This window comes from Solanum stenotomum, chromosome 11 (genome assembly GCF_019186545.1).
Source record: "Solanum stenotomum isolate F172 chromosome 11, ASM1918654v1, whole genome shotgun sequence".
Lineage (NCBI taxonomy): Eukaryota > Viridiplantae > Streptophyta > Magnoliopsida > Solanales > Solanaceae > Solanum > Solanum stenotomum.
The window spans coordinates 6931852-7000534 of record NC_064292.1 but is presented as its reverse complement, the minus strand read 5'-3'; the positions used below and the strand labels follow the sequence as shown (position 1 = coordinate 7000534).

General features: G+C 31.0%; 6 protein-coding genes across 8 annotated transcripts; 5 read left to right on the top strand and 1 right to left on the bottom strand.

The window, feature by feature from the left end:
- Window positions 1–8402: 8402 nt before the first annotated feature.
- On the top strand, window positions 8403–14441 carry LOC125844453 (uncharacterized). Its single transcript, XM_049523768.1, has 9 exons — window positions 8403–8864; window positions 9404–9590; window positions 10615–10748; window positions 10831–10943; window positions 11447–11687; window positions 12720–12875; window positions 13440–13519; window positions 13613–13662; window positions 14153–14441. Exons 1-9 carry the CDS (start codon window positions 8454–8456, stop codon window positions 14299–14301), a joined length of 1521 nt encoding a protein of 506 aa, XP_049379725.1. The 5' UTR covers window positions 8403–8453; the 3' UTR covers window positions 14302–14441.
- Window positions 14442–16211: 1770 nt separating this feature from the next.
- LOC125844454 (uncharacterized) lies at window positions 16212–23467 on the top strand. The gene is made up of 9 exons (XM_049523769.1): window positions 16212–16648; window positions 17187–17373; window positions 17999–18132; window positions 18235–18347; window positions 18888–19128; window positions 21726–21881; window positions 22508–22587; window positions 22686–22735; window positions 23233–23467. Exons 1-9 carry the CDS (start codon window positions 16238–16240, stop codon window positions 23379–23381), a joined length of 1521 nt encoding a protein of 506 aa, XP_049379726.1. The 5' UTR covers window positions 16212–16237; the 3' UTR covers window positions 23382–23467.
- An 8989-nt stretch (window positions 23468–32456) lies between these two features.
- LOC125845423 (uncharacterized) lies at window positions 32457–38042 on the top strand. Of its 2 annotated transcripts, none has more exons than XM_049524926.1 (7): window positions 32457–32656; window positions 33502–33542; window positions 33641–33704; window positions 33793–33981; window positions 36121–36192; window positions 37349–37527; window positions 37618–38042. In XM_049524926.1, exons 1-7 carry the CDS (start codon window positions 32507–32509, stop codon window positions 37739–37741), a joined length of 819 nt encoding a protein of 272 aa, XP_049380883.1. In that variant the 5' UTR covers window positions 32457–32506; the 3' UTR covers window positions 37742–38042. The 2 variants fall into 2 exon arrangements, with proteins under 2 accessions (XP_049380883.1, XP_049380884.1); XM_049524927.1 differs by having other exon boundaries at window positions 32491–32656; window positions 33636–33704.
- An 8724-nt stretch (window positions 38043–46766) lies between these two features.
- On the top strand, window positions 46767–52046 carry LOC125844244 (aspartic proteinase 36). Of its 2 annotated transcripts, none has more exons than XM_049523522.1 (10): window positions 46767–47243; window positions 48428–48557; window positions 48660–48907; window positions 49005–49232; window positions 50116–50278; window positions 50448–50521; window positions 50628–50724; window positions 51010–51076; window positions 51491–51562; window positions 51730–52046. In XM_049523522.1, exons 1-10 carry the CDS (start codon window positions 47002–47004, stop codon window positions 51900–51902), a joined length of 1494 nt encoding a protein of 497 aa, XP_049379479.1. In that variant the 5' UTR covers window positions 46767–47001; the 3' UTR covers window positions 51903–52046. The 2 variants fall into 2 exon arrangements, with proteins under 2 accessions (XP_049379479.1, XP_049379478.1); XM_049523521.1 differs by having other exon boundaries at window positions 46824–47243; window positions 48657–48907.
- A 396-nt stretch (window positions 52047–52442) lies between these two features.
- LOC125845338 (uncharacterized RNA-binding protein C1827.05c-like) lies at window positions 52443–59132 on the bottom strand. The gene is made up of 9 exons (XM_049524826.1): window positions 59035–59132; window positions 57914–58033; window positions 55981–56095; window positions 55800–55855; window positions 54894–54941; window positions 54691–54788; window positions 53876–53945; window positions 53584–53694; window positions 52443–52851 (listed from the first exon to the last, which is right to left on the bottom strand). The coding sequence occupies exons 2-9, from the start codon at window positions 58016–58018 to the stop codon at window positions 52804–52806; spliced, it is 651 nt and encodes a 216-aa protein (XP_049380783.1). The 5' UTR covers window positions 58019–58033; window positions 59035–59132; the 3' UTR covers window positions 52443–52803.
- A 6724-nt stretch (window positions 59133–65856) lies between these two features.
- Window positions 65857–67321, top strand: LOC125844918 (agmatine coumaroyltransferase-2-like). The gene has a single exon (XM_049524283.1). The coding sequence runs from the start codon at window positions 65874–65876 to the stop codon at window positions 67197–67199; it is 1326 nt and encodes a 441-aa protein (XP_049380240.1). The 5' UTR covers window positions 65857–65873; the 3' UTR covers window positions 67200–67321.
- Window positions 67322–68683: the final 1362 nt, after the last annotated feature.

Here is a 68683-nt window from a genome sequence, read left to right as displayed (position 1 = left end):
GGGAGGGGGGTGGGTGATCGATGATCGGAATGAAAAAATAAAAATTTGAAGTTGAAGATATTTTTTAAAAACAAACTTAAATTATTATTTTTTTGAAGGGAGTTGGGGGGCTGATAGGGGGGCAGATGGGGGGCGAGAGTATTGGGTGGGGGTAAAAAAATAAAAAATTGAAATTAGAAATATCTTTTAAAAACAATTTTTAATATTTTTTTGGGAGGGGGTGGGGGTAGGGGTGAAGGTGGGGTAAAATAATTGAATTTACAAGTAAGCTTTAAAATTATTATTTTTTGGGGGGAGGTGGTTGGGGGTCTGGTTTGACGGTAGGGACAAAATAAATTGATTTTTTCAACAAAAATGTAAATGTAATTTGAAGTTGGAAGAGAGGTTTGGAAAATGTTTTCCTTAAGTTTTGAAGGGAAGTCATTTTCCTTAAATTTGAGGAAAATGAGTTGATTTGGAAAACATTTTCCAAAACATTTAACCCAACCAAACATGAGAAAATTGGAAAACATCACATTTTCCGGAAAATGTTTTCCTTCATACCAAACACACCCTAGTAAAAATTATATTGACCTTTTCAAGTAAATAAACTAATCTGGGTAGAGTTTAATTTTTCTATCCTAAAATTATTTTACATATATGTAATTTCCTAAAAATATGATAATTGCTTATTTTTCATTAATCACTTAACACTTTAACACTTCAAAGCATAAAGAAAGAAGATATAGTATTTGCGAATTCGTTACTTCTTGAGGTGGATATTCGCATCAAGTTTTTTAAGAAGACTATTCAAACGTTTTAAATTTTATTTTATTTTTTAGTGTATAAATAATAGGTGAAAGAAAAAGAAGTGTTGAAGAAAAATTTAATTAAGAAAAAACACAATAATATACTTTCTTTAAACTTGTTCAAGTTACATTCTAAAAAAATATTTTATTGAGTGCTATTTGAAGTCATCTTTAACAACATTATTAATAAGGGAATCTACTTTATCAAGACACATTATTTAAGGGACAAGCTATTCTCTGTTGTGAGGAACCCACACATATTACCATAAAAATACATCATAAGCAATTTTAAAATCTTATATAAGCATTTCTTTGAGAGTTGAATAATATATGATTTATTTTCATTTCCAAACAAGGGAATGAAGACACTATAAGAAAAAATTTTAAAATAAATGTAGTGCAACAATATATCCACAAGTACAAGATTGTAGTACGATACATTGATATTTCATTAAAGCTTGTATAAACCATTGAACCTTTTACACAAATAATTTTAGTCAGAGTATTAATTTTAGACCAATTAAACATTTATCACACTTAAAGGTTCAGAGATTCACAATAACAAAATCATCTACAACAATAAGTGTTAGTCTGGTCTTCTCGTCCATTTTTCAATATAAATCACTTTAGATGTAATGTTAAAACTCAAAAGTAAGTTATATGTATGTAATTACTTACTACATTATTTAATATAGTATTTGTCTTTTGAGCTGAGGATCTATCCGAAATATATATTTTGTACTTTACAAAGATAAATACAAAATATGCATACAATTTACCCTTTTTAGTCTTCGTTATGAAATTACATTGATTGTGTTTAATTGTTGTTATTGTTCAATGCATCGCTTGATTAACTACATCAAATAATATCCACATTAAATTATGTCTAAATCAATATTATGAATTAAAAAATTGTATAACAAACGTAAGATCTTTGTACAATTTATTCTCCATGGTCTTCACTTATGTAATTATATTGATTACATTGTTATATTTGGTGTTGTTATTCAATGCATCATTTGATTGACGACATCAAATAATATCCATATTAAGTTACGACAAAATAAATATTTTTTTGTTACATACAATATGAATTGAAAAAAACTGTATAATGATAATATATTATTAAGACTGTGTACGTTGGAGTCAAAGACTTGGATAAAAATAGTAGGAGGAGACTCAATGCACTTTTCATATTGATAGGTTGCTCCAAGAATCAAACCTTAGCCAATTATTTGCCTTGGCAATTAGTATATTGACGCGATAAATTAAAACTGAGATGTCATGGTGTATGTTATTTGTGGATGTCGTAGTTTTGATTGGCGAGACTCATAACAGAGTTAACATAAGTTTGAGGTGTGGAGATAGACTTTGAGTCTAAAGGGTTCTTATATATTGAGCAGAACTAAGACTAAGTACTTGGGGATCGTTTGGTAGGAAGTATTAGGAGAAATAATACATGTATTATGTATGGTATTAATTAGTACTATGTTTGGTAGAATTTTTGGGCCTAAGTATAACTAATCCATGGATTAGCTATACACCCAACATGGTATTACAGGATGTATTATTAATACCTTTCATTTGGTGGTATTAGTAATACATTGGATTTAATACCATGAGATTATCTATGTAAAGACAAAAATATCCCTAAAATCATTTTATTGATTTTCTTGATTTTATATTTTATATTTGTACTAGTAAATTTATTTAAATAAATTAGCTTGCAATTTATTATTTAGAGGGAGTTGTTTGTTGATAAATAAATGCAATACATATCAATATAATATTTAAAATGTGAGATGTTTAACATTTACTAATTTAAAAGACGAATATATCACCACATGACATTTCTGATCTTAATTGAATATATTATTTGTTGATTTATATGTGGTTTCTAATTATTTGTATTTTGAACAATTAGTTTAATTTTACGTGTATTCCTCACAAACAATGTTAGTTTTTTGGTGTTATATCACTAAGATAGCAATATATGGAAAAAATGGATAAGAGTCACGATTCTAAAATTATACCTAGCTCTAAATTAATTTGCCAGAATCAGACAAAGTGTACTTCATCCTTAAACCATAACTTTATTTCCAATTCTCATTAAATTTCTTATGTCATAGTCCATGATACCTAAAAGAAAAATTATTCTTCACATCCAAAGCCTATAAGAAAAAACCTACAAATGTATGATATTTGTTGCTTTACAACACTTCTATCATATTATACTTCACTAAGGTCAATTAATACTTTCATGTCCCAATAAAAAATTAAGTATTTATTTTAAGGATAGTTTTAAGACGTCGTAAAGTTTGTTCATATTTTTTAATTTTTGTGTCCTATTAAACTACATCACATATATTAAGACATAGGGAGTATATACTTCAATTTCATCTTAATTTATCATATACTATATATATTTTTAAAAATAATTATTGGATCGGGTCTAATCATAAAGGATACGGTGTTAAATGACCTATAAAACCATTAAATATTCCTCAACGTTTAACTCTAGAACTAGTCCATATAAACACCATTATGGATGTTTAAAGAAATCTTTATTCATTACATCGAGACGATCAATGTTTAGACATAAGATCTATCTCCGCATCAGAAGGGATATCTAGGTTGTGGACAAATTAAAAGAGATCCATTCACTTAGTGAGAATTATTATTAACCGATAACATAAATCGTGATTGCTGCAGATTTGTTTTTGTTGAGGAAAAACCTGAAATTCTTTTAAACGCAGAGGCGTATCTAAGATTTCGAGATGATGGGTGAACTTTACAAAAAGGTTGATATAAGACATAAATTTAATCGGTTTGATATTTAGGTTCTTATTACTGAAAATTATTAACAATTTTAATATTATAGGTCCAAAATTAATTCTTATATATATGAATTAATTAAAATGCCAAAAGTGCTACCAATAACCACTTAGAGAGGTGTTATCTAATTTTAGAAAGAAAAATAAAACAAGATAAATATAAAATTCAAATTTCTAACCTCACGTAGAGAGGTGCACTCAGTCATCATCGCAATACTCCGAGTGTGGATTCACACATCTATATTTCAATATTTTTTTAAAAATATAACATTATTATATATGATCTCAGGAGGGGAGTATGAGTTCACGTAAACCCAGTGATCCCCTTTGGATACGCCCCTGCCTAAACTAATATATATTTATATGATCGATAACAACAATATAATTTAATGTAAATATTGAAAGCAAGTAAGTTTTTATGAAATGATTGCTTGAAACTTTGCTTCACTGCTAAGCTTAGGTGACAATTTTCCAGGCATGACTTAGACAATATTCTATCAAATGATTGAAAGTTTTAGCAATGTTCCTTTTTAAATTTTTTTTATTTAAATCTGCAAGTTTTTTCTTCTTCTGTGAATGTTCCAAATATATTTTTGGAAAATCACTCCCAATCAATTTTTTGAAAAACTCAACCAAACAAGCAACATTTTGCAAATTTATCATAAAATAAATGGGTTTATGAATCGATTCATAATGATCAAACGCTAATTACTTGTACCTCCGTGCGGATCTATAGTATTAATAATTATTCGATAAATATCTATAAATATTTCATTGTGGACCTGGTTAATATCATGTATATTAACTTGACTTCATTGTAAAAACGAAAAAACTTTAAAATTTGTATTTGCCTGCCTCTTATATCAGCAGGGTGAATGCATGTAATATAAAAATTATGAATTCAACAAAATGTACTACTAGTATTTATTTATTGTTTAAATTTTAAATTCTGAATCTGTCAATATTTACGGGTTGTGATTCTAAAGCAACAGTGACTTCCATTAATAAAATGTCTTTTTTGTTAGAATTAGAATTATGATTTGTGAGTAAGGGCCCTCTATGTTTGGTACTTATTAATGTGTATAGTGCGCACGTTAGACCATCAATTTCAACTTTTGTTATTTTCAAACGTGCTTTGTTTTGGTCCAAAGGTGCATGATATTATCTTACTTATCATCAAATGATGTGATGCATTAGATAATGATATTTTTTAAAATTAGAGGTGTATCGAGGTTAAATTTTAAATGTGATTTTTTTAGTAGTGAACATTTTCTCCAAACAAGGCGCTATACAATATGAATTTATATGAATCAAACTTTAATATAAATATCAAATACTAAATAAGAAATAAAAAAGAAGACTACTATCTCAATTTGAATTTTGAAAGAGTACCTTGATAAAGATTGAAATGTATCATTCATTAATTGAAACTTTTTTGTATTTTATCACCATAAAATGATCACCATCATTAGTCAACTTGACTTCATAAGGGTTTATGAGCTAGCAGTGGTAAATGCGGTTGATTTAATTAGAATTATTGACCTGAGTAGGGTCTTTGTGGTTCAAGATAATCAAACCATCAATAACAGTAATGTAAGCAATATGATACTTTTTTATAGTATCGGTGAATCAAATGGTTGCAACGATAAAATCTGAGACAGAGGACTTGTAATATCTTTCTAGATCTAGCAAAAGCGAAAGACCTCCAAACATAATTTAAATGGACGTTGACCGCTAAACCCACTCTAGCCTCATAGGACGGGCCCTTGTGATTGCAAGCTGGAGCTACTATAGCTTATGGCTATAGCAATGGGAGATTAGAATTTTTTTGGGATACAAACCAAATTTGTAACTGGTTAAATAGACTTTTATCTTTATTTATCACACATATCCAATATTATTAGTCAATTATCATCATCATTAATTATTATCGTCAGTCAAAATCCACGATTACTATTATTAGCCATTATCACTATTGTCGATCATTTATAAAAAAAATCTATCTACTTAATATTTCGCTATAGAGCATGCGGTTTATTAACTCAAATACTCAATGCAGCGTGAAGAGTTTTATCAATTTAAAGATGTTGTACTGAATTCTCTTGAATAAGAGGTGTGCCTTCAAGAATACATACAAAAATAATATAGTATTAGATTAATTAATATTTATTAAAATTTGTATTACTTATTTTCAATAAAGATAGATTTTATATATTTAAATTTTGAGAAAAAAAACGATCCTAGTTATTTTAGTAGGAAAAATCCTTTTGGCCAGAATGGTAAAATAACATATTTCACAGTTCACACTATGTTATTTTACCTTTTTGAATATTTTTACCACTTTTAAGTTTTAACTTTAATACCTTTTAATTAAAAAATGAAAAAAGATCAGTTTATTTTATAATAAAAAAGATATTATAGATTTTTTAAATTTTTGGCCAAATTCTGACCAAATTTTCTGATCATTTAGCATTACCCTATTTAGTAATGATATCTTAATATATATTCACACTGACAAATTAACTAGCATTAACCCACTCATTATATTAACCCCCAAAAAGCACTCATTATCAAGAGATAATATATAGTTGGCCTTTGCTCTTAGTCCTCCATAATATTTAATGGATACACAACCTTTAATTTGTAAAGTGGGAGACAAACATTCCCTAATCATGATAAAATTGCAAGTGGTTGAGTATATACTCACTCTGTTCTATATTAATTGATCAAGTATATATTCACGTGGAAGGTTGAAGAAAAAGTAAACTTATTTATTTTGGGTTTTAAAATATAATTTTAGTGGTCAGTTCGATTCTCTCGAAATTGTTTCTAGAAGAATATGTAATAAAGATAAAATACAAGTTTATTTTATAGCAAGAGTAATTAGTCGTTATTATTTCAAGATCGATATATTTTTACGTATGGATGAAGAATTTTCTATTTTTTTTTAAAAAAAAAGTTTGTTATTCTTTTCTCTAAAATCTTTTGTTTCTCCTCCAAATTGCAGTGGCATACTAATTGTGTCTAATAAAGCCAAATTATTATAACAACCAGTCAGTTATATATAGTAATGATAAAATTTCATAAAAAGTCTCTTAGCTTTACTCAATGAAACTGGAATAGTGGTCATAAAAGGGCACAATAAGTGATTCATGATATAAAGTCATCTTTCTTTTGCAAAAAAAAAAAAAGAATCTTTTTTATTTTTAGAAAAAATGCACTTAACCATAAGTATAGCATCTTTGACCAAGTTTTTCAGAGACCAAAAATATTTAATTTTTCCACATTAGAGTCCAATTCTATGATAATGGATACATATCTTTCTTTTGCAAAAAAAAAAAAATCTTTTTTATTTTTAGAAAAAATGCACTTAGCCATAGGTATAACATCTTTGACCAAGTTTTTCAGAGACCAAAAATATTTAATTTTTCCACATTAGAGTCCAATTCTATGATAATGGATACATATATTCAGTTTGATTCCATAAATACGATAGGATAAAATATTCGTAGAATTTATATTTATTTTTGAAATAAAGGAAAAAAAATCTCCGAAATAAAGGAGATGTTTCCAAAAGACTCTCTTTTCATTCTATGATATAGAATATTTTTTAATTATATGGGTTGATGAATGGTTATTTATGAGTTTACTCCATAATCATATGTCCTGAATTTAAACCTGTCTAGAGGCAAAATTCTGATAGATAAAGAGTTTTTTCGAATCTCTTAATGGACCTCAAATACCGTGAATCTAGATTAGTAGGTCTTAATGATGGAATCCTAATAGAAAAAGGCATTCTCTTTTAATGGATCTTAGCTACAGAAACAACGAATTCAGATGAATCAAGCTTTCGAACAAACACCGAATAATGAATAAATTATTAAATCATGCATCACATGGTATAAAGTGAAACACGTATAAATATATCAACAATAAGATATAATTTCCTCCGTTTTGTTTTTATTTGTCATCCCTTTTTATAAATAGTTGGACCATAATACTTGTTATTTCATAAAATTAATACATAAGTTACTATATTCTTTCTATTATACCCTTGATAGAGTGACCAATATAGAAAAACTAATAAATAATTACTCCCTCCGTCCGACAATAATTGTCCTCTATACTATTTTGAGATATCCAACAATACTTGTCCACTTTATGAAATAAATGGATAATTTTACATTTAGTTCCTAATTTACTCTTATCATGAATTATAGTCATTTCCTTATTACATTTTTCAAGACATTAAATTTATTATATTCAAAGGGTGATATAGTAAAATTACCCTTCGATTTATAGTTTCTGGGGTGTGTCAAGTCAATAATGGACAACTAAAAGCACAACATGACAAATAAAAGTGGACAAAAGAAGTATTAATAAGTCTAAAATAGTATAAGATAATAATTTGTAATAAATTCTTTTGACCATCTTTAAAACTCTCTCCGTTTCAAAAAGAATGGTCTAGTTTGATTTGACACGGAGTTTAAGAAAATAAAGAAGACTTTTGAATCTTGTGGTCCTAAATTAAAGTTATGTCAAATGTACAAAATTGCCCTTTAATCTTGTGGCCTTAAACATGCCACGTGGAAAACTGAAATTAAAATGTTACCAAAAAAAGAAAGAGGTCATTCTTTTTTAAACTAACTACAAAGTAAAGGAGGTCATTCTTTTTGAAACGGAGGGAGTAATAAATATAAATAATTTCAAATATTATTCTTATACTTTATATTTTACTATCAACAACACTTATAAATATATCCACAATAAGATACATAGAATCACCAAGAAACATTCTTTTTCTTTACCAAAGTCCTTTTTATTTTTTGCAATGAAGATGAATAAACTTTTCTTATTTCAATGGCTTCTTTTATTGATCTTCACAAAAACATCATTAATTTTTTCAAAACCTCATAAAATCCCAAGACTAACACCACTTATTCAAAATATACTTCAAGATCATTCTAATACCTTTTCTTCTTCAACAAATGATGATCTTCCAAAAGAATTTGAGACTTACTACTATAAACAAACACTTGATCATTTTAATTATGGACCAAAAAGTTATTCAACTTTTAAACAAAGGTATATAATTAATTCTAAGTATTGGGGTGGTTCCAATTCAAGTTCTCCAATTTTTGCCTATCTTGGTGCTGAATCTTCTATTGATGGAGACCCTCTTGGTGTTGGATTTCTCACTGATTTTGCACCTCAATTTAAGGCTCTTCTTGTTTACATGGAGGTAATTAAATTCATTAATTATATTCCATCTAGTATATGTATCAATTAAAACTATCAACTCTTTTATTTTACTTTGTTTTGTCATTTTTTTTTGTTTGACCATAAATTTTAAGAGTAGATTTTGAAAATTTATTTTTAAATATCTGTTTGATCGTGAAATTTGATCAATTTTTGAAAAGTTGAAAAAACTTCAATTTTTTAAAAAGTAAAATGCATGTCGAAATACAACTTCAAAAACTCCATTTATTAAATTTCATGTTTGAACTTCAAAATTTATAATCAAATGAGAGCGTCTAAGAATTCAAAACTAATTGTTTTAACCGCGTTCATCATTAGTGCAAGAGCACTCGATCAGTGAGCTATAATAGAATATGGTAAAAAATTCATAATTGACATCCAAATACTATGATGGTATTTTCTTGTCCTCAAGATCTTTTTATTTATTAAGAATATATCGTAGATTTTGAATCTTCTTTGACTTCTGTTATTATATATGCTAGCTATATGTTATGTTAAAATTTTTGGCAAACTATTTTCCAGCATAGGTATTATGGAGAATCATCACCATTTAAGACGATGGAAGAAGCTGTAAAAGATGAAGATACTAGAGGATATTTCAATTCAGCACAAGCTATAGCTGATTATGCAGAACTTTTGTTACATATTAAAGAAAAATATTCAGCAAAAAATTCTCCAATTATTGTCATTGGAGGTTCCTATGGAGGAAGTAAGGAAAAAGGATATCCCCTTCTTAATTTTCTTTTAAAAAAAAAGAAGGTAATTTAGGATGTGTTCGGTATGGAAAAAATATTTTTTAGAAAATACTTTTAAATTTTTTCTTGTTGTGTTGGTCAGAACTTTTGAAGTAGGATAAATAAATTTCACAAGTGATAGTCCATACTGATTCTGTCGTCATTCCTACCTCCAACACACCTCACTTTTCCACTCCACTATCGCCAGTGAAGAATCCAGGATTTGAAGGTTATGGGTGCTCACTTCCTTTAGCGTAGAAGAAAAAAAAAAGCAAACATATAGCAGTGAAAAGATTTATAGAAGATGTTAAAAAAAAAAACCAAAAATCCTTCATTGGGGCTCAAACCCTCACACTTAGGTCGTTAGCGCAAGCCTTACCTTGCATCTGAGAACCAAAGCACCCATCAAACCTTTTGGTTAATGGGTGCTCAAGAATTAATTATATCAACTTTTCAATATTTTTAATGAACATACACAAATTTCCGTTGAAGTCAATGGGTGCTCGAGCACCCGATACCCTCAATGTGGGTCCGCCCCTGACTACCGCACATGACCTTACCCTCACTCCACACCATATATAATACTTGTCTATATTAAATACAAATAATTTTAGGATATTCTCTTTGTTTCAATTTGTATGGTTTATTTTGATTTGATACGGAGTTTAAGAAAATAAAGAATTTTTTTGAATCTTGTGGTCTTAAATATGCCACGTGGAACGCTGAAATTAAAGAGTCATTAATAAAAGGTAAGGATTATAATTCTTTTTTAAATGTACTAAAAAGAATAATAGATCAAACAAATTAAACTGGAGGAATATTATATTTTACTTATGTACTGAAATACAAGAAAATAAATAAGAAAATCTACTTATTTTTTTTAAAAAAATATTTTTCAGAGAAAAAATAATATTTTTTCTTTCATACCAAACACACCTTTAAAGTTGAAATTTATCAAAACTTTTTCTCTAATTTATTTTATTTTATTTTATTTTGTAGTGCTTGCTTCTTGGTTTAGAATGAAGTATCCACATATAGCTCTTGGTGCTTTAGCTTCATCAGCTCCAATTCTTTATTTTGATAATATCACTCCACAAAATGGATATTATTCAGTTGTATCAAGGGATTTTAAAGTAAGAAATCTATTTAATAAGTCCTTTATTTATTTATTTTTATTTTTAACTAACAGGTTAATTAATTTTATAATTATTTCAGGAAGCTAGTAAGAGTTGTTACCATACTATAAGAAAATCATGGGCAATAATTGACAAGATTGCTTCTAGAAAAAGTGGACTCTCCTATCTCAGTCGAAAATTCAAGACGTGTTCGTAAGAGTTTAAGTTATATATATTATCAAAAAATTTATATTATTATGTTATTTTTATTTATTTACATATAAATATCTTTTGGCTAATTTAATGACGTACGTACTCGGTGTAAAGTAATCAGTATTAATATTTTGATAGTATATTTTTTTCTACACGAAAAAAATTATACTATCAAATTATCTTTATCTATTGTAGCATGCAATTTGTTTTATTTTCATGATTAGAAATTGTACAGTTTTAATCGATACCTATCCTTTAAGTGAACGAATAGTATAAGAACTTTCTTTGCAAAAAATTATATATATGCATGCATCGTCAATGTAAGTAATTTTTACATCAGGTCAATTGTATCTATGATAGCATATACATGTCTTATACTCAAAGTTAAAAATCTCACTTGAGTAATTCATCATCAAATCACTTTTATCTGTTTTAGTGTAATTTTTTTTCAAATCTTATTTTTATTTCTATATTTATCTAGTCTTGATTTCTTGTTTTTATAGGAAGTTGAATGATCCATCTGAGTTGAAGGATTATTTGGATTCAATGTATTCAGTGGCTGCTCAGTATAACAGCCCACCAAGTTACCCAGTAACAATAGTTTGTGGTGGAATTGATGGTGCACCAAAAGGAAGTCATATTCTTGATAGAATTTTTGCTGGAATTGTTGCATATATAGGAAATTCATCTTGTCATAACATGAACCCCAAGCCTAGTGAAACAGGTTTGGGATGGAGATGGCAAGTAAGTTTTATACTAATAAACACTAATTTAATCGAGAATTTAAGTTATATATATTGATTGTATTAAAATATAGTTTGCATACACTGCATCGGGATATAATAGGTAAAGTTACTATTTTTATTAGATTATTAATTAAATATATTTGTAATTACTTTATAAGTGATCTGACTGTGAACACATGAGAATTTGACATAGTGGTCAATTTAACATGAAATACTCATGACTTTGGAGATATAGGGTTCAAATCAGAGCTAAAACAAAAAAATATAGTAGGTGGTTTTTTCTCCATATGCTAAAGTCTTGATGGGGTCGGAATTGCTCGACACCGATGATAGGAGATAGTATGTACCTGGTTATGAGTACCTAAGGCCTTATAAGAGTGTGGCTTAGAGTGATCAATTAAGTTGATGGACAAACTTTGGATAACATGGTCCAAATTTTAGTAGAAATAAAAATATTTGACGATTTTTTTTATTTGTGTAAATTTTGATGAATAGTACTTTCTCTGTCCCTAATTACTTGTCCACTTTTGAATTGACACACTTATTAAGAAAATAATTAATGACATAGTGAGTTTACCATTTTACCCCTATTAATTATTAAGTCGATGAAAAGTTCTACATTTTTCAAAATAATTAGTCATTTAATTGAAGGTATAATAGGTAAAAAAAATTTGTCCTTTCTTGATTTGTCAAAATGAACAAGTAATTAGGGACAACTATAAAAGGAAAAACGGACAAGTAATTAGGGACTGACGGAGTATTATCTAATATTTGGTGGGAGCTAATAATAGGCAGTTGATAGTATGGACCTAAGGGTCTGTAGTCTGGAGATCAATGAAATGAATGTAAACTTTGAAGATCAGGAATTTATATCCCACCAGATACAACAAATGTCTTCTTCTATCTGCCTTAATAATAGTCAGAATTATTCGTTATCGTGCGTGTTAATATATAAGAGGTAATAAGTATATACTATATGTAATCAAATAATCAAGATACGAACAAACTTACTCATTTTATTATTTTGTAGACATGCAGTGAAATGGTGATGCCTATAGGGCGTGGGGAAAATGACACAATGTTCTTTTCAGCTCCTTTCAATTTGAATAATTTCATAAAAGATTGCAAGAAGAAGTATGGTGTCTCACCTCGTCCACATTGGATCACAACTTATTATGGAGGAAAAGTACATACTTCTTTCTCATACTTAATTTAATTTATTAATTATCATAGTGATAATCTCATTTTTTATTAATTTTTCATCCGATATATAATTAATTATATACGTGATGATGCACATGCAATCGTATAACATATGTAGTGCATGTGAGAGTGAGCGAGCGCATATACATATTGTGCATGCACGTGTGTCAGATATATATATATATATATATATATATATATATATACACACTTAAGGTGCGGTACTTGTTTTGGGGAATATTTGATTAATTTGAATTCATGTCAGAAAACTATACGATTACGTAATGACGATGAATGTGTAGTGCATTATTTAAGAATTTGAGATGTGAGTCGTCTAACAATATTTTTGAAAAGTTTAAATAACATAGTCGAACAATCGTACTTTAAGAATAAAATACTTTCTATCGAAGGTGACTTCTTTCTCATCGAGATACGAACCCGAAACCTGAACCTCTTACAACAATCTTTCATTATGCTTATTTTGTCATATTACTTTTTCTTATACTATATTAGTTTTGTGAACTTACTAAATGAGTGAATTTTGCAGGACATAAAATTAATTCTTCAAAGGTTTGCTAGCAATATTATTTTCTCTAATGGGCTAAGGGATCCTTATAGTAGTGCAGGGTATGTACATGACCCCCCCACACAATTTTCTTTTTCTTTTTTTCTATTTGGTTTTATTTATTTATTCTTACACTATTTTTTTTTCTATTTTAGGGTTTTGCGAGACATATCTCATAGTCTACAAGCTGTCCACACACGTAACGGTATGCCAATATTTACAATTATGTGAAAACGATATTTACTTCATCAGCAGATTACTTCTATATAAGATAATTAAAATATTTTTTTTAATATCTATTGTAAATAATCAAAGGTCATGACGAAATGGATAGAACCCTTCCGGCCCTTAATAAGAGATTTTAGAGGTTCATAAAAATAATCCTAAGAGCAAGAGCTTCGTAGAAACAATGCCTACTGGCTACTTTTTGGCCATGTCTTTGAAAATTAGCTAATGTCATAAAGTTTCAAAAATTTCACAGGTGAAATTCAATTACAATAACTGATGTTAAGTCACAAGAGCTGAAAAGTGGCTACTTTTGTAAGCTTTACCCAAGCACTTTCCCCTTTAATGTGCAAACGCGTGAATCCAGATTAATCGAAATGAGTATCGAATGCCGGGTGAATAACAAATAAAACATTTTTTTTTCTTGTAAATATACATGTCAACTCTAATTTTTTTATTTTTTTTTGTAGGTTCCCATTGTCTAGACATTCTTTCTAAACAGTCAACTGATCCAGAATGGCTAACCATGCAAAGGAACACAGAAGTTAAAATCATTGAAGGATGGATTACACAGTATTATGCTGATCTCAAGGCCCTCCAAAAAGGCAAAATACACTAATTAAACAATAATTAGTCCACGATTACTATTATTAGCTATTATCACTATTGTCGATCATTTATATTACTCCTTATTTTCAATAAAGATAAATTTTATATATTTAAATTTTGAGAAAATAAACGATCCTAATTATTTAGTAATGATATCTTAATCTATATTCACATTGCCAAATTAACTAGCATTAACCCAATCATTATATTACCCCCCCCCCCCCAACCCCCCCAAAAAAAGCACTCATTATCAAGAGATAATATATAGTTGACCTTTGCTCTTAGTCCTCCATAATATTTAATGGATACACAACCTTTAATTTTTAAAGTGGGAGACATACATTCCCTAATCATGATGAAATTGCAAGTGGTTGAGTATATACTCACTTCTGTTTTATATTAATTGATAAGTATTCACGTAGAAGGTTGAAGAAAAAGTAAACTTATTTATTTTGGGCTTTAAAATTAATAGTTTTAGTGGTCAGTTCGAGTCTTTCGAAATTGTTTCTAGAAGAATATGTAATAAATATATAAGATACAAGTTTATTTTATAGCAAGAGTAATTAGTCATTATTATTTCAAGATCAATTTATTTTTCGTATGGATGAAGAATTTTCTAATTTTTTTTAAAAAAATGTTTGTTATTCTTTTCTCTAAAATCTTTTGTTTCTCCTCCAAATTGCAGTGGCATACTATTATTGTGTCTAATAAAGCCAAATTATTGTAACAACCAGTCAGTTATATATAGTAATGATAAAGTTTCATAAAAGTCTCTTAGCTTTACTCAATGAAACTGGAATAGTGATCATAAAAGGACACAATGTGATTCATGATTTAAAGTCATCTTTTTTTGAAAAAAAATGGAATCTTTTTTATTTTTAGAATAAATGCAGTTAACCATAAGTATAACATCATTGACCAAGTTTTTCAGAGACCAAAATATTTAACTTTTCCCCATTAGAGTCCACTTCTATGATAATGAATACATATATATTCCGTGTGATTCCATAAATCAGATTTAAAGAGGATAAAATATATATAGAATTTACATTTATTTCTGAAATAAAGGAAAAAAATCTCTGAAATAGAGAGGCTGTTTTCGATAGACTCTCTTTTCATCGTATGACATTGAATATTTTTTAATTATAGGGGTTGAAAGATGGTTATTTATGAGTTTTACTCCATAATCATATGCCCTGTATTTAGACCTGCCTAGAAAATGGAAAAAATTGATAAACATGAAGTTTTTTCGAATCTTTTAATGGACCTTAGATATCGCGAATCTAGATTAGTAGGTCTTAATGACAGAATCATAATAGAGAAAGGTATTCTCTTTTAACGGATCTTAGCTATAGGAACAACGAATTCGGATGAATCGAGTTTCAGAACAAATGTCAGACAATGAATAAGAAAAAAAAAAAAAGAAATTTGTTAGATATATTATTGAATCATGCATGCATCACATGGTAAGTATAATACTACCTCCGTCCACTTTTAATTATCATAATTTCTTTTTTAGAGTCAAACTATAAAAACTTTGACTAACATTTTATGATGTATTTTCCCATCATATTGATATGCGAAAAATTGCAACTAATAGTATTTTTTGTACAATTTTTAAATATCTAATTTTTTTTGTTTAAAATATCAGATTAATATAATTTGATTTACCTTTGAAAATTAGTCAAATTGACTTTCAAAACATGACAAATAAAAGTGGACAGAGAAAATATTAATAAGGCTAAAATAGTATAATATAATAATATGTAATAAATTCTTTTGACCATCTTTAATAATAGATAAAAATAATTTCAAATATTATTCTTATACTTTTTAAGATAATAAATATATTTATCAACAATACTTATAAATACATCCACAATAAGATACATAGAATCACCAAGAAACATTGTTTTTCTTTACCAAAGTTCTTTTTATTTTTTGCAATGAAGATGAATAAACTTTTCTTATTTCAATGGCTTCTTTTATTGATCTTCACAAAAACATCATTAATTTTTTCAAAACCTCATAAAATCCCAAGACTAACACCACTTATTCAAAATATACTTCAAGATCATTCTAATACCTTTTCTTCTTCAACAAATGATGATCTTCCAAAAGAATTTGAGACTTACTACTATAAACAAACACTTGATCATTTTAATTATGGACCAAAAAGTTATTCAACTTTTAAACAAAGGTATATAATTAATTCTAAGTATTGGGGTGGTTCCAATTCAAGTTCTCCAATTTTTGCCTATCTTGGTGCTGAATCTTCTATTGATGGAGACCCTCTTGGTGTTGGATTTCTCACTGATTTTGCACCTCAATTTAAGGCTCTTCTTGTTTACATGGAGGTAATTAAATTCATTAATTATATTCCATCAAGTATATGTATCAATTAAAACTACCAACTCATTTTACTTTGTTTTGTCATGTTTTTCTGTTAACTAAAACTTAATTTGCATTTGACCATAAATTTATGAGCAGATTTTGAAATTTTATTTTTAAATATCTGCTTGATCATGTATTAATTTGATCAGTTTTTGAAAATCTGAAAAAACTTTTTAATTTTTTAAAAATGTAAAATGCATGTCAAAACACAACTTCAAAAACTCAAAATTTTAAATTTCATGTTTGAACTTCAAAATTTATAATAGTCAAATGAGAGTGTCTAAGAATTTTACACTAATTGTTTTAACCGCGTTCATCATTAGTGCTAGAGCACTTGATCAGTGAGCTATAATAGAATATAGTAAAAAAATCATAATTGAGTCCAAATACTATGATGGTATTTATTAAGAATATAACCTAGATTTTGAATCTTCTTTGACTTCTCTCATTATAAATGCTAGCTTTATGTTATATTAAAAATTTTGGCAAACTATTTTTCAGCATAGGTATTATGGAGAATCAACACCATTTAAGACGATGGAAGAAGCTGTAAAAGATGAAGATACTAGAGGATATTTCAATTCAGCACAAGCTATAGCTGATTATGCAGAACTTTTGTTACATATTAAAGAAAAATATTCAGCAAAAAATTCTCCAATTATTGTCATTGGAGGATCCTATGGAGGAAGTAAGGAAAAAAAATCCCCTTCTTAATTTTCTTTTAAAAATAAGTGTAATTTAGGATGTGTTCGGTATGAAGAAAATATTTTTATGTTTTTCATGTTGTGTTGGTCAGAACTTTTGAAGTAGGAGAAATACATTTCACAAGTGATATTTCATATTGATTATGTCGTTAACCCTACCGTCCAACACACCTCATTTTTCCACCCCACTACCTCACACGACCTTACCCTCACTCTACTCCATAATATTTATCTATATTATATACAATTGCTTTTAGGATATTTTCTTTGTTTCAATTTGTTTGGTTTATTTTGATTTGACACGGAGTTTAAGAAAATAAAGAAAAGATTTTAATCTTGTGATCTTAAACATGTCATGTGAAACGTTGAAATTAAAGAGTCGTTATAAAAGGTAAGATCATTCTTTTTGAAATATACTAAAAAGAAAAATAGATCAAACAAATTGAAATAGAGGAATAATATATTTTAGTTATGTACTGAAATACAAGAAAATAAGTAAGAAAAGCCACTTATTTTTTTCAAAAATATTTTTTCTTTCGTACCAAACGCACCCTTAAAGTTGAATTTTATCAAAACTTTTTCTCTAATTTATTTTATTTTATTTTGCAGTGCTTGCTTCTTGGTTTAGAATGAAGTATCCACATATAGCTCTTGGTGCTTTAGCTTCATCAGCTCCAATTCTTTATTTTGATAATATCACTCCACAAAATGGATATTATTCAGTTGTGTCAAGGGATTTTAAAGTAAGAAATCTATTTAATTTAATTTTTTTTAACTTTTAATAAGTCCTTTATTATTTTTTATATTTTTAACTAACAAGTTAATTAATTTTATAATTATTTCAGGAAGCTAGTAAGAGTTGTTACCATAATATAAGAAATTCATGGGAAATAATTGACAAGATTGCTTCTAGAAAAAATGGACTCTCCTATCTCAGTCGGAAATTCAAGACTTGTTCGTAAGAGTTTAAGTTATATATATTATCATAATTTTCATATTATTATGCTATTTTTATCTATTCTAGTAAAAAAAAATAAAAAATCTTATTTAGTATAAATATCTTTTGGTTGATTTGATGTTAATATTTTTTTACATTATTAAACAGTTGTATTTATTGTAGCAAGTAATCAATATTAATATTATGACAGTATATTTTTTCTAAACAGGAAAAAAATTTATACTATGAAGTTATCTTTATCTATTAGAGCATGCAATCTGTTTTATTTTCATGATTAGAAATTTTACATTTTTAATCGATACCTATCCTTTTGTATAAGAACTTTCTTTGCAAAAACTATATATATACATGCATCGTCAATGTAAGTAATTTTTACATCATCAGGTCAACTGTATCTATTACATGTCTTATATTCAAAGTTACAAATCTCACTTGAGTAATTCATCATCAAATCACTTTTATCTGTTTGTGTAATTTTTTTTTAAAAGAATCTTATTTTTATTTCTATATTTATTTAGTCTTGATTTCTTGTATTTTAAGGAAGTTGAATGATCCATTTGAGTTGAAGGATTATTTGGATTCAATGTATTCCGAGGCTGCTCAGTATAACAGTCCACCAAGTTACCCAGTGACAATAGTTTGTGGTGGAATTGATGGTGCACCAAAAGGAAGTCATATTCTTGATAGAATTTTTGCTGGAATTGTTGCATATAAAGGAAATTCATCTTGTCACAACATGAACCCCAAGCCTAGTGAAACAGATTTGGGATGGAGATGGCAAGTAAGTTTTATACTAATACACACTAATTTAATCGAGAATTTAAGTTATATTATTAATTGTATTAAAATATAGTTTACTTGCATTGTATCGGGATATAATAGGTTAGTTACTATTTTTATCAGGTTATTAATTAAATATATTTGAAATTACTTTATAAGTGATCTGACTGTGAACACCTAGGAATTTGACATAGTAATCTATTTAACATGAATAATACACATGACTTTGGAGATATAGGGTTCAAATCACAATTAAAACAAAAAAATATAGATGATTTTTTCTCCATATGCTGAAGTCTTGATGGGATCAGAATTGCTCGACACTAATGATGGGAGGTAGTAAGTGTAGAAATTTCACGTCTAGGATTAGAGAAATCAAGGATTGTATTGATGATTAAAATTGTTAAGTACATACTCCTTATATAGGGAGAGAATTGTAGAGTCCTAAGTTAACTATACTTAGAATCCTACTACAATACCTATTACTACTATAATAATAATAATGCAATTATAAATAATCTAATCCTAGTTGTACTATAATCCTAATAGCAATCTAATCCTAGTCGTAATATAATCTTAATCGATATAAGTAGTCTAATCCTAGTGTGACTCTAACTCTATAACAGTGTTGTAAACCTGTGTTGTAAACACGTCAGTTAGCTTCGTTGGACCTGTTCCTTCTACATGTTCCAATCATTAGCTTACTTCTTCTTCAACACGTCAGTCAGCTTCGTTGGACTTGTTCCAATCACCAGCTTCCTTCTTCTTCAACACTTCCCCTCAAGCTAGAGAGTAGAGGGAACGGTTACTCCTTGCTTGCTTCGAATACCCAGCAAAACTTGTTTTGTCAATGCTTCGGTATGAATGTGATGTCTAGTTGTTGCTTGTGATAGTTCATATGTAGATTGATACGAGTAGTCCCCCCCCCCCCCTCGTAAAAACACTTAAGAGCAGTATGATTGGTCCTACCACAGATTTGACATGACTCAATATTATTCCTTTCCTTATTTTCACTTTGAAAACTTTTATTGTTCAGAGAACCTAGTCCAAATTGACTGTTCTGAGAACTTGTTCCCTGTCCAGCAGGCTTGAAATCTGTTTCTCTGGAGTTGATGTTGTTGTTTTCTCTTCACCAGCCTTTTTGGGCAGAGAATACCATGTTGTATTTTGTTGTGACACCTCTTCTTCATCTTCCCTTATATCAAAACTCGTGAGAGCATAAACAAATTGATTAAGGGTGGAATATGGTGCATTGACTAATATGACAGTCCTAAAGTTCTTGTATTTGAGACCTCAACCTCTAGCAAAATTAATTACTTTTGTTGCTTGAATATAAGCTTTTTTCAAGCATTCCCACATCTCATTGGTAGTTGAGCAGCCCACAATTAGGTACATGCTTTCTTCGGTCAAGGTGTCTTTGATCCAACTCTTTAGCAACACATCTTTCTCCTTCCAGTCATAAATGGTGCCACTATCTTTTGCATCCTTCTCAACCGCTACAACTTCCCTAGAAGTTTGTCCAGTGGAACAACTACTTTTACTTGGTTCATAGATGAGATATGTTAGTTTTATCACTTGAATCAATTGGGATATTTGTGTCCTCCATATGAGGTAGTTTGCTGGCTTAAGTTTAATGGAGCAAGCGGCAATGAGTTGGTGAAGTGAGGAGGTCGACAAAAAGGTCCATTGCAATTTAACGTGTGATTTTTTTTCATCAATACTCAGAGAGCGGAAAAACTTTTAAGCTCTGATACCATGTAGAAATCTCACGTCTAGGATTAGAGAAATCAAAGATTGTATTGATGATTAAAATTGTTAAGTACATACTCCTTATATAAGGAAATAATTGTAGAGTCCTACTACAATACATATTACTACTATAATAATAATAATGCAATTATAAATAATCTAATCCTAGTTGTACTATAATCCTAATAGTAATCTAATCTTAGTTGTAATATAATCCTAATCGATATAAGTAGTCTAATCATAGTGTGACTCTAACTCTACAGCAGTGTTGTAAACATGTGTGTTGTAAACACGTCAGTCAGCTTCGTTGGACCTGTTTCGACATGTTCCAATCATCAGTTTCCTTCTTCTTCAACACATCAGTCAGCTTTGTTGGACATGTTTCTTTGACATGCTCCAATCATCAGCTTCCTTCTTCTTCAACAGTAGGTACCTGATTATAAGTACCTAAGGCCTTCTAAAAGTGTGGCTTAGAGTGGTCAATTAAGTCGTTGGGGCAAACTTTGGATACCATGATCCAAACTTCAGTAGAAATAAAAATATTTGATAATTTTTTTTATTTGTGTAAATTTTGATGAATAGTTTTATCTAATATTTGGTGGAAGCTAATAATAGGCACTTGATAGTATGGACCTAAGGGTCTGTAGCCTAGAGATCAATGAAATGGATATAAACCTTGAAGATCGAGAATTTATATCCCACCAGATACAACAAATGTCTTCTTCTATCTGCCTTCATAGTCAGAATTATTCGATGTCGTATGTGTTAATATATGAGAGGTAATAAGTATATACTATGTAATGAAATAATCAAGATACGGACAAGCTTACTCATTTTATTATTTTGTAGACATGCACTGAGATGGTGATGCCGGTAGGACGTGGCGAAAATGACACAATGTTCTATTCAGATCCTTTCAATTTGAATAATTTCATAAAAGATTGCAAGAAGAAGTATGGTGTCTCACCTCGTCCACATTGGATCACAACTTATTATGGAGGACAAGTATGTGCATCTTTCTCATTCTTAATTTAATTTATTAATTATCATAATGGTAATCTCATCTTTTATTTATTTTCCATCCGATATATAATTATATACGTGATGATGCACATGCTATCATATAAGATATGTAGTGCGTGTGAGAGTGAGCGAGCGCATATACATATTATGCATGCACATGTGTCAATTATATATATATAATTATATTTTTATACACTACTATGATCAACAAGTGACTTTCCCATGGAAATTTTTGAGGTAAGTTGGTCAGAAATTATATTCCATAAACCTCCCTCGAAAAAAATTCATAAAAAATTCACTTATCTTTAAGGCGCAGTACATAATGACGACGGATGTGTAGTGCATTATTTAAGGATATGAGATGTGAGTATAACAATATTTTTGAAAAGTTCAAACAACATAGTCGAATAATCGTACTTTAAGAATAGAATACTTTCTATCAAAGATGACTTCTTTCTCATCATCAAGACACTAACCCAAAACCTCAACCTCTTCCAACAATCTTTCATTATGCTTATTTTTTTCATATTATTACTTTTTCTTATATATATATATATATATATATATATATTAGCTTTGCGAACTTACTAAATGAGTGGATTTTGCAGGACATAAAATTAATTCTTCAAAGGTTTGCTAGCAATATTATATTTTCTAATGGGCTAAGAGATCCTTATAGTAGTGCAGGGTACGTACACCCCACCCCCACACAATACTTTTTTTTTTTCCTTTTCTCTATTTGGTTTTATTTATTTATTCTTACATTAATTTTTTTTTCTATTTTAGGGTTTTGCAAGATATATCTCATAGTCTACAAGCTGTCCACACACATAACGGTATGCCAATATTTACAATTATGTGAAAATAATATTTACTTCATCATCAAATTACTGATAAGATAATTATAAATAATTTTTTTAATATCTCGTGTAAATAATTGAAGGTCATGATGAAATAGATAGAACTCTTCCGACCCTTAATAAGAGATTAGGTTCATAAAAATAATCCTATGAGCAAGAGCTTCGTAGAAACAACACCTACCGGCTACGTTTTGGCCATGTCTTTGAAAATTAGCTATTGTCATGAAGTTTCAAAAATTTCACAGGTGAAATTCAATTACAATAACTAACCTTAAGTCACAAGAGCTGAAAAGTGGCTACTTTTGTAAGCTTTACCCAAGCGCTTTCCCCTTTAATGTGCAAAACATAGTGAATCCAGATTAATCGAAATGACTATCGAATGCCGGGTGAATAACAAATATTTTATTTTTCTTGTAAATATACATGTCAACTCTAATTTCTTCTTCTTCTTTTTTTTTTTTTTTTTTTTGTAGGTTCCCATTGTCTAGACATTCTTTCTAAAGACTCAACTGATCCAGAATGGCTAACCATGCAAAGGAACACAGAAGTTAAAATCATTGAAGGATGGATAACAAAGCATTATGCTGATCTCAAGGCCCTCAAAAAAGGCAAAATGCACTAATTAAACAATAACTAGTCCATTAATTGTATTTACAAGAATATAAATTACATGTTTGAAGCAAAAGTATCAAAGTTATTCTCTAAATTATACTTCATAATCATCAAGAAATATATAAATGTTCTCTATCAATTAATTATTACATGTTTGAAGCAAAACTAGCAAAGTTTTTATTCTCTAAAGTTACTTCATTATCATCAAGAAATATATATATATTATCATAGAGTTGAAGTTTTATATAATGATAGTGAAGAAACAAAAACGATCTCTAAATTTTATTTTGTGAGAGTAGACTATAGTTGTCATGTATATGTAAAGAGATTTACCTATATAAATATTGACCAATTGTGTAAATATTTTTTTAGGTTTGACTTACATGTTTATTAGAATTCAATAATTTTGATTATGACTATGTACATTTGTTGAAAAATTTATTTAATAGGTATAAATTATTGATATATACAGAGTCTAATATATTACTCCTCTTATAAATTCAAATTTTCGACTTAAAATTCTAACTTCGTTTCTAATCACTTAAACATATAATTTTAAGTTTTTATATCAATTTATCCTTTGCTATTAATTTCAAGTGGACACAATACTTTAGGGGCCTTCTTTCAAAGGACACATGCACACACAACATTATTAGATGTAATACAATGATAGCATGGTGTTTGTCAATTGCACGCCCGCATCTGTCACTCAACTAAAGGTACTCTTATACGCTATCGTTTGGTTGAGAATAAGTTATCTCAGGATTGATTATTTTGGGATTAGCTCTCTTGGAATAAATTTTCCCAGAATATATATAGGATAATTTATCTCATCACTATGGTATAAATGGCAGGATCAGTTATTCCAAACATGGTAATCAAATAAGACACCAAAATTTTATCTCAATACTATTTATTTTTATCACTCACACAAAACGACCCCTAAACTCTCGCCATGCGCAGAATTAAAGAAATATTGGATTATAAAAATTTATTGTATGTGGTTTTATCTTACATTATTTCTGAAATTACAAGTTATTTTCAAAGTTTGAATTTGTAATCTCTTGATCATATGGCAATAACTTTACCAATTGCTCAAATACTCCAACAAAGTAAAAACAAATACAACTAAGGGTGTATTTAATATGAAGGAAAAGTTATTTTCTATAAAAAATAATAATATATTTTTAAAAAACAAGTGGAGCTCTTACTTAATTTTTTTTTTAATGTTTGATAAGTAAGTAAATAAATATTTTATCTTTTAAATAATTGTACATTGTAATATCTAGCAAAACAACATCAGATGAAAGGAGTAGGATGGGGTGGGGAGTGTGGAGTTTACAACAATGATAAGAAAGTCAAGTTGGGAAAAAATACTACAATATTGAAATTGGATTGGAATTACAAAGTAGTAAATAGCTTATCACAAACACTGTGTCGTGACAAGCCATTACCTTGAAAGTGATTTCAGCCCGACTACGGTGCAAATCGTTGTAGCCGGTCGCTCCCCAAGGTTCCACAGTTACTCTCAAACACGTGCACTCGTGGCTGAAAGTTTGGAGTTGCACAAAAACAATTGCCCAGAAATTCACAATAGGAAGAAGGATTATTTAAGCCAATAAAGGAATTAGTGAAGGAGATAGAAAATGAAAGGAATAACTTTTTGTTTTTCTTCTGTGTGTGTTTAGCTCCCAAATGATACTCCTTAAATAGGAAAATCATTTACGTTTTCAATCATCAAAAGAATGTAAGAAACTAACGTATAATAAATGTACTCTTACTTTAATGACAAATTTGTCATAATACAAAAGTAACTTCAAGTCTTCTGAATACTTCCTATATTTTATTACAAAGTTAAGAAACTGACACTTGAGATAAATGTGAACCATTAATGTGGAAGTAACTCTCCTATTTCACATATACTAACGACTTAGCAATGTTCACAAAGATTAATTACGGAGAGTTAAAAGATGTAACTTATCATATGCATTAAAAGAAAAGGAATATTATCCACAATCCTCCACTAATGCAAAGATAAAGAATAAGAATAATTTCTGGGCAAAAGAAAGGAACATGTACTTAAGTGTCAATATCTTTCGATTTGAATTGGCACGTAGTGAAATGAGGCAACAACACATATCCAAAAAGTGAAGTACTCTTGAATTAAATGGACATAAGTTGAGACCCCCACAACACATACCATATCCTTGATTTTATGCAATCTCCGCGATCCAACAAAGTGCTTTTATGGTCATGCACACACCTTGGATCTTATGAGTGCTCTAGAAAGACGATTCAAGTCTTTTATAAAAGGCGACCACGCCTTTACACTCACATAGGTGATTCCATCAAGTCTATCTCAAATAGACCACCTTACGACTATAGAATCATTAAGAGCAAAATAAGCTCAACCTTATAAAACACTGCCTCACGCCATAGGGATAGAAAATGTGGTGTATATTGAGGCCTTATGGGTCCACCACACTACCTCAATCAATGGGCTTTATCCCCATCCCCCTCGACGTTTCAAGGATTATTTTCCTTGTCAAGCCCTTGGTCATATATAGGATCCGCCAAATTTCTTTCGGACCTTACATATATTCCAAGGAAATGACACCCAGTTTCAATAATTGTTTAACCGCATCATGTCTGATGCGAATATGTCTCCTTTTTCCATTGTACACACTATTTTTGGCAATTCAAATTGCTGCCTGTGGGTCACAATGAAGAGAGACTGGTGAAGCTTGTCTTCCCCACAATGGCACATCCGCCAAAAGATTTCTTAGCCACTCAACTTTTCTCCCTGCCAACTAGAGAGCAATGAATTTTGATTTCATGGTAGAACGTGCTATATAAGTTTGTTTAGAAGACTTTCACGAAATAGCACCTGCACCCAAAGTAAACACATAGCCACTGGTGGAGCTAACTTCATCATTGTCAATTACTCAATTTGCATCACAAAAACCTTCTAAAATAGCAGGAAATTTGTTAAAATGCAAACACCAATTCATAGTACCTCTCAAATACCTTAGCAAGCGATGAAAAGCATTCCAGTGTTCACTACTAGGATTATGAGTATATCTACTCAATCTACTAACAGTATAGCCTATATCAGGCCGAGTATAGTTCATGAGAAACATTACATTTTCAATTATTTTAGCATATTCAATTTGAGAAACACTAGATTCTTTATTCTTCCTCAAGTGTATGCTAGGATCATAAGGAGTTCTCACTAGAACTACATCAAAACAATCAAATTTTTTCAACATATTTTCAATGTAATGAGACTGACATAAAGAGAAACCATCAGCAATTCTTTTGATTTTAACTCCCAAAATCACATATGCTTCACCAATGTCTTTCATTTCAAATTTAGAAGACAAAAAGTTCTTGGTCACACTAATAACATTCACATTAGGACCAAATATTAACATGCCATCTACATATAAACATATAATGACACAATCTGAACCTATCATCTTAGAATAAACACATGTATCAGATGAATTTACAATAAAGTCATTATTCACTAATGTGATATTAAATTTTTCATACCATTGTTTAGGTGCTTGTTTTAGCCCATACAAGGACTTTCTCAATTTGCATGCTTTATCCTCTTGTCCTGGAACCACAAAACCCTCTTGTTGAGTCATATATATAAATTTCTTCCTTTAAATCACCATTTAGAAATATTGTTTTGACATCCATTTGATTTACCACTAAATCATGAATAGCGGCTAAAGCAATAAGAGTCCTAATGGTCGTTATTTCAGTTACAGGAGAATATGTATCAAAGTAATCAACACCTTTATTTTGGTTAAAACCCCTAATCACAAGTCTAGCCTTATATTTATCAATTGTACCATCAGGTCTCAATTTCTTCTTAAATATTCACTTGCTACTTATGGGTTTACAACCTTTAGATAAATCATACAAGTCCCAAGTGTGATTAGAAACTATAGAGTCTAATTCACTTTTAATAGCCTTTTTTCAAAATATAACATTTTTTGATCTCATAGATTCATCATAAGTCTTAGGGTCTTCTATTAAATAGATAGACACTAATTCATCATTTAAACTATTAATATAAAAAAATTTAGTTAAGAAATTAGTGATAAGATCAAGACCAAGACTTGTCTCAATTCTACGTCTTTTACTCCTTCTAAGTTCATTTTCATGCTTATTAGAAATAACATTAGAAGAAGGCACAACATGAGAACTAACAGACATAGAGCATTATTTTGCACATCACTCGACACATTATTTTTCAAAGGAAAAATATGCTCAAAAAATTATGCATCCCTAGATTCACAAATAGAGTGGATCATTGAGAGACATAAATCTATATGCAATACTATTTTGAGCATAACCAATAAAGACAGTATCAGAAGTCGTAGAACCAACATTTACTCGTTTAAAATCAAGTAGACCAACCTTAGCCAAACATCCCCACACTTTCAAAAATTTCAAGTTAGGAGAAAACTCTTTTCACAACTCATATGAGGTCTTGTCTAACTTCTTATGAGGGACTCTATTAAGAATATAGCATGCAGACAAGACTATTTCTCCCCACATATTGTCAGATAGACTAGAGCTTAAAAGCATAGAATTCATCATTTCTTTAAGGGTTTTATTTTTCCGTTCGGGTACACCATTTTGTTGGGGAGTATAGGGAGCACTAAACTCATGTATAATATCATTTTTCTCACAAAAATCTTCTAGAGTTTTAGTACTATATTCACCGCCCCTATCAGATCTAAATCTCTTGATTTTTCTGTCTGATTGATTTTCCACTTCTGCTTTGAATTTCAAAAACACGCTTTCAGCTTCATCTTTAGACTTAAGAAGATATACCTTAGTGGATCTAGAAAAGTCATCAACAAAAGTAATATAATACTTTTTCCCACCTCTTCTAACAGTGTTCTTGAAATCTGCTAAATCTGAATGCATTAGTTCAAGTAATTCAGTCTTTCTACTAAGGGAAAATACATTTAAAAAAAAAAACCCCTGAACTTGACACGAAAACTTACTTTAGTACTTAAACTTTACGAATAATTATTTACCCCCTTAACATATTTGAAGTGAATTAATACCACCCTAAAAATATAATACCAGTCTCAAGTTGGCAAGTGTATTACACACGCGCCCCGTCATTGACACATTAGAACCACATAAGCGCCACGTCATAGCCACATTGGAAATTCTCTAAAATTTGATTTTTGATTTTTTAAATTCATTTATTTCTTTTCTTTTCAGAATATTTAAATACCAGTTAATCTTTAGTTCTTAATTAGTTTAAGAAATATTGAAATCATTAGCAGTGATTTTTTTCAATACTCAACTTCATTTACTGCCATGTCGATTGTCGGTGTTCTTCATTTTTTTTAATTTTTATATACTAATCAAGGTCTAATTCTTCACTAATTCAAGAAAAAACACATTTATTTGTAGTGATCTTTTTTTAAAAAAAAAAAAACTTTCTCTACCCATTGCTTCAATCGCCATTGTCAACCATTAACATTATAGATTGGTTGACAAAACTTCATCTTCTTTTATGCCCAAGTCTTTATGTTTCAAAAAAATTCATAACTTTTTAAGAAAAATCAAATCTCCAAAGTAAAGAGCAAAAAAAATTATGTGGATCTTGAATGTGATTCTTTTTGTTTATGTGTTTAACGAGAAAATGTACTTTGAATGTAGAGTTTGAAGAAGGAGAAAGAGGATGGGGTGAGGTGGGGATAGGGTGGTGGGGAGTTTGAAGAAGAAAAGACAAGCAAGTAGATGGGGTAGGTGGAGTTTTGAGAAAGCGGGGTGGGGGGTTTGAAGAAGAAGAAGAATGGGGTGGGTGGTTTTTTTTTTTCATTATATATATAAAGTGGGACCATTACTTTTTAAAAAAAATAACTTAACGCGCTTTCAAAAAAAATTGTTTTCTTTTTCTGCTAGTCGTCCGTTAGGATGGTATTAAATTCACGCGAAATGAGATAAGGGGGTAAATAATTACCCGTAAAGTTTAAGTACTAAAGTGAGTTTTTGTGCCAAGTTCAGGAGGTTTTTATGTATTTTCCCTCCTACTAATAACAGATTTGAAAGGTTTCTTGGCATGCTTTGCTTCTACACACACAAGACATTTAGAAAAATCATCAGTTTTTATCATAGAAATTAATTTCATTTTTCTAAGTCTTTTAATAGAAGCAATATTAACATGACCTAGTCTACCATGCCACAAATTAATAGACTCACCAATATTAGAATTTGAAATACTTGCATTATTGACAATCTCTTGAACAATGTTCAATACAAATAATCCTCGACTAAGATATCCCTTCCCAACAAAGTCTCTTCCACGAGAAATAATTATTTTATCAGCCTCAAAAATAAGTTTAAGCCCTACTTTATTGAGAAGTGCTCCGGAAACTAAATTTCTGCGGAGGGAGGGAACATACAAAACATTGTTCAAGGATAACGTCTTTCGAGAAGTTAACTTAAGTAAAACTGTTCCATTACCCATTACTACAGCAGTAATGGAGTTACCCATATATACACACTCACCATCAGTGGACTCCTCAAAGTCATGGAATAAATTCTTATTGGCACAAAAATGCCTTGAAGCGCATGTGTCTAGCACCCAGTCAGTTTTGTTAGCCACTAGATTTGCCTCAACGACATCACTTTGCCCTTCTCGCTTTGAGTCCTGCCTTTTTCTTTGATAGCACTTGGCAGCCCTGTGACAAATTTTTCCACAAACAAAACAAGGACCCTTAAATTTTTGATTTTGACTCTCCGGCTTGTTGAATTTTTCTTCTTCATATGTTCCTTTTTCGAGACTTTCTTCTTTTTGCCTTTGAACCTGTCTTTCACAACAGTACCAGAAGATTCAACAAGATTAGCTTTAGAAGAATTAAGAGAAAGTTCTTTCATCTTATCTTTGAGACGGTTCGTCTCTTCAGTCCTCATTTGACTAATAAGTTCTTAGAGAGTTAAATTCTTTTTCTTATGTTTTAATTGATTTCTATAATCACTCTAAGATGGTGGAAATTTTTCACGCAGAACATTAGCTTGAAATATCTCACACATCTTCATATCCTCGTTGAGAACATCAACAGTCAAGTTCTCATATTCGTGAACTTGTTTCATTATTGACTTATTATCAACCATTTGGAATTTAATCCACTGACCGACAACATATTTTTTCTTTCATGCATCATCAATACCATATTTCTTTGGCAGATTTATAGGTTAAAAATAAATCAAATAAAGGATTTGCCATATGATTTAGCAAATGTCCTCTCACAATTTTGTTATCCTTTTCAAACTTCTTTTTAACAACATCATCAACAGCCATAACATTGCTAGAATCAGTAGTGGTGTTAGAATCATTCATAGAAGGTTCTTTAAATAAAACATAATCGACTTCTAATTGTTCAAAAAAATTAAAAGTTTTTGTGACCATCGTTTAAAATTATTTTCATCCAAAGGCTCAAGTTTTGAAAAATCAGAAAAAGTTTTATTCAAAGAAATAGCCATTTATCAATATTGTATGTTAGTAAATCGCTTTCAAATTGTTGGGAAAAAATACTACAATATTGATATTGGATTGGAATTACAAAGTAGTAGATAGCTTATCACAAACACTGTGTCATGGCAAGCCACTGCCTTGAAAGTGATTTCGGCCCGACTCAGGTGCAAATCGTTGTAGCCGGTCGCTCCCCAAGGTTCTTCAGTTACTCTCAAACACGTGCACTCGTGGCTGAAAGTTTGGAGTTGCACAAAAACAGTTGCCCAGAAATTCACAATAGGAAGAAGGATTATTTAAGCCAATAAAGAAATTAGTGAAGGAGATAGTAAAAGGAATGACTTTTTGTTTTTCTTTTGTGTGTGTTTAGCTCCCAAATGATACTCCTTAAATAGGAAAATCATTTACGTTTTCAATCATCAAAAGAATGTAAGAAACTAACGTATAATAAATGTACTCTTACTTTAATGACAAATTTGTCATAATACAAAAGTAACTTAAAGTCTTCTGAATACTTCCTATATTTTCTTACGAAGTTAAGAAACTGACACTTGAAATAAATGTGAATCATTAATGTGGAAGTAACTCTCCTATTTCACACATACTAACGACTTAGCAATGTTTACATAGATTAATTACGGAAAGTTAAAAGATGTAACTTATCCTTTGCATTAAAAGAAAAGGAATATTATCCACAAGTCATTCTCCAAATGATGAGAAAATAGATTTTTGGTCTTTCACTATTCATTTCTTTCCCTTTTCAATTTGGGGTGATGAGCTTATTCTTGTTGGAGGTAGTTTTTTTAATCAGTCTAGAATTTGAATTGTATAAACTGAAATTTTTTTTATGTATAAAACATTAAGAACACACAGTTCGATTCAGTTTTGAAGTTTATCAGTATGATTTATTGATTATCAATTTGTAAACTTACTAGATCGTTATGGAACCGTTAAGATATTGATTTATCAGTTTGTCGGTTATTAAACATTATCGATTTGGTTTCATTTTAACTATTATGATTTCACACACAAAAAAAAAAATCTTTAATAAAAAACACTTAGCAACAAAGTGATAAACCAAATGAACCATGTATGAATAAGTTGACATATTGCATTTTGCTTAGAAGCAAACATTAGCAACTTAAAGAATATAACTAAGAGTTTGAGATAGTGAGAAGTAAAAGTATGTGAAACTAAATCCTAAGTGAAGAACTTCATATATTGAAGGGTATAATTATAACTTAGTAATTTACTATCGTGTTATCGATTAACTCATTAAGAAAAACTAAAACTCTCAAATATTTACAGAATCGATAACCCGATAACAAAACAAACTAAAACCATCAGCAAAATCGTTATATCGCAAATCCATTACCAATAAACCAATAACATTTTTTCATTTCAGATTATCGATTTTGGTTAGATTTTGAACAATCCTATTAGTATAAAAATCCCTAAATGGGTTAGTCTAACGTGGGCCTAGCCCGTATAAGTAGAAAGCCCACAATACTGACCCGTTTCCTCGTCTACTTCTTCAGTCTTCCCCATTTTCCGATTCCCTGTAACCTATTGAAGAATCACAGAAGAAGAAGAAGAAGAAGAAAAAAACACCATTGGAAATGTTGAAGCTTAAGAGATTTAGCTCAGCTGTAGCACCTGCAATTCTCAATTCAAGGAAAAAATTTCAGCGAGAAGAGAAATTGGTTTCTCTAATAGCTTTACAGAATCCATATCGATGGACTTCCAATCGCTTTTTCGATATTTACCAGGTTTGTTCAATGAAACTCTGTTACTTTTTTTTGGAGTCTCTCTATTGCTTTGATAATATGCAAAAATCTGTAAATTTAGTTACAGCTTGTTTTGAGGATTGCCATGTATGGTTTTGTAATGTATCATGTTGTATTGGCATCTTAGGGTGTAGTCTTGTGGATAATGAAATGTGTTGAGAACTATGAGGTTTCATGTTTAATTGCGAAAGAAACTAGGTGATTTATTAGGTGCCCGCTGGAATTAGTCGAGGTGCACGCAAGCTAGTTCGGACATCACAGTTATAAAAGCAAAAGTATTATGTTGTATTGTATTGTATTATTTTGATGAATACAATGTTTAGCCAAGCACTAGCAATCTGAAGAATAAGCTTACAATATTTGGAAGCTGAAGTTGTGTTTGGACATGAACTTCAATTGGAAAAATAGACTGCGCAAGTGGAAGATTTCTGAGTGAAATTATTAGTTCACTTGAAGAATAACTACTTGAAGCATCATTTCAACTTTAACTTCTCTTTTTCAAGTAGAAGTTAAAATACCTAGCAAAATTATGAAATGAAAAATTATGCACTGTCTTTCAACTTTTTGGTAGATGGGAATTCATTTTTCTAATTGGTTGTGGATTCATTCCTGCATAATTGGGATTCAAAGGCTGTCTATTATTCTCCCTTCTCGACTTCCCAAATATCAAAAACTATATGAGAAGTCATAAAATTTGCATCTCTTCCCATTGGATGATGTACTGGAGATTGCTTTCTTTCGAAGTTAAAAGAAAAACTATTATTAGACAGTAGGAGTACAGTAGAAATTTGTCTTGTATTGAGTATTGAAGATTCATTTGATTACAGCTAGGAAACAAGGAGGCAATTGAGAAAGAGCGTGCTCGGCTGTAAGTCTTTTTTTTTCCTTTCCAATTTATTGTCTCGTTAAGCTTACATCAAATGGACTCTGAAATTTATTTTATGTATATTATGTGCTTTAGGGCAGTAAAGATGAGATGAACCGTGGTTACTTTGCTGATATAAATGAGTTGAAGGAACATGGTGGTAAGGTATAACAAAGAATCACTACCTTAACTGTTGCCTTTTCAGTTTTATTGACATTTTTGCTGTGTCCGTTATGGAACTGGCGGAATATAGATTGCAACTGCAAATAAGATTATCATTCCAGCAATGGCGGCGGTGATGTTTCCTGCTCTGGAAGTGATTCACTCAGATGGTTCAAACCTTAAGCTTCCCATCACATCCACTGGAGATGGCGTTGAGGCAAATAAATTAGAAGCATCAAAGGCGTCATTGATGTGTGTTTCATTCCGTGCAAGCTCACAGGTTAGAGCAACTCTAATTGATTGCTGGTTTCGGTGAAGTAAAGGTGATCTTTGTGTTTATGATTATCCTTTTTGACACTAGTAACATTTGTATTTCAGTCAGTACTTAGGTAGTACTGAAAAACCATATTTACAAAAAAGAAGAAAAGGGTATAGTCTTTCCAATGCTAAAACAAGATCCAGATGGACCCTAAAACATCTATGATTGACTTAGTCTCATTGGAATAGACATTTGTACACCAAAAACAAAACAACAAAAGACATTTAAGCTTGACTTCCTGCAGGTTGTTGTTCCTATTTTCAAAACATCTATCATTTCTCTCTCCATATTGTCCACCATATACAAGCAGGGATCATCCTCCATCTTTCTCTGTTTGTAGCCCCAACTCCAGCCTCCTCCCAACTGAAAAGAGTCTCATCAATCTTACTAGGCATACTCCAAGAAATGCCTCTGAGATTAAGGAAAATCTGCCACAGTTGATCAGTGTAATCGCAGTGTAGAAAGAGGTGTCTTACTGTCTCTATATCCTTACCACATAAGGAGCATTTGTTGCATAGGGATATACCTCTCTTGGCCACATTGTCCAATGTCAGAATTGCTTCATTGGCTAGCAGCTAGGTGAAACATGCCACTTTTTTGTGGCACTTCGACTCTCCTGACTTGCTTGTTTATATCCTTCCTTCACCCTGTATCTTCCTTTGTTGTGACCATGCCATCATAAATAATCCTCACCTGTTTGGATTCCTTGTAAACTCTCCAGTAGCTTGAAAAGTTCAATCATTCTGGGAATTTCCCAGTCATTCAAGTTTCTTCTAAGGATCAAATTCCATCCTTGTGGTGACCACATTTCAGCATGTGTTTATGATTATCCTGTCATCCAGCTTACTGATTATCTTTACTTTTTGAGCATGCCTGTCTATGAAAGAACCTCTATCAGCACAGTAAGAAATCAATTGGTCTCCCTAATTAGTTTTGTAACAATATGGTGTCTTAACAGAAGCGTCATCTTGGACAGCTAGAAAGTCCAAAGGACTTTTACATTCCTCAGAGCTTAGGATATTTATCAGTGGTTTATCAAATGATGGGGCTTTATCATTGGCTGCCTTACGGTTGTTGGTCGTTCGGTTGCATTAACTGTGAAAATGATTTAAAGTTGATCAAAATTAATGCTATCAACACTAGTGCTACTACAGTAATTTTCAGTTTCATACCTCAAGTGGATATATTATGAAATAAGCACCTATAACTATAAGTAGGTTGAAAATTTCTCAGTTTTACCAAAGATGTGTCTATTTGCAGGATTTTTTAATGTTTCCACCTTAAGAAAAAGGCAATGTGGGCTCATGCATGTCTTTGTAGGAATGAATGGATAGATTTCATTTAGTTGCTACACATTTAACAAAATGGTTGAGAGTTGAGACTACTAGGGTGTTTGGATTTGCTTCTTTAAAATAGCTTATAAGCTAAAAGCCATAAATTGGTCATACCCAACTTCTAGCTTTTAGCTTATTTTTGTACTTTTTTGGCCTAAAAGTAAGTGCTTAAAAGCACTTTCATCTTTCCCAAACACCACAAAAATTAGAAAAGGAGCTTAAAAGCCAAAAGCACGTAAAATAAGCCAATCTAAACACCACCCTTCGGGGTGGCCCAGTGGTTTGGGCTTGGGACCTCCATGTTGGAGGTCTCAAGTTCGAAACCCCTTGCCAGCGAAAGCAAGGGCTTTGCCTTCTGGGTCAAGCTCGTCGCACCGGACTTGCCTAGTGTGGGTTACCTCTCCTATGTGGTTTGCGAGCTATTGCATAGGAGCGGGGATTTTACCCTGTGTGGCTGCGGGTTTCCCTTGTCATAAAAAAAAAATAAGCCAATCCAAACACCCTGTACAACTCCATTAGCTTAACTACAATCTCATGTAGGCCTTACCTTAATGTTTCATATATATGAAATTAATGCTTAGAGTTTGAGGAATAGAAGTTTCTGATGCAGCATTTGTGGGTTAAAAATAGTTAAAAACTATCTTGTCCCATGCTTATCTTAAGATAATGCAGGTTGATTTAACACTTGGTGTATAAACAACAACTATTACATTATATCTTCTTCTTTTTCTCGTTATGTTATTGAAATTTTGACCACTTTTGGCAGGCAATGATAGATTCTTGGAGTAAGCCATTTCTAGATACATTCAAAGATTCCAAAAGGGTTCAGCTCTATGAGGTATCATAGCACTATTTCTTAGATGAAAGAATGTCACTTCTTCATCCATGTCTCTTACATATCGGACCTGTTTTAGGTCTTTATACAACTGTAGATCACCATTGCCCGAAGACTCAAGTCTCTTGTGCTTTTTGGACATTCCTCTTATTTAAAATGTCTCTCATACTATACCCTTCCTCACTTACGTTACTTTTTGATTGTTGAGGATTCAATGAGGATTTAATACTTCAGAGGATTTGAATTTCAAATAATTCTTTTTCTTTATGTGGGTTTGGAATGTTCTTAGAGTTGATAGTATTGGGATAAATGACTCTTAATTTCGCTCTCAAAGCTATGGTTCTTTTGTGTAATAGTGATATTCTCAAAATTATGACATTTTCATGAAGTGTAGTGACATTACATAAAGAAACATATTTCTAACTGCTATGCATTCTTCTGGAAATTAGTTAACTGTTAAAGTCGCAACAAATATAACCACTACATACCCAGTGTAATCCAACAAAGTGAGTGGGGTTTAGGGAGGGTAGGTGTATGCAGACCTTACCCCTACCTTGGAGGTAGAGAGCGTGATAGACCTTCGGCTTGAGGAAAAACAGTCAAAGCAACTCCGGAAAGGAAATGATGGAAATGAAGAAGCCACGGCAAACTACTATAGAAAACATGACAAAGCATTCTGAATAGTAACTACAACTAAATAATATGGTAATCAAAGTACAAGAAGCAACAGATAGTAACAGAAATAGAGGAACAAGAAATTACAGGAGTAACACTATGGCAACTAGTGTGGAAGGATAAATGAAACCACACTCTACTACTCTAATTTGTGTCTTCCACAACCTCCTATCTATATGAACTGTTAAAAAATAATTGGAATCTAGCGAAGCAAGTTCCAGTAGATATATAAGGCAGATGTCCTATGCTGAAGAAAGAGGTTTCTTTGATGATGCAGCTCTTCTACAGCATGCTTATAATTTCTCTATGACAAACCTTGGGGATATTTCACACTTCTTGAACGGAAAAAGAAGTGGTTTGGAATAAACTCTGTAAACGCTCTTTTTTAAAAGGAATATATGCATGTAAAAGGCAGCGATGTCTGTGTTTCTGGTTGTCATAATAGAGTAGACCTTGAATAAATGAATCTTTAAATTGTTTGCAGATCTCCTTGATAGATTCATGGTTTTTGACACTCAGTCCTGTGAAGAAATTGCTACTTCGGATGATGAGGAAATCTAACCCTCATGAAAGCAAGGATGTCTTGCATAGACAGATTGTTTATTCATTTGGAGACCATTACTATTTCCGGAAAGAGCTGAAAATACTGAACCTCCTGACTGGGTATGAAGTGCTAACATTTCTCGGTTTTCCTTATTGACTAAGCAGAAGAATTGAGTTACAAGTGTTTTCCGTTCTGTATGAAATTTACAGGTACATGTTCTTGGTTGACAAATTTGGTAGAATACGATGGCAAGGTTCTGGATTGGCAACAGAAGAAGAGCTGTCATCACTTCTCTCCTGTACTTCTTTTCTGCTGGATGAGGAATCAAAGTAACAAAACTTAGACGGCTTTTGGAGAGACCTCTTTTTTAGGTGGATTCAGGTTCCTTCAATCCTCATAAATGTTTCACGTTTGTGCTTCTTCTGTACCTTGTTCTGTTTCCGGAATTGCTGTATTTTTCCTTAAATTATATACATTTTTGGTGATTCTAGACAAGTTCCTTGAACTGAATTGGCTGTGAGCCACATAGATGTTGTAAGCACTTTCTTCAGGGTGGCATAGGACTAACAATAATGGATTCCATGAAAAATCATATATTGATTTTTTGCATTTTCTGATAGAAGGATGTTAAATATTTCTCCTCCATTTGCTTTAGTTCATCGACATTCTGGTTGGTTTTATTGGATGAGACTACTGGTGGTCGGTGATCATGATAAAACTAGTTGACATAGTAAGTGTTGGATCAACGATAAAGTTGGTTACAGGTTCAAGCCGTGGAATTAGCCAGTAAATGGCAAAAATTGCTTTGCCAGAGGTATACCCGACATACTAAGACTAAGATGAACTCACACTTCCTCAACATGCTTAGTCCCTAAATCCCTAAACTAAATGAGACGCTTATAATTGCATCGTGTTGTTTCAGCTCTTTCAGTCACTACTACATGTCCGTGCCAACAATAAAGAGAGTTCGATAAGACTCTCAGGTAAGAAAAATCAATCCTGAATAACCTCCAGTTGATTCTCTCTATAAATCTTTTTGTAAGCAAGGAACTTGTGTCTGGGTAGGCTGCCTACATTATACTGCTTGGATTGCGGTCGTAATTGTTCCAAGGAAAGTTCACCACTCATATTTCCCCTGGCAAATACAATATATGACTGTGTCTGTAGTCTTGATTGGTAACTTTTCCAGTGTCGTTTAACATAGTGTATTAGTAAAAATAATGCATGCATTAGCTTTGGCCTTTGTGTATTAGTAGTGCTTTGTTTGGTACAGTTTTTCATGCTATGTATAAACACTCTATTGTGTAGTGAGGAGTGTATTACTAATACATGAAAATCCATCGTATTAGTTATGCACGGGGATTTAATGCTTGCATTAGCATGGTTAAAGACTCAACCGTCCCTCGAAAACTTTTTTTTTGACATCCCCGTGCCCTGGGGACTAGCCGACTGTTTGAAATGAATCGCAGCAACAGTTGAAGTGCATACCTTGTGAAGATAGACAAGTAGCTTCTGGGGAAGTGGTGTGTGTGTCACCTTACTCCTACCGTGTAAAGATAGAGAGACTATTTTTGATAAATCATCTGTTCAAGTATCTATTATGACTCAACTATGTTACATAAAAAGCACAACATACTAAAAATTAATTTCTAGTCCTAAAAGTTCTTGACAGATCAAACTTCAACCTCTTAATTTGTTGACCTAAATTATGTTAAAAGAAAACGAATAAAATTAATTATTTGAGAAAACAAAATAAGGATGATCACTGATGTACCATTACATCTAACTTTCACCTAACAAATTTTTTTAACAATCAAAGTAATCTACCAACCCTGTTGCTACACACCTACCAAATATATAGTTTTTTCACGCTTAGTAAAAAATAATATATAGTTTATTAAGTTAAACATATAATTGTCAATTTTAATCTTATATTAAAAAAAAAACAATTATTTTGGCGTAATTTGAACAAAGGAAGTACTACATAGCCGCGCAGACGTGCAAAGCACCAACTAGTGATCAACGATGTGTGAGTTCCAAAATAATCTAAAATGAGTGAAGGAATTAGGATTTTTTTCTAACAAAAATCAAATATAAAGAAGTTAAAATGATTAAACATATAGTATAAATGTATAATTTATTTATTTTTACCTATCTACAATTCTAAAATAACGTTTGGATTTTCTATTAATTGATTTCAATATACATATATACACTATTAGTGTAAGCAATTTCTATATATTATTAATATGATTTCACCAACTGTAATATGGTCATATAACGTGTTCTATTACGTAATATCTCATACTTGTACAGTTGTATTATTTATTATAAAAGACTATCTTTAATTGATTTGAAAACCTCATGAGTTCAACCTTTTAAAAAAAAAATTATATTGAATTTTATTTTATTTTTTAAGTTATAGATTTATGACAATTATTTGTTATAATTTTAGTAAGTTTTTACTTATAAATTTATGCCTTCATTAAGAACTATAAATTCAATTGAACCTGTACCTATAATAATGGTATATCTATTTTTAAAAATAATATATATATAAAATTCCAATTTCCATGTCTAAAGGGATTAAATACGTAGGGTTTGGGACTTTGCCAAAAACATGAAGTCAACTCATAAATGTTATTCTCTCTTAAACGTTGTGTCTAGTTAAACAAACAAAATATCAGCGAAATCTCATACATGGAGTTTGGAGAATCGAGTATATGCAGACCTTACTTCTACTTCATGAAAGTAGAAAAGTTGTTTCTAAAAGATCCAGCTCAGGTAAAGGCGGTAAAGCATCATAGAACATACAGAAGAAAGAAAGTCAATTTAAATACTAGAGCGTGAAAAAGGAATCGTGACATAACAAATAATGTGATAACTAAAGTAAGCAGTGGCGGATCCAGGATTTAGAGTCCATGGGTGCCAAATGGGATTCGAACCCGCAACATCAACCTTCTAAAGTTGTCCTCCTACCGTGGCACCACAAGCCAATTTTGTTCTGTGGGTGGCACGCGTTATATTTATATAAATATTATATATATATACCTATGTATATATAGAGTTTCCGTCGAAGTTCGGGGGTGGCGTGGCACCCCCACAGCCCTTCATAGATCCGCCACTGAAAGTAAGCCTAATCAAACATGATTATATAAATTGAAACGGAGAGAGAATGAACACGATTATTATTTTAGCCAAAATCCAACTTGTTTTTGGAATTTTTGGTTCTATATAGCCTTGTATCTAAAAAGACCTTTTTTTTTGGCATCTACTTAATTGTAGTCAATTTCAATTGTAATTTTCATTGTCCAATATATTTGATGTAAAGTTTTTGGACTCTGTCGTCTTGAAATTCAATAGGAAGCTTCCTATATACGATTAAAATATCTCTAGATTCAGTACATATATACAATGGGCGGAGTCATCGTTATACTTATAGATTCGGTTCACTAATTTTATCTCAAACTCAATGTTTTTGTTATGAAATTTATATAAATAATTTTCAGAATTTAGTAAATTTTTGGAAAATGTGATTCAAAATTCATAAATTGAAAATTCTAATTCTGTCGCTACGTTTAAATAAATTGTCTCTTTCTTCATTCAAAGAGAGTGTCCTTGTTGAACAATCATGCAACGTTCATGGGACTCATCAAGTCATTCAGAGACCCATTTTTTTCAACGTTTGTCATTTTTCTCCAACTTGGAAAAGCCAAGACGAACAACACTAAGAATCATTCGGTATCCGTCTCGAGGCTCGATTAATTTGAATTTATGTTGGAAGATTTTACTTTGAGAGGTAAAACACTTTCAATTAGAGACGACTTTATATTCAGGGGTCAAACTCAAAACTCCTGATCAAAAATAAAATAGTACTTTATTTATGTAGTTATTTAAAGTCTTGATTAATAAAATTTATAAAACAAATTGTTATTCATATTTTCAATTTTTGTTGCTTGCATGATGCACTCTTAAAAAAAAGATCCTCCTCCTTTTAAATTTTTTTTAGTATAGTTCCAATCACTATATTATTTGTTAGGTAGTATAGCTCTTTCTCAATTATTCTATGTCCCTTTTTCTATCATTTCTCATTGTATCTATTGTCCTATGACTCTCATTAATCCTTATGCTATCTTCCAAATTTTCTTTTTGTTTCTTCACCCCTAAAAAAGTACAAGACAATACAAGACTTAAGTGAAAATTCATATTCAGTGTTTAATATCCGCATTAAAATTGAATTAATTACATTCATGCAGAAAAAAATAATTTTGGAAGGTAAAGTGTGCATTATCAAAAGTGATTTTGCATTAAACCAAGCCGAATTAATCCGAATTTGTATTAGAAATTTTAATTTTGGAAGGTAAAGCACACATTTTCAGAGGTGATTTTATACTCAGGTCTCGAACTTAAGATATCTATTTGAAGATAAAAGAGTACTCTTTCCGTCTCATAATTAGTTGTTCACATTACTATAAATAGTTGTTTCAAATTATTTGTCAATTTACAAAATTAAGATAGAATTAATTATTTTTTTCTCATTTTACCCTTACAAATAATTATTTCTATTTTATTTTATTTTTCGGAATCAGGTAACTACAACCTCTGTCACAGTCTATATTCTTCAGGTACACTTTGTGCGCATTGGGTAACCATTCACTGTGCAATAGCCTATAAACCGCACTAGGCAAGCCCTATGCAACAAACTCGACTCAGAAGGCATTGAAGCGAGATCAATCACGGATTATTCATGTAGATGACCACCCTCCAAACGAATTGAGTCATCCCGAAAGGACTAATTACTTTTATTGAAAGTATAAACAAGTGTGTAAAATTTCAAAAAAAATATATTCTTAAGCAGTACATTAGTAAATATATCCTTATTTGTATGATATCTAAATTGGCATGTAACTGGAAAAAAAATGAACAATTAATATGGATCGAAGCGGATATTTATCACTACATTATAACATTTTGATTATGTCTTATGTAGGAGGAGTAGCCAAACATTAAGTTACCGTCGAATTCAGATCTAAACTCTACATTTATTTTAAGAAATCTATTTAATATTAAAAAAAATAGTTTTATTAAAACCCAATAACTTTTTTAAAAAATTATAATTTTGAATCATAAATTTTAAATTCTGTATATTTTTCTTTAAAAGTTAATTCAATTATTGTACTTGGATATATGCTGACCTATCTCAGTTATGTCATCACATACGTGACGTAAATCTTTTCAACTATTAGATTTGTTTTTAAAGTAAGAAACAAATTATGCAGTTGCGTATTGAAAATGCAAAGTCGTCAAAAATTAGAATTAAGATTATAAGTTACTTAATTAAGAGATAATTATTAATATTTTTATTTAATATTTGATATTATTAATTAGTGACATAACTTAATTAAATGATAGATAATTTCTTATAATAGGTTAAGTTACACACTTACACTGATGGTTTATTATATTGTTGATATATATGATTTTGAATTCTAGAAGGTAACTTCTTCTATTTTCTTCTCTTTTATTAGTTTTATTTTACTATTCTTTTCTTTGGATGAGAAGTTTGACTAATTAATATCTAAAAGAGATAATATAGCAATTAGCAAGGGTTGAAGTAGTTTGGCCTAATAATATTGGAAAATATTTACAAGTAAACTTAATAATGTAAGTTGATTTGAGTGTTATCACCTTTTTTCTCTCTCTCTCTCTATATATAAGAAACTTCATTTAATTGTATTTTTTATTTTTGAAAAATACTTTTTGGCTGCTATAGATCTTCAATCATTTTTAGATGGATAAATAGCTCCTTTTATTTTATGTATATTTTTATTTTATGTATCTCTAGCACAAATATGACTATTGTCACCAAACATTAGCTTCTTCTTTTTTCCCAAAAAGTATATATATAATATAATATGAAACAATTTTTTGTGTCATCAAAAGAGTTATTTTCATTGACACTTTGGCTCCCTTACTTTTATTTGAGTAAAATTTCCCCTTCAAATTTTCATAAACTTCACCACTTTCTTTTGTTGGTAGATTGTCAAGTGACATTAGATATAACATAAATCCCAAATGAAAGAATTCGTAGAAAAGAAGATATGTGGTAAACTTCTAGTTAATCTTTTGTCTTTTATTTCAGTCTCATATTAAAATTATCTACTATTTTTTTTTTACGTTGACACAAATGAAATCTACGTAATTTCAAATTCAATAGAAACTTTTCAAAGAAATTCAAAAATTAAGTTGAGTGGGTAGTCCTCCTACTCCACTAGTTCTCTTAAAAAAGATAGCCCTCATTTTGTAAAGCACAAAGCAAAAGTAACTCAAGAAAAGAAAGAGCATTTGGTTTTAATTAGAAATTACAAAATCTTGCAAAGCTACTAAGGGCATAGTAGTCACAAGAAGTGGAAAATTAGCCTATGAATTCATAATATGTTCAAATCCGTTTAAATTTGAATTGATTATTGACTCGTCTATTTCTTAATTCAGTTCATTTTAAGAGATTAAAATTTGAACTGATATATAGCTCAAATTCAATTCAATCCGTCCATTTGTCACCTATACTAATCACCAAGAATCTTGATTCCAAAATTTTGCAATGCTATCAAAGGGCACAATAGTCAATAGAATTTAAATCCTACTATTTCTTTGAGGACATAATCCCACAATTGCAAAAGTAATGTAAGATATTGTAGAAAAAGTATATAGAGATTTGTGGCTATTAATTTATTTTGTTTTTTCTTTGAGAAAAAGCCAAATAAAGTGGCTTGAAAAAAGTTAAAACATGCAAATAATTGAGCACTTAGTTCTATAAAAAAGTTAAGTAGTCGTACAACAAGAACTACAAAATTTGAATTGTGGGTTGAAAACGCTTTAAAGTACAATATGTTAAAGAAAAGTTCTTCTTTTATTTTTTTATTTGGTTTGTGCTACTAATATGGAACTCTATTTTTTTTAGTTATATAGTAAACTTTTTTGAGCTTTGAATTGACCATTATTTAGATCATAGTTTAACTTCCTTAGCATGGAGGGTTGTCCCCACAATGAGACTAAATAAAGGTGAACCATATATACTAGTTAGCAACAACAAGAAGAAAACATTTAGTCACATCTTTCATATGTTAATTAATTAATTAATAAATAATTTTTCTTTAAAAAAACAACTCTAAAAGGGATTTAGTTCAAGCACAAGCCAAAAGATCCTTTCTTTTAATTTGTTGAAGCCAATAATAACAAATGACTGAGATTTAGTTATATTCATAAAATTAGAAAGAAAGAGATAAATATAGGGATTAGAAAATTATGTTGAGTAGATAGATTCCCATAAAGGTTTGCAAGTGTCTTAAAAGAGTTTGAAGTATAATAATTTCATCGAAATATTCATGAATTTTATATTCAAAGGGAATAACTATAGTTATTAAACTCAAGATGAGTCATATGATGATATTCTAGGATAGAATGACCAAAAATCAATTTGAATTTATGTTGAACAATTTATAGTGGAGGGTATATTCTTACTAGAAAAAATTGATTAAAATTTATCACATACACGAAGGGAAAAAAAAGAGATCTACAACTTAGAAATGATATAAATATCATAATTAATATGTAGGAAGGAGTCTAGAGTTACAAAAAGAGTGGGAAATACAAAGAAATTTTCCTTTAACAATATACTAATAAGTTAAATAAAAATATTCAAATAGTCTGTCTCATGGGATTTTCTTCAATATTACTAGTAGATTGGATCATTACTTGATCTATATGTTTATTATTTGTTCTTCTCCTATATGTTACTATTATTTTATTATCATTTACTATCTAGTAGTGATTCTCTTCTTTCTTTTTTTAAATATGATAAAATTGGTTAGTATTATTTATATTTATGTAATATAAGAGGGTAACTTAAACAAACAAAGCAATAATTATAGATTTCATGGTTGTCAAGCTCAACATTTCCACATTTGAGTTGTTTCATAAATAAATAATTACTATAATTATATTTATATATTCCCTAATAAAGAACAGCTCATGCAATATGACAATTTAGTGGAACAATGAGGAGCAACAAGAAAAAAATAATTAACTTTAATTATTATTATGCTCGACGGATATCATTTTTTTAATCTAATGTCCTAATTAAATTGCATTATTTTTCAACAATATCCTACAAATATATATCCCGTAACATTCCATCTTTATCCACGTTATTCAATTTACCCAAGAAATAAGATTTGAAAAAAACAATTACACCACAAAAGATGTGTTATACGTAATTCATATCCTGATGCAAACATTAGTAATTGTTTCCATAATTGAAAACCGTAATATAATTAAATAAGATAATAGAAAAAATAAGAATAATTTTGTTTTCCTAATAAGCGTACAAAAAACAAACATAATAAATAAAATAATTAAAGAAATACTAGTTTAACTCTATAGACACGACAATAAAATGAAATACAAAAACATAATGATCATCGTTACAAATCTCTATTTTATCGAAGAGAGAAACGTTAAAAAAAACTAAAAATATTTCTACTCGAGCAAACAAGAAGTCTAGTAGTTTACAACTATTACTTTTATTAATTGTTTAAAGTTATAAAATAATATTTATTATAATGTCTACTAATCCAAAGGAATAAAAGAATAAATTTCTAGAGATAATAAGAATCCCTACGATCCCAATGTAATTAAAAAATAATATAGAATTTTCTTAGAGTATAATCTAATTTAATCCCATAAAACAAACCTTTCCTCAACTAACGCAAGAGGAATAAAAACCCGGGATAACAATTAAAAAATAATAATAACTCCCACGATAAATTAATTTTAATTTATTTTTAGTTATATACCTTATCAGTTTAAGCAATTTATATCTTGTTATATCATATTTATCTATTATTATAAGTAACTTATCTCGTATTTAACATTATAAATATAAATTTCACATTCTATTAGTAACATAATATGAATGTCGGTTTAAATAAATCAGAACACGACTATTATTAAGAGATTTAATCTTGATAGTTTATTCATGCACAAAATTATTATGACTAAATTAAATAATATATTAAAAATTTATCAAAGATAATATATCTATCCCACAAAAATAGTACTCCTAATAAGATATATATCAAATTTCACTTGTAGCCTATAGGAAGTCGGACGTAAATTGAAAGTTAAAGAGTGAAAAAAGATAGAAATATCTCTTACTTTATTTATTATACATGAAAATATAAACGTAACTTATAAAATTAGCTGATATAAATATTATATTGAATACGTTATTATTGAAATAAGATAACGTATTAAAAAATGTATATATTAAGGCAATTCAACCATCTGGGAAACTTCTGTTATCGTTTCACTTTCTTTTTTATTTTCTCTCTCAAAAGCAGCAAAAACAGAGCACTTTTTTTTCCCTCTATTATTCTTCTCTTTGTTTTTTATTCATACAAAAATATTTTTTTTAAAATAAAAATCATTCTTTATGTATAATACATAAAAAAAATTATTTTTTTCCTGTTGATATGTTCTTGAACAATTTATAGATAAAATTTTAGCTGTCGGTGAGATTAATTAGGTAGAGTATGTTGTCACCGGTGGTGTTTTTGGTGTTTCTATGTGTAATTTCTCCGGCGGCGGCGGTGGTGGGTGACGGCGGAATGACGATGACGTTGCAGTTAGAAAGGGCTTTTCCGACGAGTCATGGAGTTGAATTGAGTCAACTCAAAGCGCGTGACCGAGTTAGACATGGACGAATCTTGCAGCAATTTTCTAATGGGGTTGTTGATTTTCCAGTTCAAGGCACTTATGATCCATTTCTTGTTGGGTATTTAAATTTTTAACTCTATTTTGGGTTTATTTATTTGCATATTGTTGATAATAACGTAATTTTTTAGCTGCAAGAACTGTTCTTGATGAGATTTTTATGAAATTTACAGTTGCTTTGTTTGGTGATTTGGTTAATAGTGAATACTTCTTTGTTAGAAGTTTGTGTTGGAAATTGGGTAGTTTCTCTTTTTTGAGAATTGAAGGAAAAAAGTTGTGTATTTTTGCTATTTGTTTGCATATTATTGATGATATTATGATTTTAGCTTCAATAACTGTTCTTGACTATCTGTTTCATGAATTTAGCTAATGAAGTATTCCGTAGTATGGAGTTTAAGAAAACAAAGAAGACTTTTGAATCTTGTCGTGGTGATATAAAGATATTTAGAATGTACCAAAATGTTCTTTAATTTTGTGGTTTTAAATGTGTCCTATGGAAAGTTAGAATTAGAGAGTGGCCGAAAAGAGAAAGAGATGTTGTTTTTTAAACAGACTAAAGAGAAGGAAAGTTAGACAAACCATTTGAAATGGAGGGAGTAATTGATTTGTTGATGATTTGGCTGATAGTGAATAGTACTTTCTTTGTCAGAGGTTTATATTGGAAATTGAGCAGTTTTCTTTTTTGTCCTTTTATTAAAGAATTTTAAGGAAAAAAGAAGTGTCTTGAACTGTATTTTTGCTATTTATTTGCATATTATTGATGATATAATGATTTTAGCTTCAAGAACTATTCTTGACGATCTGTTTCATGAAATTTAGCTAATAAACTAGTTGTTTTTTTTGTTGATGATTTCATTAGTATTGGGTACTTTCTTTGTCAGAAGTGATGTTGAAAATTTGGTATTTCGCTTTTATTTATTTTTTAAGAATTGAAGGAAAACAAGAAGAGTCTTGAACTGGTGGTAATGGTAATTGGTAAAGGTTGTTTCGTTGATTATTTCTTGGGTTTGTTAGTTGTATAGTACTGTATTAATACTTGCACTTCAATCCCTTTTTCTCAGTGGATTGAGTATGCTCTTAGGTGGATTTGTGGCTTTTGAATTCTTGTTTACGTTGTCTTTCTTGGTTTTTTGTTAATTTACTGATGTAGTGGCATTAATCATTTTTTGTAGCAGTTTTTTGTTTAATTTACAAGTTATGTATCCATCAAAGTGAATGTTAGTTGAGATTATGATTTTGTTTCAGGCTTTACTTTACAAGAGTTCAGTTGGGTTCCCCTCCAAAGGAATTCTATGTGCAGATTGATACTGGAAGTGATGTGTTGTGGGTTAGTTGTGCGTCTTGTAATGGTTGCCCAACATCTAGTGGACTTCAGGTTTGGATATTATTATTCCTGCAAATTTTGAGTGTGGGAATTTTGGTTTTGAGCATACAGTTGTAAGAATAGCGCTTGATTAAATTTTGATTTTCATAGCAGATTCAGTTAGAATTCTTTGATCCATCAAGCTCATCAACAGCTCGACCGATCTCATGTTCAGACCAAAGATGTGCTCTTGGAGAACAATCTTCTGACTCTGGGTGTTCTACTCGAAATCAGTGCGGTTATACATTCCAATATGGTGATGGCAGTGGGACATCAGGTTATTACGTAGCAGATTTAATGCATTTTGATACAATCGTGGGGAATTCTTTGATGACAAACTCGTCTGCTCCTGTTGTTTTCGGGTGAGCTATAATTCATCTTAATTATTTGAGATAGCATATGTTACTTCCGCTACGTGTCAGTATTTAACCTTATTGTTGTTGGGATTTTATGACACAGATGTAGCACATCACAGACAGGTGACCTAACTAAACCTGACAGAGCAATTGATGGGATCTTTGGATTTGGGCAGCAGGGCTTGTCGGTTATCGCACAACTTTCCTCCCAAGGAGTGACCCCAAATGTGTTTTCCCATTGCTTGAAAGGAAGTAATGGCGGAGGTGGTATCTTGGTGCTAGGTCAGATTGTGGAGCCAAATTTAGTTTACACTCCACTTGTCCCATCACAGTATGTTATCTCTTTCTATGGCGAGCTTGCGTAACTTCATTTCTTTCTTGGTGTTCGTGACTGCTTCCAGTTTTTCTTTGCCGAAAATTTCTTGCAAAGCTATCTGATCTGCGCCAAATATTGGCATAGTAAAGGTATTCTTGGTAGTCCTTTAATCAAATCTCATCTAAGATGATAAAAAGAGAAGCAGCGAAAGTTGCACATTTGGCTAATAAGTTCTCTTACCCGGATATCTTTATGTGAAGTTTCTTTTCTTTGATTTATATGCACAGTTATTGAGTTTGAGATCTGAAAGTTATTTTTAAGAAAAATTTACTTCAGCCCAATTTGTTTGGCGGAACTACTAAAAGGTCCCTTAGTATAAAAGTACTTTTTTGTGTCTAGTGGAGTCTACGATAAGCTATGTTGGTTCTTGTAAGAACATATCATTAAAGGCAAAATGGGGATGTAAAATTTAAACAATTGATGCTGGGTAGTAGAAAATTTGCTTAACAATTTAGGTGGGGATATATTTGATATTTTTACGTTGTTAGTAATTTGAGCTTTGTTTTCCCAATAATCATGCAAATATCTTTTCCCAGGGAGCTGAACTATGCACTCCTCGCTCCTGATTAATTTATAATCGTTGTTACTATATGGACTTTTGAAATTGATCAAGCTTCCAATGAAATGTGATCAGATGGTATGTTTAATGTATAAACCTATGTTAATAGAGCTTTGATTTTCCCATTCTTTGGCCCAAAGTAAATTTGGACAACCTGAGTTGTGTACGTATTCCTTGTGGTTGGATATAAACATGAATTGGACCGACCATTTGTCAGCCGCCTCTGTTTTTTCACAAATACCCCGACTTACGTGTACACTTTTTTTTTTCTTTCACCAGGCCACATTACAACTTGAATCTTGAGACTATTGCTCTCAATGGGCAGACATTGGCCATTAGTCCACAAGTATTTGAAACATCAAGCAACAGGGGAACCATAGTTGATTCTGGAACGACTCTGGCTTATCTTGCTGAAGAAGCTTATGAAATTTTTGTTAATGCTGTAAGTTATATTATTCGAAGGATCTTATGATTTGTTTGCACTTGAGATTTAGATCATTCACGGTGTTCATCTACTAATATTGGGAAAAACTTCACTTGAATCCATTTCAGCAGTATCAACTATATCATCATGAATACTCCTTATAACTCGTAATCTTTTGCTCGTGCAGGTCAGTCAGGCTGTTTCACAGAATGTGCGCCCTCTTGTTGCCAGGGGAAACCAGTGTTATCTAACCACCTCCAGGTTTTCTAAAAAAATTGAACTTTGGAGCTTCCAGTCTCAAAATGTTTCTGATGGTTTAGCTTAGTTTGTACTGAAATTTTGACTAGTACTTTTTTCTTTTGTGCAGCGTTGGTGATATATTTCCCATGGTGAGTTTGAACTTTGCCGGTGGTGCAACAATGGTATTAAGGGGTGAGGACTACCTTATACAGCAAAACTCCATTGTAAGTCAAATTTTCTTCAAACTCGTTAATGATGGTTTATCTTAAGCATGTTAACCTGCTCAAAACTTTACTTCAAATTATTGTTTAGCTATTCATTTCGAAGAATGAGAGATATTCGTTATATGTCGCTACCTATTACTTTGTCACATATTCTATTCCAATATGTTCACCGACCACACTGTGGTCAGAAGCTCTTTAATTCTTTTAGTGCCCCCAATTTAATTGTGAAAAGTAATCTATCACATCAAAATAGTTTTGCACTGAGTACAGTTTATGCTTTTGTAGGGTGGTGCTGCTGTCTGGTGCATGGGCTTTCAGAAAATTCCGGGCCAAGGATTGACAATTTTAGGAGGTAATCCCCTGCATCTGATCTCATTTTTAACTCCCTCGTTTTGAATTTCTCATGACACCATCTCTTTCATTGATATCTGCTTGCTGACATAAAGCGGTTAATTTAGATTCGTTTACGTCCTGTAATTTTAAAGGACTGTCGCAGAAAAAACTTTAGCACCAGAAGAATCTGTTCATAAACGTTAACGAGTTCACCTGGTAGATGTTTTACCTGATTCATGCCCATTATTGCTTTCACCTCCAGGATCTCTTTTTTACCTTCTACTGGTTTTGATCATTTCATGACTCATAATTTGTATTCCATATTTCACATTTTACAAACAAAGCATTTGCTTTTAATGATTGTGCCATTCTAGATGGACACAATCTTCTTCTCTTCTTTTTTGTTGATTCATATGTTTATATTTCTGTGCAGACCTTGTTCTGAAAGACAAGATTATTGTTTACGATCTAGCTAGACAACGGATTGGATGGGCCAATTACGATTGTAAGTCATATAACTCCATACGATCTTTGACCAAACTTAAAAGAACACATCATACTACATACAGTTTTTTAAACTATTTCGTCTCCGGTAAATTGAAGTATAACTTTAGTCAGTTGTCGAGTTAAGCTAAGACACGTTCCATTGTCCAATGTATATTTAATTATCAGGTTCGCAGGCTGTTAATGTTTCTGCTACCACGAGCAGAGGGAAAACTGAGTATGTCAATGCAGGACAGATCGGTAATAGTTCACCACGTAACGACCCTTACACGCTGCTATTAAGTGTCATTCTAACTTTTGTGTTGCAAGCAATAGTCTTCGGCACTTACTCATTCTTGTAACAGTTTGGTATTGTGGAAGTCAACTGCTAAATTCTTTCTCATTTTTGTATAGCCCTCTGTCCTATAGTTATTTATTTACCGCGGTCGATAAAGATTTAGATTTCTTTCATAGTAGTAGCCCTAGTTCTGTTGTTTGTTCAGACACCTAGTTCCACATATAGTATACTCATGTAGTGGTTAAATTTGTTGTATAAAGTAGATTTCAACACTTGTGTATTACAATAGTATCCATACAGAGTTACCATTTGATTTTGAATGAAAATTTTGTTAAAATACTAGTCAATTATAAGTTTTCTTCAGCCAATAGTTTTTGGCTAATGTCAAAGTATTGTCTTGCCAAATACTGATCAATTATAAGTTTTCTTCAGCCAATAGTTTTTGGTTTGTCTTGCCACTGAGGGATATATTTTGAAGTTTTTAAAAACTGGCTCAGGATAGTGTTTGAAAATGACTTGGACACGCGCTTACAGCTTACAATTTAAATAGAAGAAAATAACCTTATAAATATCAAATGTCAGAAAGGAATGCTCTGGAGTCTGGTGTACCGATGCATGAGCTGATTATATAACATTGTTTTTCAACTCAAAAATCAAATGACAAAATGCTTTACAGTAAATTGATAGATTCACGGTATACTATCAATAGACAAAATTGTCAAATTCTTCCTTGTCTTCTCCAAGTTACACAACCACTTTTTTCTCTTCTAATTTTTCAAAATAAAAGAAATCCAATGTTATCGATGGCTCAACAAGCCTTTGACAACATCATAAGTTAACTCTGCAGCAAAATAATGCGGCCGTTCATCTGTCAGTTCAGCTGATCCTCAGTTACACCGCGCACACATAGTAATCTACTTGTAGCCATAGATACTATTTTGCTGACAAGCTTTTCTTAGAAAGATCTAATCCGTGAACCTGATCTTCTTTGGTGCAGCCTGAATTGCACCCACCTGCAAATCACATTGTAAATGTTAAAAATCACTTTTATGCTTCTCTTCAGACTAATTCCAGAAGTGTTGCAACTGTCTTGCTCTTTTTCATCTGCTAGACGAATAACAGAGGCCTCATTTCTACATCTTTGACCCGGAAGAATTTTCATGCAATGTTTTATTATATGAGTTGTCATGTACTAAGTAACATGTCTGAAAACCTCTTCTTTAAAATAATGGTTGTGTCCAACTTGTCCGCAACTCGATTATTCATCAGGTACTGCTACCTCTCACATGTCTAAAATGCTCTTTTTGGTTCTGACAAATGTGGCTATCTAAGAACAGATTTCTCAATCACAATGCCTTCTTTGAAGTGTTATATGTTTCTCATGGAACTTGTTTTTTTCCTCCTCAAGTTTATACAAGAAAATTCCTCAATTTGATAGATTCTGTCTTCTTAATCTAATCCTAAATTTGGATGTTCTGTAATTTTCTGATAGGCTAGGAAATTATCTGCATACGCATGTAACATCCTTGTGTCGATCTTCCTTCTAATTGACATGTTAGGTACTTATTTCCTTCCTAATACCATGCTCAAAAACATTAGTCATTTCTTATGTAATGGAAATCCTATCCAAGTAATTGTCAAATTAGCCAACAGGTAGTTCCTAGACCAGTTAGTAAACATGCATAAATAAGTAGAATTTGCAGCACAAGATAATGTGAAATGTAATAAAGAACATTTGCTCTTACCATTTCTGGGCACTCGTAATCAATCCCAGCTGCCTCGATCCTCTTTCGCCTCTTTTTGTCACGTTTTAGAATTTCTCCAACCAACTTATTATGCTCTACCAATGTTCTTTCCTGGATAATTATCATCACTCCATAAGTTTCACATTTAAACCAGTTCAAAAAACCATGTATCTCAAACTTTGCACAATTATGGAAAAGCGAATGAGAGTTCATATATAACTAAAAGCAATGTATCTCAATTTTTTGCATATCATGTAAATATCTGTATCACACATACAAGATCAAACACTACCTTGTCCTGACGCTTCCTTTCAATTTTAACCCAGTCCAACGGTTTGTACCAGCGGTTCACACCTTTCCACCTAGAACCAAATATACAAATTAGAGCCATACCTAAAAAGAAGAGGAAAAAAAGACAATAACTAAATTGTCAGTTCATGCAACTCCATGCTAGAAACAAGCTTCATTCATGTAAATATCATCTTCATGGACATTCTATGTTTAAAATTCTTAAGGATGCTAAAATAATTCCTACATTTGCTTCCTTACATATACAAGTCAGTTTACATACATTAGCACAAATAAATTTCTTAACACCACTTACATATGCATCAGACTATTCGATGCCAAACTCACTCACAATCATAATGCACAAAAACTTGGTAAGAAAAATGACATCAATTATACATAGTATAAAACATTATATGAAACATAATGGTGAACTCCATAGAGCAGAACTGGCATTGTGGAACCACACGTCATTGGGATTATTCAGAAAGGAGAACTCTCTGGACTCTAGTTTAGGAATACTTCCCTTTTTATTCTTGATCCAGCCACAATATTGCTAATTGTCATCAGGTTGCTTCTGAAGGTGGAATATTTCAGGTTAGTCTTTTCTATTGATAATTTTCAAGCATTTCAACCCTGTAGAACTCTTATCCATCTATTGGTAAAAGTTATATATCACTTGGAATCTTAGACCAAGAACATTGGTTAAGAAAAGACTATTATCCATCAATTCAACCACCACTTCAGGAAGCTGATATAGACTTTTAAAATATGAAATTTTATGATGAATGACAATTGTCTTCAAAATGAAACCCTTACAATCTTGGATGAACATGCTCAGGAGGAATAAGACGAACTTGCAACAAGTGCTCAAATAATAGATAGTTATGCATGGTATCTGCAACCACTTTAGCAACCTGCAATTGTCCAAAAAAGATAATGATTAATGGAAAGAAAATGACCAGATGGATTCTCTAAATATGGGTGCATAACACACTAAATTACTCAGGAATAGGAACAACCTCAGGGGACTCAAATTCTATGAAGCCAAAATGCTTTGATTTTCCTGTCTGTCATGAGGAAAAGACGCAAGGGAAAAAAAAAGAAATAAGAAAAGAATCAAAAGATTACCACATAGAGAGACAATAAGAAAGTAAAAGTGTATCATGGACTTAGAAAATTGAAGGATATATCCAACACGAAATCCTTTACTCCAGAAGCCATATTGTTGGAAATTATGGATAGTGTTCTTGACACACCTAAACTACAAGAATTTCTGTATAATTTCCAACAATTGGACCACAATTTAAATACTTTGAAGATAAACATATCACAATCTTTACGTGGAACTTAACAAGTCCAGAGCATCTGTTAGCTTCACCGATGACAGACTACAACATCCCATAAGGAATGGGAGAGATATGTCTATTCTATTTTTTAAAGAAGAAAAAATCTGGTGAAGGCTTGCTTTTTATTGGAAAATGTGGCTGGAAATAGTGAACATTAATATTCCCATGCAGAATCATACTGTAGTAAAGCTCCACGGCATATCATATTCTAAATTCTGTAGTCACTGCAGCTATCCGTTTTTAAATACTATGACTAATCATAGATGATAAAAAAAGTTGCCATCACTTTTAGGTACTTCAGTAATCCCATACCAACCAGCTTGGGTCTTTCTAAGGCTTAAATTGTCAGATTATAAGTTGCGCGGACACTTCACTTTCGATGCCACACCCGTGTCGGGTTCTCCAAAAGTACACTACTTTTGGAGAATCCGACTCGCACCCATTGACATATTTGAAGAGTTCGAGCAACATAGATCAGATTGTGACATATGACGAAAGTAGGTCAAGAAGACAAAGCCAGACAAAGATGTCAGACTACACGGATTAAATTAAAGATAAAGAATCAGTTGAAGTATTCACCTTTTTATTCCTTGCAAGTCTAAGCCTCTTAATTGTACCAAATTGCTTAAAGAAACCTAAAGACAACAACAGCAGAAAATGGCACAACAAAAGTTATTTAACTTTGTAATGTTACAAAGTGATGCAAAAGCTAAAAAGGCTTAGAAAGGGGACGTAAAAACTCAATGTGAGAAATGCAAACCTTCCATTTCATTCTCATAAAATCCATGTGGAATCCTTCCAATATACAATATTGTCGCTTTACTTTCCCGTACTTCAGTATCCGGGAGTTTTCTAGCCGGCCCACCTTCCAATGGCTATTACATATAAGGAAAACAAGTCAGAAAAAGTAAGCCATCACAAAAAAAAAAGTCATCTTCTTTCTTCTCTTCTTATACAACAGAGCTGCTGATTGACTACAGTAAAGAAGATACCATAGTTTGTTACAGAAGACAAAGGAAGGACACGCAATGTAGTTTTGTATGATCCAAACAACTCATACTCTTGTATGTGGAGAATAATTGAGCATGAATTGATACTCGTTGGCTCAAATTTACTTACCAACATTGCCACATCTATTGACGCGTGACCCATGTTTAGTGACACTTAAAACCAGCTACTCCCTTTGTTCCAATTAATGTGACATAGTTTGACTCGAAATGGAGTCTAAGAAAGAAAGGAGGACTTCTGAATTTCATGGTTTTTTAACTTTTAAACATGCTATGACATTTGTGTGGCTACAAGTCTTTTGATACTTGTGGTCTTAAACATGCCATAGCATTTGTTGTTTTCCTTCTTAAAAAAATGACATAACATTTGTGAGGCCATAGAAGCTTCTCGTTAAGGGAAGTTCATATTTAATTTATTTTCAAATATAGAATATGAGTAGTTCATATTTAATTTATTTTCAACTATAGAATATGTCATTTTTTTGTATGGCCTAATAAAGAATCAGTGTCAACATAAATTGGAACTGAGGGAGTACTAATTTTGATTAATGTATGTCGAAATGTTTTTTCTTTATGACAAGGGAAATCCGCAACCGCTACCCTTTGGGTGCGCACAGGGTAAAACCCCCGCTCCTATGCAATAGCTCGCAAACCACATAGGAGAGGTAACCCGCACTAGGCAAACCCGGTGCGACGAGCTCAACCCAGAAGGCAAACCCCTTGCTTTCGCTGGCAAGGGGTTTCGAACTTGAGACCTCCAACATGGAAGTCCCAAGCCCAAACCACTGGGCAACATCTATTCCTATTCAAAAGCAATATTTACGTTATTCTAAAGATGTTTCAGTTATCCATTTAGTTTTCCATTATTATCTCCAAATGTTTTTTAACCAGGAATCTCTCATGAGAGTTTCAGTCCAAAAATCACATGACATCACTCTTGTAAAAAACTAAAATATTTCAAGTACTCCATAATATCTTTTTTTTTAAAAAAATAGTGTCCATGTCAGCTTGTGGCAAGTACTCCACCTTATCTGCAACTACATCTTTTTGCTTTAGATCATGAAGCACTATTAGAGAGCCAGGAAACTATTTTTCTTTTACAAATGTTCCAAAGTCAACAATTCTATCTCAATTGTAAGTTTAAGAATTTGCATGCTTTGTCAGGATATTATATGCATATAGGCTACTTCTATTAGAACTGCCCTATAAGTATTTAAGAATGGTGGCTAGTTTCATCAAATGTCTGGGAATCTATTAGCCAACAAAACATTTACTCCATTTTTTTTCTTCAAGTTCCCTTGCCTGTCCTACATAGCAAAGATCTTCTAACGATCTCCCAACAACCAAATAGATAGAAAGAGTTTTCGACCATCACAACACACATTGAGTCATTTCAAACATATATACCAAAAAGACAAACTAACATGTAACATGAAAGAAACTAAAAACAACAGCAACAAACCGAGTATAATCCCACAAGTGAGGTCAGGAGAGGGTAGAGTGTATGCAGACCTTACCCCTACCTTGAGAAGGTAGAGAGGCGGTTTCATATAGACCCTTAGGCCCAAAGAGGGGAAGATAGAAACTAAAAACATGAAGGGAAAAATTGTTCTCAACGGTTCTCCCACTCTAAGAACTTCTTGAGGATTGAGGAGCTTTACTAACTTTAATATGCCAGAAACATACCAGAAAGTCAGCAGCTTTGTCTTTAGAAACTGAAGAAGCAGAGAATTCGCTAGCACCCTTCTTCAACTTCTTAGTTATGCTTTTCTTCCTCCCTTTGGCACCCATCTCTGTCAAAACAATCTTGGTAGACACAAAAGAAAACTCATTACTTACACAGGAAGTATTACATATTTGACCATTTTAGACCCATTTTATCAAACGGGTAGCAAGTAAAAATGCAAACTACCTGTAAAACTACTAACAAAATGACAAGAGAGCCACTATTATTTAGATAGGTAGCCAGAAAAATGCAAATTCTGCCTAGATAAAAAATCCTTAGTCTACCTAAAATTTTCATTAGAAATACTACCAATCACAAATATGGACCTATATATCGAATAGGTAGCGAGTAAAACTGTGAATTCAGATGTAGAAATCTTAAACTGGGAAAAAGAGCCACTATTTCCTTGAGTCGAGGGTGTATCAGAAACCAACTCTTTATCTCCCAAGGTATGGGCAAGGTTTGTATACGTCTCTACCTGCCTAACCCCAACTTTTGTTGGTTGAAAAATGAGCCACTATTGGGTAGCCAGAAAAATGCAAATTATACCTAGATAAAAATCCTTGATCAACCTAAAAAGATTCATGAGTTACATTACAAATACTACAATCACAAATTCAGAACTATTTATCAAATGGGCAGCCAGTAAAATTTCAAATTAACATGTAGAAATCTCAAACTTCAACTTCGATATAGCAAAGTCTGGACACCACTCAAACTCGTCCCCACGCTGTCTCGTGCACACCCACACTGACGTTACACATAAATTTTGGAGGTGCCTAGTTGATCATTCTGGAACAAAATTACAGTGTTCAACTGCCACACTGGAGTCAAATTGAGATGTCTAGATATGCATACTCAAGTAAAATTGTTTACATGACAATTGAAACCGAGTTTGAGTGTCTATTTATGTATTCTGACTTAAAATAAACATGTAAAAATCATAAACAACCATGAAAAACAGCCAAAATTATTCATATTGGTAACAAAAAGAAGAACAACAATTTAACTAATTTAAAAAACACAGCTGAATTTGCTCTATTCATTGCAATTATAGAGAAGTATGGATGAAACTAATTACCAAAATTTACGAAGCTGAAGAAAGAGCTGCCGGCTGCCGACCGCCGGAAAAAGAGATACAGAGGAGGAGCAAAGCGGAAAGTGGCAGTCACAGGAATATGGGCAAACCTATGTTTGTTGAGTTTTGTGTGAACTAGAAAAAGTGGGTATGGGCTTTATGAATTTAAATTCTATTGGGCTTATAAATGTGATATTGGGTCCAGAGTCCTAAAACGGGCCTAAGCGACGAGCAAACACAAACGTGAGAGCAAAAAATTACTCGAGTAATGAACGACCTCAAAGGAGGAGGAAGTCAAAAACTAGGGGTGCCAATTGGACGGGTTGGGTTAAGTTTGGGCAGGTCATAATGGGTTAAGACAATAATCGGGTCAAGACTCAATCCAATCTAAATTTGCTTTAGGTTAAAAAGAGTTAGGTCAAAACTGGGGTGTACAAAACCGAACCGAAAACCGAATCAAACCGCAAACCGAGTCGAATCGAAAAAAAACTCAACTAGTAGTTTGGTTTGACTTGGTTTGGTATTGGAAAAAAAAACCCGACTATATTTGGGTTGGTTTGGTTTTAACTAAAAAAAACAACCCGACATTATATATGTAATTTTAAAATTTTATTTTATACATAAAATATTTACTTTGATATAATTTTAAAATATTTCTTATACTATTTCATTGTTTTTATCTTTTAATATATTATTTCAAGTTTAAAACTTAGAATTCCGAATGGTCCAATAAAGATTATAGTTCATAAATGTTGATAATTATAATAAAACTTAAATCAAAATCAAACTAATACTAATGCAAAAAGAAAATCAATTCAACACTAAGAATGACAATAATATTGAATATTTGTTCTTTAGTTTTACATTGGTTTAGACAATTAAAATACATAATCTAATTTTAATTTTCCTTAAATATTTAGTAATGTAACTAAATTAAACTTATAATTTTGCATGATTTAGTAGTTTTAAATTATGATCATTTTCATTATGACTTTGCAATATTTATTTTATATGATGATTTTATTATTGTTTTTTATTGAATATTTTTGTGTCATCAGTACTCATCTCATATTTTGTGTTATTTTTTTAAGAAACACCTTAGATAATTGTATTTTGGTTGGACTAAAGAAATATTTTGGAGCAAAAGTTAATTATATGTTTGTATGCAAGCTTTACCGAAAAAATCCAAAAATCTGGAAAAAAAATCTGAGGTTTATTATTTTGGTTTGATTTATAAATTTAAAAATTCGACACAATGGTTTGGTTTGGTATTTGAAAAACCCGAACCAACTCGAGGTTGAAAAATTCGAAAAAATCTGAATTTTATTAGTTTGGTTTGGTTTATAAATTTAAAATTTTTACACAAATGGCTTGATTTGATATTTGAAAAACCCGAACCAACCCGATCATGTACACCCCTAGTCAAAACGGGTTAGGTAATAAGTTATATATAACTGGTGAAGACCCAACCCAATCTATTTTTTACTAAACTTGATTGTTTTTTGTTCTTTTGAACTATTTCCGTACCTAATAAAAAAAATTCTTTATTATGGCTATATATAACATATCAAATTTGGAAACAAGTTTTTGAAAAATATTTTGACAAGATTTCTCATGAGTCAATTCGGGTCAGATATCAACCAAGTTTTCAATGAATTGAAATGTGTTGGGTTGAAAAGGGTTGAGCTAATGAATGAGCCGGTCAACAACTCGCCCAAACTTAAACGGGTTTGATGGACTGAGCGGGTTAAGTTTGATTTTGCCACCCCTTGCAAAAACCATGCTTCAAACACATAACCCAATCCGGTCCAAAAATTATCTGAAATGTGAGAGTAACTTATTGAGTTGTGTCATTCATTCTCCAAATGAGATTGGATCAAGTCTTTAGGTTGTTTAAGTAGGTCGAGTGACAAATCGATCAGAGATGTATTTTACACAAAAAAGGTGAGAATAATAAAGAAACGATGCAATCACACCAAATCAATAATTTAACGAAATAAGACTTTTCGTTGTTATCTAACGATAAATTTAACGATACGATATAATAAAATTTAATTATAAATCAAGTCAAACATTATATTTAAACTAATAGATAACAATCATTCAAACAAGTTCAGACATATGGTTAAAGTTTGGTTGTTTTAATATGCTTGAATTTTAACTATACATAACTTGAGACCATATATCTAATATAATTAAAGTTATTTTGAAATGGATAGACGTAAGAGAAAATACAAATTAAATAACAATATCTAAATAAAATACCATTAAATTTTTACTAGTAGTATATATCATACTAAACCGATCTAATTATCTGTAATTATATGAACAAAAGAATTTGTTGCAAGTATAACTGTATAACCCAATTATATCAAGCCAACTAAAGTTAACATGAACGTTATATTTTGTAAAATAAATATCAACATCAGTGCAAATGCTATAATTGAAATTTATAATCATTCATTAATAAGCCATCTAGAATTTAAAGTTTATGAAATTTCAGTGATCTAATATTAAAACGAGAACTTTAATGTAAGTATCCAAGCGAAATCAAACCCTCATTGAGAGAGCAATGTTTATGCAAATTTCAATTGTATCGCTAGATCAAGAGCCTACTTTGTTAGTAAATTCTCAATAAATATTTCTTATATTTTTAATTAACTTCTCAATATATATACAAGATCTTCACAAAAATTATTAGCTTTTCAAAAAATCACCCCTTATACTCTAGATCCGCCCCAACATTCATCTGTCATCTTCTAATATATGTACTCCAACTAATATGAGTGTTATGTTTGACTTTCATCTAAATTAATTAGTAAAACCCTACACCAATAGAAGGATTATATATATCAATTGTCAACTTTATGTATAGTGCCTTTATCTGTTCTTACTCATAGCCACCCCTATTAAAAATATCAAAGTCAACACAAGAATCTACCTAATGTCAAATTAATTGTTTTTGCCAAGTATTAAATATAGAATGCGAAAACAATGAATCATTAGCTAGATCAGAATATGTCATGGATGAGATAAATAAGAAAATTGTATCACATAAATTGGATGATAAAATAGTTATGTTTACTTCTTTATTATTTTTTTCTGCCACGAAATACTGATATATATATATATATATATATATATATATATATTTTAGTACCCTTTATAAAAAATAAATTATATCAACATATTCAATTTGTTTTTGTAATTAGTTTGGGTTTATTTTTGGTTTGGGTCGTGGAACTCGTGGAAAACAATTCGAATTAGTAGTTTTCTTAAAAGGATTTCTAAGAATATATATTCGTGTGTTACATTCAAATAAGTCAGCCTTGTGTTAAGTCTTGTAGCCCCAATTTACAAAATATCTTATAATTGAATCGTAACAAACTATGTCAGCTCATCACCAATTAAACACTAACCAGTCAACTAACTAACAAATTAGTAACTAACTAATGAAATGAACAACAACTAAGTAATGTACCAGATTCATTGTGTGATATAGTCTACCAATGGTCCAAGTTCATTATGTGATGTACTTGAACATAAAATTTTATAGAATATTAGTTTCTTAATTCCATTTGAATTGTAATTTACCAGTGATATTTAGGAGAGAATTCTATGATAAAGATATACTCTTGGTATATAAACAAAAGAAGGAGACGTGTGAGATGGAATTTGTTGAAGTAGTGGTGATTATAGAAAGTTATAATTAAATTAAACACTCGTATATCAACATCAAGAAAAATTTTGTGAAATTCTTTTTGAAATTATAGTCTCACCTAAAAATTTCTTACCTACTTTGAGAAAAAGAATGGCAATATAATATAACATAGATTTCTAATTAATTTTGATTGAATTAAAGTGACTTTTTATGGAAATAATTGAAATTATTCGAGTTACAGGTGTAGTACTATGGAGAAAATTAAAAATTGAAAACTTTTCCTATGTTAAATGCACTAAAGATATATTCAACTAATTTGCTTATTTGTTTTACTATCAAAAAGTGAAATTTGATACGAATAAAGAAATGAAATTTGAGTTTGTTTGAGGATGGGGATTGTCCAGATCATCTAAAGAGATTATTCATTTGGTTAAAGTCTAATGTGGAAGTGAGGCTCTTCAACATCGATTATGTTCTACACCTAGAATTAAATATCTGAAGTTAGCATGGACAATATAATTTGGGGGATTCAACATCAGAAAATCAAGAAATTAAATGTGTTATGCTCCGATATACTTTAGTAAAGATATGTACTAGTTGGATCCCAAAAATTAGTTAAAAAGGTGAAGATTGTCCAAACATTATAACGAGACAATGTTATCACATAACTGCCATCACCAAAAGTTAATATTGTGGAATGGTAAATATTCATCTTTAATAAAATATCTAATTTTCAATCCTAATTCCTAAGTGTATAGTCACTTTTGATATGGAGCATTTTATCGCCAAAATGAGATTTTCTAATGTAAATTTAGGGGAAAAGGTCTGAATTATATCCGAACTTTGATCGAAATTGTTGTTACGATACCGAACTTTGGAAAGGACCTTTTACCCCTATGCACTATTTGATAGTTTATTTTAAAGGTTTATATGTGCTCACATGAACATCATAAATATTGCATCATTATAAATAATAATGTGTCCACGTGGACACATATATACCTTTAAAATACACTATTAAATAGCGCAGTGGTAAAAAGTCCTTCATAAAGTCTGGTATCGTAACAACAATTTCGATCAAAGTTAAAATATTTTTCAGACTCTTTTTTCTAAATTTAAATAACCGATTGTCTTTAAAGTACTAGACATCGAGTGAACGAAAAAGAGATTTGGGAAAATGATACGTATTAGTAAAAGTTATGCAACAGAAGAGTATTATACTAGGCATTTTTATTTTTTCTTCAAGTTCACATAGAAATTCAATTTGACAAAAGAAGATTATATACTATTAGATTTCTAAGAGACAATATCCCAACTACAATATCATGTCATATCTTAATTAACGATGTGGCGTTGTTTTTTTCTTTATACACAGTGAGTTACTGGAGAATTTATGACTTTTTTTTTATGAGAGACGACAAAATATTTTATGTTATTTCAAGGTCTTTTTCATTCTAGAATCTCATGTCCAATTCTTTTTAAATTTTAGAGAAAATTTACCATTGCTATTCTTAAAATACGTATTGGATAAATAAGGTTTTATACCATAGTTTGCAAACTACATATGCAGAAAAAGTAAATCATATTAAACAATCCCAATACAATTAACTCGATTAAGAAGACGTTAGAGAATCAATCGATCTCTTCTTTATGATATACCATGCGTGATGCACCCATATTATGGGTGCACCAATAATAATTTAAAAAAAAATGTATTAAGTAGAAATTAACTCCTTAATCCCCAGGTAAATAACTTAACATTTAATCAAATGCATTATTTAACAACTTTCTTATTAGCAATACCTAATTTTATTGAAAGACCATAAATTCACATACTTTTTTGTTTTTTTTACTACCCCTTTTGTCTCAATTTATGTGGAACTTTTGATTTTTTGAGAGTCAAACAATTTAAATTTGATCGGTAATTTAAGCATGAAATTTCCAATTTTATTGAAATGAAATTTATATATTTATAAACTACGTAAAAAGTACTATAAATTACAATAATTGACAATTCAAAAGATTTAAAAATGTATGAAAAATATGGTCAAAGTTAAACTTGTTTGAATCTCAGAATTTGAAAAGTATCACATAAATTAGGACGAAAGATTATAAATTTGCTTTTGAGTTTTGACTATACCGACTCAGTCATCCTTATAGATTTCTTGTGTCCAAGTTTTATTCAAATAATTCAAAACATAAAATGAAAATGTCAGCAGAATATTTTAATTAAGTTGAAACCATAACTGTTGGAATATGTGGCGACTCTGGCTTCATAATACAATAATTTATTTTTTGTCGGTCGTGTCTAGAACTCTCCTATTTTGTGACTTTTTTTATTTTATTATTATTATTATTATTTAAAGAAGATCAACAAAAAATTCGAATAAAAATTATCCTCCACACAAGTGCATGGTGATTTTCAATATAGCTTTGTCAATCAATACGATAATAATAATAGACAGAATCATCTAGTAATGTTTGTGTCTGCATATCTATATTATTATATATATGATTTAATTTATTTTAAAAAAAATTCTGCCTGAATATGAATATGTTTTAATTTGTATATCATTTTGCTTTTGACCAACCATTAATGTTTGCATCGAAAAGGCTATCTACATTGCACAATCTTGTGAAACAGTCTTGTTCTGTGTGAACACGTCTTGCTTCGTGTATCAATTACTTCTTCTTTTCTTTTTTTTGGGTCATGTAAACAACTTATTGGTAATAACTTAATTAACATTTAGCCTATAGGCACTATATAAAATGGTGATGCATATCACACAAATTTTTAAGTTGGCAAAAGATATATAATTGCAATATAATTCAATTAAAAATACTATTGTGATGAAATTCAAACATTGTTATCACCTTAAATTAAAAATGATGACCAATTAATCACTTGGACTCAAGCTAATTAGTAGTGATGAGTTTGAACATGCCACTAACTAACACATCCAATCTTTTATTTTTCATTTGTTCTTAGTTTATAATTCTAAGCCCATTTTTTTTTAATGTACAGCAAAAACACGTCTTTGATTAAACAATCAAAAGGATATATTTCTATAAATACCTAAGTATCCCCTCACCACTATCTCAAACTAAAAAGAAATTTTTTTGTTCTCTACTTCTTAATTTCTTTGTCCACATAACCAAAAAAAACAAAAGGAAAAAAATTATGAAGATTAGAATAGAAAGTTCAAGAATCATTAAGCCTTTCTATAAACACACCCCTCCTCCTTCAACAACAAGCCACATTCCCCTTAGTGTCTTTGATAAGGTCACATATGAGGCTCAAATTGCTATCATATATGCCTACCACCCTCCCACCCCACCAAATACCGGCATTGAATTAGGTCTTCGAAAAGCCTTAGCTGTTTATCGAGAGTGGGGTGGAAGATTAGGTGAAGATGAACATGGAAATCGAGTGATTCTCCTCAATGATGAGGGTGTTAGATTTGTGGAGGCATCGTCTAGTAGCACTCTAGATCAAGTAATGCCTTTCAAGCCTTCACCTTCTTTGCTTAGCCTACATCCTAGCTTGAAGGATGTGAAAGAATTGGTGCAAGTCCAATTAACTAGGTTCACTTGTGGCTCCTTGGTGGTTGGTTTTACCGCGCACCACACGGTCGCAGATGGTCATTCCACTAGCAACTTCTTGGTTGCATGGGGCCAAGCTTGTCGAGGCCTCAGAGTCAATCCTCTTCCTCTGCATGATCGTACTGTTTTCACTCCTCGAAATCCTGCTCTTATCGAGTATCAACATAAAGGGGTTGAATTCATGTCTAAGTTGAAAAAAGAACATTCACTCAATGAAGTTCATCATATATCTGAAGATGTGGTTGTACACAAAGTTCATTTCACAGTTGAGTTTCTCGCGAATCTTAAAGCAAAGGCTTCTTCCATGAATGGAAATAACAAGCCTTATAGTACCTTTGAAAGTCTCCTTGCACATTTATGGAGGGTCATAACCAAAGCCCGCGGGTTAAGTGGATTTGAGTCAACCCAAATAAGAATCTCAGTCAATGGTAGAACGAGGTTGAACCCAAAAGTACCCAATGAGTACTTTGGGAACTTAGTCCTATGGGCATTCCCAACAACAAAAGTGAAGGAACTACTACGAGAACCTCTGCCACACGCAACAAAGCTCATTCATGACGCTATTGCAAAAGTAAACAACGACTATTTTAGATCGTTTGTTGACTTTGCTAACACCAAAGCAAAGGAAGAAGACCAACTTGTCCCCACCGCGGACATGAACAAGCACATACTTTGCCCAAATATCGAGGTGGATAGTTGGTTAAGGTTCCCATTCTACGACCTAGATTTTGGTACGGGGTGCCCGTACATGTTCATGCCTTCGTATTTTCCTACCGAAGGCATGATGTTTCTTATACCATCTTTCGTCGGAGACGGAAGTATCGATGTCTTCGTTCCTTTATTCGAAGACAAATTGCCCCTCTTCAAGAAAACTTGTTATTCCTTGGACTTGCTTGAAGATTAAAAGCTTCAAATTATTAAAATTGCTCTTACTTTATTAAAAAAATTACTTAGTTTTATTCATCAATAAATGTCAATTTTGTCACACAAATTAAATGAGTCGTTTTAGCCTTAAAATTCCCTACTTGTAACAATTTTTGTATGCAGATGAGATGTCAATTAAACAAAGATGTATTATTTACACTGGCCCATACACTCAAAAATCTATTGTTCTTTCAGTAAAAGCAAAATGGAATTAGTTGTAAACTTTGTCAGTAATTTATCCCTAGATTGTTCATACCTAACAAAACTTTTTAGTAATTTATCGCTAATCTATCACTAAATAAGATTAACAACAAACTTTATTGTTTAACTATATAATTTGTCCATCGTTGATTATTTTTCTTAGTAATGTTTTTCTTCATTGCAATTCTCTTCTTTTTTTTAGATGATGCTTCTTTCTTTTTTTTCCCCAAAATGTTCGGTCTATTATATTGTTGGGATCTAAATAATTTGTTTTGTCAATATGTAGAAGTAGAGGGTTAGCACGTATTCATCATCATCATCATCATATATATAATTTAATAATGCATGGGCATATTTAATAAATTATTTAATCTAAAATTATCCGCGCTTCACGCGGGAATTTCATGTCACGGAATTTATAAAATAATACTTAAAACCTATCAGACATTAAAACTAAAACAATATATTATCTTACATACAAGATTACGTAGTAACAAACATTAATAATGTAAAGGAAAATGAAAATTATTATATCTTATCACATATCCTTAATAACATAAGCATAAATTAATGATTGTAAAAATACATACCAGAATCTGTAACATAAGCAATGGTGTCAGTGAGCCACTCAACAGGAGCAAAGTACACAAATATTTAATTGTGAAAAAGAAGAAGAAGAAGAGGTTCAGAGTTTTCGTTATTTTAAAATGACAGGAAATCCCTCTATTTATAGACAACAAAGGGTAGTGTGAACAAATGTTTATTCTGCCTTATCAAAAATGTTATAACTATTTGGAAAAGTTGTAACCCTTCGAAAAGGTCACAACATTTCATAAAAGTCACAATTTTTCATAAAAGTCGCAACTCTTCATTAAAGTCACATTTTTTCATAAAAGTCGCAACTCTTCATTAAAGTCGCAACTTTTCATAAAAATCATAACTTTTCATGAAAAGAAAAGGCCAGTTTTGAAAATAAATAAATTAACAGGGAATTCTGGTTTGTGGTAGCACCACGTAGGCGGACTTAAGGTTTATATATATATATATATATATATATATATATATATATAATATGTAAAATTTGTTGCTTGACTTAATATTTGCCAGCACATCAATGTTCTGTGGCAAACTCTATGACTATAGGCAAAAATAAAAATCGATATGCGCGATCGGAATTTGGAATCATTCGAATATGTATTAGTTAGATCAATGAGTGTTACAAAAATTAGATGTTTATATTAAAAAAGAAGAACTGCTTCATGA

Coding starts and splice junctions, on each gene's coding strand:
- LOC125844454 (XM_049523769.1), top strand. CDS start 16,238: ATGAAGATGAATAAACTTTTCTTATTTCAATGGCTTCTTTTATTGATC. Junction 18,348..18,887: donor CGGAAATTCAAGACTTGTTC/GTAAGAGTTTAA, acceptor TTGTATTTTAAG/GAAGTTGAATGATCCATTTG. Junction 22,736..23,232: donor AGCTGTCCACACACATAACG/GTATGCCAATAT, acceptor TTTTTTTTGTAG/GTTCCCATTGTCTAGACATT.
- LOC125844918 (XM_049524283.1), top strand. CDS start 65,874: ATGAAGATTAGAATAGAAAGTTCAAGAATCATTAAGCCTTTCTATAAA.
- LOC125845423 (XM_049524926.1), top strand. CDS start 32,507: ATGTTGAAGCTTAAGAGATTTAGCTCAGCTGTAGCACCTGCAATTCTC. Junction 33,982..36,120: donor CATTCCGTGCAAGCTCACAG/GTTAGAGCAACT, acceptor CACTTTTGGCAG/GCAATGATAGATTCTTGGAG. Junction 37,528..37,617: donor ATACTGAACCTCCTGACTGG/GTATGAAGTGCT, acceptor TGAAATTTACAG/GTACATGTTCTTGGTTGACA.
- LOC125844244 (XM_049523521.1), top strand. CDS start 47,002: ATGTTGTCACCGGTGGTGTTTTTGGTGTTTCTATGTGTAATTTCTCCG. Junction 47,244..48,427: donor TATGATCCATTTCTTGTTGG/GTATTTAAATTT, acceptor ATTTTGTTTCAG/GCTTTACTTTACAAGAGTTC. Junction 51,077..51,490: donor AGGATTGACAATTTTAGGAG/GTAATCCCCTGC, acceptor ATTTCTGTGCAG/ACCTTGTTCTGAAAGACAAG.
- LOC125844453 (XM_049523768.1), top strand. CDS start 8,454: ATGAAGATGAATAAACTTTTCTTATTTCAATGGCTTCTTTTATTGATC. Junction 9,591..10,614: donor TGGAGGTTCCTATGGAGGAA/GTAAGGAAAAAG, acceptor TTTATTTTGTAG/TGCTTGCTTCTTGGTTTAGA. Junction 13,520..13,612: donor GATCCTTATAGTAGTGCAGG/GTATGTACATGA, acceptor TTTCTATTTTAG/GGTTTTGCGAGACATATCTC.
- LOC125845338 (XM_049524826.1), bottom strand. CDS start 58,018: ATGGGTGCCAAAGGGAGGAAGAAAAGCATAACTAAGAAGTTGAAGAAG. Junction 54,942..55,799: donor GACTTGCAAGGAATAAAAAG/GTGAATACTTCA, acceptor TCCTCATGACAG/ACAGGAAAATCAAAGCATTT. Junction 53,946..54,690: donor GAGCATGTTCATCCAAGATT/GTAAGGGTTTCA, acceptor ATTTGGTTCTAG/GTGGAAAGGTGTGAACCGCT.